General features: G+C 42.6%; 2 protein-coding genes across 2 annotated transcripts in view; one reads left to right on the top strand and one right to left on the bottom strand.

Moving 5' to 3' along the window:
• Positions 1 to 22,573: 22,573 nt before the first annotated feature.
• On the top strand, positions 22,574 to 43,140 carry LOC122563948 (nitric oxide synthase, inducible-like). Its single transcript, XM_043718272.1, has 26 exons — positions 22,574 to 22,885; positions 23,921 to 23,972; positions 24,827 to 24,940; positions 25,459 to 25,607; positions 26,341 to 26,503; positions 26,616 to 26,707; positions 27,078 to 27,219; positions 28,362 to 28,501; positions 28,636 to 28,810; positions 29,601 to 29,702; positions 30,513 to 30,707; positions 31,402 to 31,484; positions 31,812 to 31,956; positions 32,865 to 32,969; positions 33,541 to 33,593; positions 34,516 to 34,690; positions 35,641 to 35,773; positions 35,912 to 35,990; positions 36,106 to 36,296; positions 37,045 to 37,202; positions 38,397 to 38,607; positions 39,074 to 39,161; positions 39,278 to 39,399; positions 40,270 to 40,418; positions 41,470 to 41,664; positions 42,169 to 43,140. Exons 1-26 carry the CDS (start codon positions 22,770 to 22,772, stop codon positions 42,217 to 42,219), a joined length of 3,378 nt encoding a protein of 1,125 aa, XP_043574207.1. The 5' UTR covers positions 22,574 to 22,769; the 3' UTR covers positions 42,220 to 43,140.
• A 4,970-nt stretch (positions 43,141 to 48,110) lies between these two features.
• The window catches only part of lgals9l1 (lectin, galactoside-binding, soluble, 9 (galectin 9)-like 1), a 26,130-nt gene continuing 16,176 nt past the window's right edge, over positions 48,111 to 58,064 (bottom strand). The window contains exons 5-12 of the mRNA XM_043718271.1: positions 56,922 to 56,960; positions 56,779 to 56,817; positions 55,973 to 56,011; positions 55,826 to 55,864; positions 55,658 to 55,696; positions 51,623 to 51,711; positions 51,048 to 51,216; positions 48,111 to 48,977 (exon numbers count right to left, since the gene is read on the bottom strand). Of these exons, the coding sequence (XP_043574206.1) occupies positions 48,831 to 48,977; positions 51,048 to 51,216; positions 51,623 to 51,711; positions 55,658 to 55,696; positions 55,826 to 55,864; positions 55,973 to 56,011; positions 56,779 to 56,817; positions 56,922 to 56,960 (600 nt within the window). The 3' untranslated portion in view covers positions 48,111 to 48,830. The remainder of the gene's footprint in view (positions 48,978 to 51,047; positions 51,217 to 51,622; positions 51,712 to 55,657; positions 55,697 to 55,825; positions 55,865 to 55,972; positions 56,012 to 56,778; positions 56,818 to 56,921; positions 56,961 to 58,064) is intronic.

Raw genomic sequence — 58,064 nt, 5'->3', positions numbered from 1 at the left:
CCTCATTTCTGAAGAAGGGCTTATGCCCAAAACGTCGATTCTCCTTCTCCTTTGATGCTGCCTGACCTGCTGCGCTTTTCCAGCAACACATTTTTAAGCTCTGATCCCCAGCATCTGCAGTCCTCACTTTCTCAAAGTCTCAATATCTCTTGTCATCCAGGGTTCTCTCTTCCTGTCAACTTTGTCTTTTACCCTCACATAAACATTGAACTCCAACTATCTCACTTTTAAAAGCCTCCTACTTAACAGAGGTCCATTTGCCTGCAAACAAACTACCCCCTGCAAGCTCCTGTCTAATTCCATCAAAATCCATCTTGCCCCAATTTAAAACTTGTTCACTGTGACTATCTCTCACCCTGGGCATGATGTAACAGAATAAAAGCTGCAATCTCGTTTCAGTACAATTACTACTTCCCACCATCTTCCTGGAATTTCACTGAAGTAATAGACAAAAAAAATTATGAAATTAAAGTTTTTTTCTAAAGCTCAGTTGGAATACTCTTGCTTCAGTGACACAAGGTTCTGGGTTCAAGTCCCACTGCTGAACTTGAACACAAACCTCAATGGTCGGTGGTCCTCTGCAGTGTTGTATTGTTGGAAGTGCTTCAGTCAAATGAGATGTTAAACCTATGCCCCATCGACGTGTACTGGAGCATATGAAAAAGAATCCCACCTGACTATTTTGAATAAAAACAGGACAGTTTTACATGGCATCCTGATCAATATATACCCTTAACTAACATTTCCACTATCATATTGCTGTTTGTGAGACTTTCCTGTGGGTAAATTGGTTGCCTTTATCCTGCCTTATCTACCCCTATACTAATTGTTCCAACTGATTATATACCATGAAGGCAAATGGAATGTTGCTATTCATCTCGAGAGGACTAGAATGTAAAAGCAGGGAGGCATTTCTGAGACTCTATAAGGCTCTGGTCAGACCTGATTTAGAGTAATGTGAGCATTTTTGGACACCATACCTCAGGAAGGATGTATTGGCCCTGGAGCAGGTCCAGAGGAGGTTCACGAAAATGATTCCAGGAATGAAACACTTAACATATGAGGAATATTTGAGGACTCTGGTGCTATACTCAATGGAAGTTAGAAGACTGAGGGAGCATCTGATCAAAATTTACAGAATACTGAACAGCCTGAATGGACTGAATGTTGGGAAGATGTTTCCATTGGCAGGAGAGATGAGGGCCTGAGGGCACAGCCTTATAGTCAAGGAAAGATTCTTTCGAACGGAGATAAGGAGAAACATCTTTAGCCAGGGAGTGGTGAATCTGTGGAATTCATTGCTACAGAAGGCTGTGGAGTCATTGAGTATATTTAAAACAGAGATTGATACATTCTTGATTGCCAAGAGGATCAAGGGATACAGGGAGAAAGCGGGAGAATGAAGTTGAAAAACCTATCAACCACGATGGAATGGCGGAGCAGACTTGACGGGCCGAATGGCCTAATTTCTGCTCCTTATCTTATGGTCTTATGTCCTAGCATGTGAAAAATGTTATGTAATTTGAAATTGAATGAATGAGCAAAACGGACCCTTGTGATGCAGTGGTAGTCTCCATACTTCTGGGCTAGAAACCCCAGGTTCAAGTCACATCCAGTCTGGAGGTACACCATAACAAGCTGATTAGAAATTATACTGAGTGAATTAATGAGGACTCCTGTGGTAGAATTGCTTACTTGTAAATGTGGAGAATTTGGTTCAACTCCCACCTGAGACAGACATGTGCAAATAACATTTCTGAACAGGTTGATTTGAAATTTTTTCTTATTGACTCAAAAGGGTCATGCACCTCATATTTCTATCTTGTCTCCCAATCAAAATAAAAAATTCAGGAAGGGCCTGGTTAAAGCTCTACTTCCAGCAGGAGCTTGAAGGACATCAAGTATGGTCTATATTCTGGTATGGTCAGGTACCTTATGTTGACTAAGGGATGATTGTAAAGTTTAAACTTATCACTTCAAGTTACTGGAAATGAATCACTCAACTCCCCACCATTGTATCCGATGGTTGCAAGAGGAAATGCTTGCGCCGCAGAGTTGGCAATCTAGTGTGTGCTCAGAAAATCCAGTCAAGTAATTCCTGTTTGAACTCTTGAAATGAAGTTACAGAGTCACTGAGTTACAGAGTCAGCACTCAGCACGAAATACTCCACACCAACTCTCTGTGCAACGATGCCTCTCTTTATGAAGCCCAAGACTCACTAACTTTGCTCTCAGTATTCTGCACCTCTCCATGATGTCCTTCACCCTGGCACTGGGGAGGCAACACACAATGTACAATACAGGGTAGGGGAGTCTGAAACTAGAGAACATAGGTTTAAGGTGGGGGGGGTGGAGGGGTTTAAAAGGGACCCGAGAGGCAACCTTTTCATGCAGAGGGTGGTGCGTGTATGGAATGAGCTGACAGAGGAAGTGGTGGAGGCTAGTATGATTACAACATCTGGATGGGTACATGAATAAGAAGGGTTAAGAGGGATATGGGCCAAATGCTGGCAAATGGGACTAGACTTATATTGGATATCTGGTCAACATGGACAAGTTGGACCAAAGGGTCTGCTTCCGTGTTGTTTATCTCTATGACTCTATGACTCTAGTAGTTTCTGAAACACCCCTCCACCCCCTGAAGATCTCCTATAACAGCCACATTGTAATGATGTTCAGTTTCTCCAGTGGAATAGGATCACAGTCTGGCCTGTTTTTGATGCATCAAAGTATTGATGCACCTCACAGTTTCCAGCACAGAGTATTCTTTTGAGACAGGCCAGCCCCAAAAACATTTCCTGCCTCTTTCTTTTCTTCTGGATTGCCATGTGAACTCTCTCTGCACCCATTTCCCAGGACATACAACCCAGCAAACCTGCCCCCTTCATGACCACAACAGCCCGCCAATTCTCGCAAGCTGGACCTCCCGCTCCTAGAGACATTTCCCACTTACACAATCCTCCAACATCACGTGAATTGTCCAGATACTCCCACATGGCACAGGAGTTGCAAACAACAGAACCCACCCATGAACTAACAGAAATATATTCCCTGTATATTGAAATCCATCTGCAACTTGTCTACCCGTATTGCCAGCCCGAGTGTGATCTATTGGAAGGGAAAAAGCCCAGCCAGCAACGTCCACATCCCACGTATGATTAAAAGAAGCGAAAGTAGAAGACAAGAGAAAAATAGAGAATTTACAGTTTGTTCCTCCATAACCCGTGTCAATGTGAATTAGCTGTAACACGATTGATGAATAGGAGCTGCTGTTTCTAAAGCACAGTCTTTTTAAACCTGTGTCGTCTATCATGCAATTACGTTGCCAACACTTTAAGTACTATTGGTATTGTGTGATTCTTGCATAGCGCAGGTTTGCACAGGAACAGAACTATCACACTGTGGAAGAAATGACTGGGCATTCTTTTCATTTTCCTCCCATTTTTTTTGTTTTCTTCCACAAATTGCTCCTTTGCTCTATCTACGTTCTTCTGTTGTTCCCTTTTACTATTTACTTTCTTCACTATTTCATTCCTATTTCCTTTTATCTCTGATTTTGCTCTTTCATTCATTCTCCTATGCTGCCCCTTTTCAATCATCCTTTCCTCCTTTTTCTCGTATGTTGCTCTGAGTCATTTCTTTCTCTCCAGTTGTTTCTTTATCTCTGCACTCCTCTTTTCCTTCATTTTTCCACTAGTATTCCTCTTCCCGTTCTTCTCTTCTACTTTTCCCTATTCTCTAGTTTTCTTTCTTGTTCTCCCTTTCAACAGATCATCACTGAGTTAGTACAATGGGCAGGTAAGTGGCTATTTGGATGCTTGTGCAAAGAAGTATAAGGTGATGCATTTTGGCAGAAATGTGAGGGAGAGGAAATATTGATGTGATCATCCAGTTCTAAAGAATTTGCAGGAACAGAGGGGTCTGAGAATCTGTGTGCACTGATCTTTGAAAGTGGTAGGACAAATTGAGAAAGTTAGCAAAGCAAAAGGGATTTCAAGCTTCCAAAGACAAGGTATTAAGTACAAAAACAAGAGTATGTATCCTGAACTTTCTGGAAAGCTATGTGTAGATCTCAACTAGAGTATTACATCCAGTTCTGGCCTCCACACTTTAGGAAGAATTGAGGGCGCGAAGGGAATTGGACTAGAATTGGTCACAAGAACTAGAGGTTTAGATCCCAATGTTAGGTTGAAAATACTGGTGCTGTTCTCCTCAGAACAAAGAAGAATCCAGAGACTTGGCCTCCACTGCCTTCTGGGCAGAGCATTCCATACACCCACCACTCTCTGGGTGAAGAGGTTTCTCCTCATCTCTGTTCTAGATGGCCTACCCTTTATTTTTAAACTGTGTCCTCTGGTTCTGGACTCACCCATCAGCGGAAACATGCTTCCTGCCTCCAGAGTGTCCAATCCTTTAATCATCTTATATGTCTCAATCAGATCCCCTCTCATCCTTCTAAACTCAAGTGTATACAAGCCCAGTCGCTCCAATCTTTCAACATATGATAGTCCCACCATTCCAGGAATTGACCTCGTGAACCTACGCTGCCCTCCCTCAAGAGCCAGAATGTCATTCCTCAAATTTGGAGACCAAAACTGCACACAATACTCCAGGTGCGGTCTCACCAGGGCCCTGTACAGATGCAGAAGGACCTCTTTGCTTCTATACTCAATCTCTCTTGTTATGAAGGCCAGCATGCCATTAGTTTTCTTCACTGCCTGCTGTACCTGCATGCTTGCTTTTATTGACTGGTGTACAAGAACACCTAGATCTTGTTGTACTGCCTCTTTACCTAACTTGACTCCATTTAGATAGTAATCTGCCTTCCTGTTCTTGCCACCAAAGTGGATAACCATACATTTATCCACATTAAACTGCATCTGCCAAGCATCCGTCCACTCACCCAGCCTGCCCAAGTCACCCTGTATTCCCCTAACATCCTCCTCACATTTCACCCTGCTCCCCAGCTTTGTGTCATCAGCAAATTTGCTAATGTTACTTTTAATGCCTTCATCTATATCATTAATGTACATTGTAAACAGCTGCAGTCCCAGCACCAAACCTTGTGGGTAACCCACTGGTCACCACCTGCCATTCCAAAAGGGACTCGCTTATCACTACTTTTTGCTTCCTGTCAGCCAGCCAATTTTCAATCAAAGTCAGTATTTTGCCCCCAATATCACGTGCCCTAATTTTGCTCACTTTTAATCTCCTATGTGGGACTTTATCAAAGGCTTTCTGAAAGTCCAGGCACACTACATCCATTGGCTCTCCCTTGTCCATCTTCAGAGTTACATCCTCAAACAATTCCAGAAGATTAGTCAAACACGATTTCCCTTTCATAAATCCATGCTGACTCTGACCTATCCTGTTACTGCTATCCAAATAAGTCGTAATTTCATAATTGACTCCAGCATCTTTCCCACCACTGGCACCAGGCTAACCGGTCTATAATTCCCCGTGTTTTTTCTCTCTCTCTCTCTCCCTCCCTTCTTGAAAACTGATCCTGAATTGGTAGAACATTGGAAAATGATTACCAATGCGTCCACAATTTCTAGAGCCACCTCCTTAACTACCCTGGGATGCAGACCATCAGGTCCTGGGGACTTATCAGCCTTCAGACCTAACAGTCTATCCAACACCATTTCCTGCCTAATATAAATTCCCTTCGGTTAATCCATTACCCTAGGTCCTTCAGCCACTATTATATCTGGGAGATTCCCCAGTGAAGACAGATCCAAAGTACCTATTCAACTCTCCCACCATTTCTTTGTTCCCATAATAAATTCACCCGTTTCTGCCTTCAAGGGCCCAATTTTAGTTTTAACCATTTCTTTTCTTTTCACATACCTAAAAAAGCTTTCACTATCCTCCTTTATATTCTTGGCCAGTTAGCCTTTTTACCTCATTTTTTCTCCATGTATTGTCTTTTTAGTTATCCTCTGTTGCTCTTTAAATGTTTCCCACTCCTCCGGCTTCCCACTCTTTACTATGTTATACTTCTTTTCTTTTATCTTTATACAGTCCTTAACTTCCCTCGTCAGCCATGGCCATCCCTGCCTCCCCTTAGGATCTTCCTTCCTCTTTGGAATGAACTGATTCTGCACCTTCTACATAATATCCAGAAATACCTGTCATTGTTGTTCCACTGCCACCCCTGCTAGGGTATTGAACCACTGAACTATGGCCAGCTCCTCCCTCATACCGCTGTAGTTCCCTTTGTTCAACTGCAATACTGACACTTCTGATTCTGCCTTCTCCCTCTCAAATGGCAGATTAAAACTTATCATATTCTGGTCACTACCTTGTATTGGCTCCTTTACTTCAAGGACCCTGATCAAATCCGGTTCATTGCACAACACCAGATCCAGAATTGCCTTCTCCCTGGTAGGCTCTACTACAATCTGTTCTCAGAAGCCATCTCGGAGACATTCCACAAACTCCCTTTCTTGGAGTCCAGTACCATCCTGATTCTCCCAGTCTACCTGCTTATTCAAATCCCCCATAACAACTATAGTAATACTTTTGCGACAGGCCAATTTCAACTCTTTATTCAACTTACACCCTACATCCAGAGTACTATTTGGGGGTCTGTAGATAATTCCCATTCGGGTCTTTCTACCCTTAGAATTTCTCAGCTCTACCATACTGACTCTACATCTCCTGATTCTATGACCTCCCTCGAAAGGGACTGAATATCGTTCCTCACCAACAGGGCCCCATCAATCTGTCCTTTCAATAGCACATATAGCCTTGAATATTCATTTCCCAGGCCCTGTCCACTTGAAGCCACGTCTCAGTTATCCCCATAATATCGTACCTGCCAATTTCCAACTGAACCTCCAGCTCATCCACCTTATTCCGTATGCTTTGTGCATTCATGTATAATATTTTAATCTGTTACTCCTCTCACCATTCCTATCAATCCCTATTTCATTTGACCATACTGTACGATCCCTACTTGAGTTTCCTGCTCCATTGACTCTGTTGTCTTTCTTAACTTCTCTTATTCTCACTTTAACTTCCTTCTTAAATTTCCATTGTGTTCCCCCCCCCACTTCTTAGTTTAAACATCCCTGTGTTGCAATGGCAAACCTGCCTGCCAGAATGCTGGTCCCCCACCTATTAAGGTGCAACCCATCCTTCTTGTATAATTTATCCTTACCGCAAAACATATCCCAGTGATCCAAGAATTTAAATCCTTGCTTCCTGCACCAGTTACTCAGCCACACATTCAAGTCCATTATCTCCCTGTTCCTGCCCTCTTCAGCCCGAGGAACTGGAAGCAAACTGGAGCTAACCACCCTGGATGTCCTGCTTTTCAGCTTCCTCTGAGTTCTCTGAGGTCCCGCTGTAGAATGTCCTTCCTCTTCTCCCCGACATCATTTGTGCTAACATGCACCACCACCTCTGGCTCTTCACCTTTGCCCTTGAGGATTCCCTGCACTCTGTCGGTGATGTCCTGGGTCCTGGCACCAGGAAGGCAATACATTATCCTCAAATCCCGCCTTTTGCCGCGGATATCCCTCTCAGTCCCTCTCACTATGGAGCCCCCTATTACCACAGCTCTGCATGACGTCTGACTCCTCCTGAACACACCTGCTTGAATAGAACTCATTAATCTTCCCAACAGCCTCTGTGCTCCGACCTCACTTCCGTCCAGCTTCTGCCACTCTCTGCTGCAAAAAAGACCGCTGGCTTTGAGGCAAGTACGAAACCTCTCCAAAAAAACCAAGGACAACATAACCTTGTTAAAGGGGCAGCATCATCACACCTCCCCCCTTACTAAATAAAACATCAATGTACAAAGGTGGCTTCATTCTGAAACCCTTTAGTCTTACCCTGTTAGTACACTACAACACATAAATATTGCATTGCTATAACTATGCAAACATGCACTACCACGTTTTATTTCAGTCTGTTTACTCCTGCCACCAAACGCCTCCATTTCTCATCCAAGTCTCAACAACGCATCAGCAATCACGTTTTCTTATCCTGCCATGTGTATGATTTTCAAACTGAATGGCTACAATAATAAGCTGCATCGAAACAGTATGGAATTTTTGTTCTTAAATTTCTCTAAAAGTTCAAATGGGTTGTGATCAGTCTATCTGATTGTTTCAGATACATTACTGGCAATATAAATGCTGAAATGCTGTAACGCCAACACTAAGCTTAAAGTCTCTCGCTCAATTGTCAAATTTTCTGTTGAAGAACGTTCAATCTCCTGGAGAATTTTCAATAGGTCTTTCTATCTTCTCGTTGTCTTCCTATTAGAGCACAGCACAGACACCCACATCATGCACATCGATAGTTATCTTGAATGGCCTTGCGTAAGCAGGTGTGGCCAATACTGGGGCAATGGTTAACACAGCTTTTCGGCCGGCAAATGCCTTCTAATGGTCTGCTGTCCATTGAATCTTGTTGCTTCTCTTTAATAATTCAATGGGTGGAGCAGCCACACTGCTAAACTTCGGTATGAATTTCCAGTAAAACCCATTCAATTCCAAGAATCATAGTACTGCTATTTGTGTTGATGGTATGGGAAACTCCCCAATTACCTTTGATTTTGCATTCTGTGGGGCCAGTTGTCCATGTCTGATAACATGGCCCAGGGATGGTGACTTGGGCTTTGGCAAATTCACTCTCAGGATTATCACCAAACCTGCCTTCCAAAATCGATCGAATAATTCTGATAAATATTGCAAATTTTCTCTCCATATGTGGCTAAAAATCACCAAGTCATTGATATAAACCACACAATTGGGTAGTCCGGAAATGACTTAATTGATTATTCTTTGAAATGTGACCAGTACATTTTTCATATCAAATGACATGGCTTTAAATTGATACAGTCCATTTGCCTTTTCGAAAAGGGGGAGAGTGGCACAAACAATGGACTTTTATAGGGTTTAAAAGCTGTCTAGCCAACTCCCCCACTCTATTTAATCTTTCCCTAAAATTTGACACGTAGCCCAAATATGTAATCTCTGAATTCTCACTCACCAATTTCTCCTTAATCAATTTTAGCGGTCCTCTTACTTCATGCCCAAAAACTAATTCAAATGGACGGAATTTGTTTGATTCATTTGGTGCACCTCTGATGGCAAAAACTACAATGGAATCCCTTTATCCCAATCATCCCGATAGTCTTTACTATAAGCTTCAAAATGATGCTTCCTATCTAATGCTCCCTGCGACTCTGGATGGTATGAAATGGATTTGAATTGTTTATTCCTAAACTGTCCATAACTTCCTTGAATAATTTTGATGTAAAGTTTGACTCTTGTTCTGATTGCATCTCTTTGGGTGGTCCATATCTAGTGAAAAATCTGATTAACTCTTTTAGCTGTGATATTGCATAATGGAATGGCCTCTGGAAATCTAGTGGACACAGCTATTATTGTTAACAAATGCTTTTTGTTTTAGGTAGTGGTCCTACACAATCAATTAAGACTCTTGTAAAAGCTTCCTCTAATGCAGGAATGAGTATCGAAGGTGTATTCTTTATTACTGCCTGCAGTTTTCTGATTACCTGACATGTATTACATGCCTGGCAAAATTCAACTACATCCCTATGCAGTCCAGGCCAGTAAAAATGTTTTTGTATTTTAGCTTGAGTTTTTCTTACCCCTAAATGATCCCCTACTGGAAATTCATGTGCTACCCTTGACAGCTCTTTTCCATAACCCACTAGCAATACGATTTGATGAACTTCTGTCCATTTCTCATCCACTTGAATATGTGATGGTCTCTATTTCCTCATTTTAAGGTGGTAGCACTCAGAGATGCACTCAGATTCTTCTTCCGTGTATGCTTTTTGATACGATTTTTTTAGTTTTTCATCTTTCTGCTGTAACTCAGTTAATTTCTCTGAGCTAACGATATCCACATTGTCCTCCACCTGTTCTTGTCTTGTCTCAACCATTTGATCAAACATAGTCTCTGGTACTGCTACTTCAACTTTTTTATCTGTATTCTTTGATTTCTCCTCAAGTTTCAACTGGTGGGTTTGTGACCTTGTTACCACACTGTCAGGAAAAATCCCAGGATATGTGGCTTTTCGACCACAGTAGGCAGCACTTTTACGTGTGACCTAGCTATATCATTAGCGAGGACAATTTGGATTCCTGGAGCTAAGAGTTCTTCTAGAACTCCTACCACCACTTCTCCACTTTTTACTGGACACTCTAATTTCACTCTACATAATCAAGTACTTCTTGTCTCATCATGAATTCCACATACTAACACTTTTTCTGCAATAGTCCTTTTGAGTTGCATGTCTCCTCATCTCTTAAAATCAAAGATTGACATGATCCTGTATCTCTTAAACCTGTAATCTCTTTGCCTGCTGCTCCTGATCTATGCAGGTAAACCTTACCTTTGCAAGTATATGATTTAAAGAAGATCTGGTACTTCCTCCTTAACCAACCTCTGACCACATTGTACAGTCTGATGCAGCTTTCTAGCCTCCTCTGTGCTTTCCATTACCACTCCAACAAAATTCACTGACTTACCCTGTTTTCCTAGTGCTTCTCCTAACCCACCAACACTGTGATTTCATGTGGCCTACCTTATTGCAGTGAAAACACCAATTCTGTCCTTTTCTTCTTGTTCTGCTAGGACGATTTGTTCTTTTTCTCTTTCCTCTGCTTTTAATCATCGTTCAAACTGTTTGATTTCTTTTTCCCTTTTTGTTTTGCTTCTAACTCAAGCTGCTTCATTTTCAATTGAATTTTAGCCATTTCCAAAGATTCTGACGGTGTTTCCAGCAAATTTAAATGCCGAGCTATTGTTATGATTATTTCTCCTTTCCTCGTGGATGAAGGTAACACCGACTCCAGCTTGACTTCCAGCTCCAACAGCTTTGCCTTGCCCACCTTTTGTCAAGTCCCCACAGTCACTTCTTCCACTCCCAGAAAACTCTTAGTGACTGAAAGAGCCACCAAGCACTGCTTAAACCAACTGAGTTCAACACCCAGAACAAAAGAACACTGACCATTTGCCACCTGTGAGTCCAACAACCCTAATCACAAATTGGAACTTCAGAATAAATCCTGCCAAGAGCACTCAATCTGTTGTGGACCAGGCCAGACTCCCTCAAAACATCTTAAGAAGGTAACCCCAGACCATATTTTTTTATTTTCCTTTAGGCAGATGTACAGTGGATATTCCAGGAGTGATGCAGTTGGTCAAACCACTCTACTTTAAACAAAACAGAATTTATTTAAACATTACGGATGAAACTACGAACAAAAGTAAACAGAATATAGAATAACAACTTATTTGATAACCCAACTGACATGATATCACAACTTAACGTAGCTGTTCCAATCCCTGCAATACCCCATAAACACACCCCTTGGCAAAAGGTACATTCAAACACAGGTTCCTATAGGCAGATGTTTTCAGAGAGAAAGTTCAGGCAAGACCTCTATTGAAGCATGGAACCTCACTTTGTTGTAGCTGCTTCTCTAGGTTCCCAGCAGAACTAGAGAAGCTAAAACAAACACTTAAACTAGACGAACTAGCCACTCCCCTACCATTGTTCACATTAACCATTTCCAGACAAATCGTCACCTCTGCTTTCACAACCCCTCTTGAAAGATAGCAAGGACAACATAACCTTGTTAAAAAGGCAGAATCGTCACAGACCTTATAGAGGTTTATAAAATCATGAGAGGTATAGATCGAGTTAGTAGTAGTTGTCTTTTCCCTACGATGGGGAGGTTCCAAAACTGGGGTACATTTTTAATGTGAGAGGAAAGAGGCAAGTTTTTTATATAGAGGGTTTTTCACATGTGGAATGAACTTCCTGAGGAAGTGGTGGATGTGGGTACAATATTTAAGACACATTTGGATAGGTACATGAATAGGAAAGGTTTGGGGGGATATGGACCAGGAGCAGGTAGATGGGACTAGTTTAGTTTGGGATTATGCTTGGCATGGACTGATTGGACTGAAGGGTCTATTTCTGTGCTGTATGACCTTTATGGCTCTATAAGATATGTTTTGGGCAGTGAATTATAATGACTCAGAACTTGCTGCTCATGACAACAATGGGTACAGAAACAATCAATAACTTCAAAAGAGAACTGGATGAGCACTTGAGGGAATAAAGTTGCAAAGTGAGATGGATTGAGCTGTGAAGTGGGATTGACTGGATTGCTCCGTGGGGAGCTGGTATATGCCTGGACTCCTTCTCTCCCATTAATGACTCTCCAACTCAATCCTGTTCTTTCTCTTTTCTCTTTTAATCTTTCTTCCTCCCATCTTTTCTTTCTTTCATTCTGGTCTCCCATTCTCCCCTATGCTTCCTCTTTCATTTTCATTGTCCTTTACATACAAACATGGGAGCAGGAGTAGGTAATTCAGTCCCTCAAGCTTGCTTCCCCCATTCAATGAGTTCATGCAGATCTGATTGCTCTGCCATCCCACCCACCTCCAATAACCTTTCACCTCAGTGCTCATCAAGATTCTATAAAGCTCAGCCTTAAAAATATTCAGGGACTCACATCCACTGCCTTTTAACAAAGACTTCCAAAGATTCACAAATGTCTGGGAGAAAACACTTCACTTTACTTATGATTAGACTTCCTACAGTGTGGAAACAGGCGCTTCAGCCCAACAAGTCCACATTGACCCTGCGATGAGTAATGCACCCAGACCCATTTCCCTCTGACTAACACATCTGACCTGAACATCTATGGACTGTGGGAGGAAACCGGAGCATCCAGAGAAAACCTACACAGACACGGGGAGAATGTGCAAACTCCACAAAGACAGTCGCCCGAGGCTGGAATTGAACCTGGGTCCCTGGCGCTGTGAGGCAGCAGTGCTAACCAATGAGCCGCCGTGCTCCTCCTTAAACGAACAGCAATTTCTAATCAATGATCCCTGCTTCTAGGTTCCTCCATAACAGAAAACATTATTTCCACAACTATTCCTTTTCTATTCTCTCCTTCCCTTTCACATTATTTAAATCCTAGTTTTAATTTTATATCTTCAACATAAAGTAGCATCGCCTGTCTAGTTTTCTCGATAGTTGACCCACGGTTGATTTCTTTTGACTATTAGTCACAAGTAGGATTTGGCAATACCGTGGAGTTTTTGAGGGCAAGTCACATAAGAATTAACCAGCATCAGCTGACAACCAGTTATTGAACCAAAGTAAATTGATTGTGACATCCTGTGTTCATTCAGCTTCCTCCCACACTTCCTGAGACTGCAGCTCTTATTAAAAATTATCACCAAAAAAGGGAAGAACGAAAATAGAATCTTGCCAATGATTGGTTTTTGGTAAATGTTGTCTGGATGACAATTTTGCTCAACCAATTAACATGCATTTTCCAGATTGATGTCACTTTCTTCCTTCCAGAAATGGTAGTTCGATTGTCAGGGTGGAGCTCCACCTGAAACGTCAACCTTAATCAAGTTGATAGTTCCTCATGCTGGATAATGTTGGGAAACCAGTTGACCTTGAGGAAAGGACCTTGGGTGGCACGGTGGTTAGCACTGCTGCCTCACAGCGCCAGAGACCCAGGCAACTGTCCGTGTGGAGTTTGCACATTCTCCCCGTGTCTGCGTGGGTTTCCTCCGGGTGCTCCAGTTTCCTCCCATAAACCAAAGATGTGCAGGTTAGGTGAATTGGCCATGGTAAATTGCCCATAGTGTTAGGTGAAGGGGTAAATGTAGGGGAATGGGTCTGGGTCTTTGGAGGGTCGGTGTGGACTTATTGGACCGAAGGGCCTGTTTCCACACTGTAGGGAATCTAATCTAATCTAATCTAAAGCGCACCTAAATCTGTTGCAACTGATGTCTCCCAACATGTACTCTGGAACAAAAACAAAAACGTTGATTTGTGTAATGTCCAAATGTAAGGAAACATCCCAAGATGCTTCACAGTGGTGTAATCAAACTGGTCCAGAGTTAAAATAGATGACTAACATCTTGATCAAGTAGGTAGATTTCAAGAGTGTGTTTTTAAGAGAAGAGAGAAGCAAAGGTTTAGGGAAGGAATTTCAGAGCTTTACACAAATGCAACATTTTACAAGTCCACTTCTATGAATCAGGAAGCCAATTTTCTTTAACTGGGCCCTCATAGACTGGCTCAACACTGAGTGCTCATGGCAAGCATGCAGTGTACACTATAGCTACAACTGGACAGTTAACAATTTAGAGTTGAGAAGTGTGGTGCTGGAAAAACACAGCAGGCCAGGCAGCATCCGAGGAGCAGGAGAATCGACGTTTCGGGCATAAGCCCTTCTTCAGCTTTTCCAGCACCACACTTCTCAACTCTGGTCTCCAGCATCTGCAGTACTCACTTTCTCCTAGTTAACAATTTAGTCTGAGCGTCAACTGTTGAATTAGTTTGAACCACAAAATTACAGATGTCCTAAAGCTAGCACACAGACCAACAAAGTTGTAAACTATCTAAATAACTCACAGTGATTTATGAATGATTAGCATCTGGAATGTTCAATCACAACTTACAGAAGAGACAATTGTTTTGACAGAAAAACATTGGAGAGATACAGGGAAAAATCCAAGCTTGGCAAATTATGCCCTAGGATCTTTTGCAATCACCCAGAAGGGCAAACAAGTAAAAATAAAAGTGTAAAAAAGACATGAACTGTATGATTTCAACCCGATTATACTTTCTGAAGAATGGCACAGAATTAGCTACAGAGAAATACCAATCTGGCTGAATTGGTCTACAGCAACACCATGGTCCATATGTGCTTCTACACACAAATATTCATGTATACTACCAGTACATCTGACTGTCTTACGCCCCTGTGGCTCAGTGGTAGTGTCCCTATCTCTGAATCAGCGTTCAAGTGCTATCTGTTCCAGAGGTCGTGCCTGAAAAGATGGATTATAAGTTTTTATTCTCCTTATGTACTGATTTAGCTTTTCCTTAAATCCTTCATTGCTCCTTACCTTGTAAGAGCACATTCCACATTCCTAGCGTTCCTTGGAAATGAAGCTTCTCCTGAATTTTACTGGGTGTATTGGTGACAATATTATTTTCATGCCCGCAAGACTCTGCAATGACATCTAGCTTTTTAATTTGTTGGCTCTCTCTTAAAGGCAGCAGAACCTGATATAATGCCATGATACCTGACACCAAAAAGGTGCCGAGAGTGAGACAGTACACCTGTCCACTGCACTGTACGTGTGCCTGGCTAATGTTAACAGACTGAGTGGGTTTTCTTGCCAACACACAAATGAAAGTTGAAGCCACTGCCAGAACATAATGCTGATAATTTGTGAGCTAACAGTCCAGGTGAACAGATGTTTTGACCAAAATGTGAGGAAGAAAGATGTAGGATCTTCTATTCCAGCCAATTTTTCCTTCTCTCCATTCCTGCACTGCTTCCATTTCGATTGCATTGACAGACATGTTGGTGGTCATAAAGGGCTCTGTCATCATGGTTCTCAGTCTCTGGCCAACTAGTCACAGACTGTTCACCTGCAAAATGATCATCCTGACAAGGTAATGAGCACTGGGCACACAACAACATTCCTGCTTAGTTCTATTCATGCTTCTGAGGTTACAACAACATTGCTCCCCTCTGGCTCAATCCCCAAGCCAATAAATTGAATAAAAATTCAAAGTCAATGCTCCGTCACAGTAGTGAGGAAGTGCTACATTGTCAAGACTGTCACTGTTCAGATACAATGTTAAATCTGCCCTATCCTATAGCGTTCTTCTGAAGAAAGGCAATTGTGGGTACTTCAACCTGGTGCCACAGCCAACATTTATCCATCATCTAATATCACTAAAACTGGTCATATCTGGGCCTTATCTCACAGACAGGCATGTGCTGCATGCAATTATGGCTATAGTGTTTGCTACAATCTTGGAGTAAATGACGAAAGACCAGCAAAACTCAATAGTCAAGAGTGTGGTGCTGGAAAAGCACAGCAGGTCAGGCAGCATCCAAGGGGCAGAAGAATCGACGTTTCGGGCAGAAACCCTTAATCAGGAATAAGGCTTATGGGTCAGGGCTGAGAGATAAATGGGAGAGGGGTGGGGAAGGTAGCTGCGAAAATGATAGGTGGATGAAGGTGATAGGTCAGGGGGGGAGTGGTTGACGGGTTCGGAGGGCGGTGCTGAGTTGGAGGCTTGGAACTGGGATAATGTAGGGGGAGGGGAAATGAGGAAGCTGTTGAAATCCACGTTTTTCCCAAGTGGTTGCAGGGTTCCAAAGCGGAACATAAGGCGTTCCTCCTCCAGGCGTCGGGTGGAGTTAAATTGGACTTGAAGCATTATCAACTTCTCTTCTGTACTAGCCTGCCTTGCATAATTCCCTCATTTACCGACCCTTTTCATCTCTCTATCTTTCTCTGTGGGCTCCATCTCCACCCATCTGCTCACCTCTCTCCCTCCCACCTACCAACATTGCCTTCGACATTAATACCAGTTTTCTCTGGCTGCTGTCAGTTGTGATGAAGGGTCACTGGACTTGAACAATCAACTCTGGCTTTCTTCCTACAGATTTTGCCAGACCAGCTGAATTCGACCAACTTTTTTCAGATTTCAGGGTTTTTGTTTCAGATCACCAGCATCCACAGATCCTTGTTTCATCTTTCCATTTTTTTCTCTCCACAGACATTGCCAGACCTGCTGCCTTTCTCCTGTACTTTCTGTTTTTACTTCACACCAGCCACTGAATGTTTGTAAAGTTCCTTGGGACGTCCTGAGGTTGTGAAAGGTGTTGTTTAAATGCAAAATCTCCTTTTATTTGACTAACTGGTGACGTAATTTGGTCTGAGAAATCTTGTTTTTACTGAATGTCCTCAGCAATTCTGTTCAGAGATATGTTAGGGGCTCTAAAAGGCCCGGTTTCTGATTGGAGGTGGATTATAACAATTCCTATCATTGGTGTTGGCAACTGACCAAGGAGCAAGAGGTGGAGGTGCCAGTGTTAGACTGGGAGGGTGGACAAAGTTAAAAATCGCTGAACTCCAGTTATAGGTTTGTGCGGAAGTACTAGTTTTTGGAGTGCTGCTCCTTCATCAGGTAGCTGTCACAGTGCTCCGAAAGCTAGTACGTCGATATAAATCCGTGGGACTATAACCTGATGTGTGTTTTTGAACAAGGAACAAGAGGGCTAGGTGTCATCATGTTGCATCTTGCGCCCTCCAGTGGCTACACTTGCTATGAACAGACAATTCAACCAGGTATAGCTTGAGGATCAATGGCTTGCTCCCCAAGGGATTTGAGAGTGGAATTGAGAGGCAGAAGTCAGAAATATCTGTCTGCTGACCAAAACAAATGCCTTTTCCCCTCCTTTCGCATGTCAGCAAGGAAAGTGAATGTTTGTTTAATTCCAAATGACAACTTTTATGAAGTAAGGCAAGGCAGACTAGAAACAATTATCAATCCATTTCAATCAGTGGCGAAAGCTTGACTGAGGTCAATTGAGTGAAGGCTCCTCAATCTTTGAGGCCGTAACTGAGCTACTTTAGAATTAGGTCTCATGCTCAGTTGCAATGACTTTAGAGCATGGTCTCCATGTTCAATAGACTCAAGAACTTGAGACATTTTTAAGATTCTGGACAAGTTAGTCCATTGCTTAGGATTTGATTCAACATTCTGAATGAAACTCAGGATCTGTAAGCTCATGATCTTGCCTTTTTTGACAATGCGAGTTGACAACTAAAAGGGACTTGACGAGGCTGTGGCTGAACTGGTCCCTCTCTGGCTATTAATAGGGGCTCAGAGTAAAGGCCACAATTCCAGTACTGTGACTCCCCCTGTGGGCACAGCCCCAGTGCAGTCTCTCTGAGCTACTGCAGTCAGGCCAAATCTCCCACCAGGCCCATATTCAATTCATTTTAGTTACTCATTAACAGGATACTCTTCGGAGGGTCGGTGTGGACTTGTTGGGCCAAATGGCCAGTTTCTACACTTGTAGGGATTCTATAAAACAAAACAGGAACATCCAACACTGCTGCTATGCATTTGCCCTGTGCTGTGAATTCAATACTGTCTTGTTTAGGATTTGGCAAAGAAATAAAATGGATTTACACAATGCTACTCACACCCTCAGCACATCAGAAGCCATTGATGGCCAGCATTGCTGTGTGAGCAATCTCTGGCGATCCATTTTGCACACAGGAAGATCTCACAGAAAGGCAATTAGACCATTTCTGTTTAGTTACTCTCGTGGAGATGGGTCTGGTGACTCAGAGGCCAGGAGAACTCCCTATCCTTTCTTGAACAGGGTGTTCTATACCTCTCCAGGAGGCAGGCAGGAACTCACAGCAGCAGCCCATCTGAAGAACCACATGCACAGGGATCTTAAACAGAGCAAAAGGTTTGCTCTTCCCTTTGGGTAACTTGGGCAGAATCAAGTTACAACGTGGGACATCCAAATGAATTACCAGCTGAATTGTAATGCCAAAGTGGGGAAGGATATTTGAAAATAAAATGTGATCTATTAAAATACCATCCACAGATTAATTAACCAAATTTATAACCAGGAAACTTGAAGAGCTTTTCATTAGGGTAACTCACTGGACCACACTCCTGGGCCTCCCACTCTATAACATTGATGTGAAGTTGAACTGCAACTTCAATATTGCAGTTGAACAGAAAGACTGCAATGTTCAACAAGATGGCTCCCCACTATGTTCTCAAGGACCATTAAAGACAAGCATCAAATGCTGGTTTTGCCAGTGACCCCCACATTGTACAAATAACTATATTTTAGAAATGTATTGCTTTACAGCCAAAGCTACATTTTTCATTGCGACTGTCAAATTTATCAGCTATACTGCAATGACCATAGATTCCAGGTTGAGTCGAGAGTGTGGTGCTGGAAAAGCACAGCAGGTCAGGCTGTGAGTCCTCATTGCTGATGAAGGGCTTTTGCCCAAAACGCCAATTCTCCTGCTCCTCAGATGCTGCCTGACCTGCCGTGCTTTTCTAGCACCACACTCTCGACTCTGATCTCCAGCATCTGCAGTCCTCACTTTCTCCCAGTGGATTCCAGGTTGAATCTACTGTCTAAGTTAAATTAAATGATCTCAAGTAAGAGCAGGAAAAAATGTGAACCATTCATCCTGAGCTGGATTAGGAAATATCCCAATTTAGCAGTATACCAGGACCCATGATCCCTAATGGAAATTATTTAAGTAGTAGGATTAAAATCAGCTTTGATGTGCCTGAGTTCAAAAGGAAAAAACGATTTCCATTTTGCTATGTCCATCACAGCTTTCAGGCATGCTGAAGTGTTGTAAGACCAATGAAGTAGTCTTTTGGACTGTTGTAATTTAGGAAGTGCCTCAGCGAGCTTCCACAAACATAATGACGCTGACTAGAAATTCCAAATTAGTGATGTTAATTGAGGGATAACTACTGCCTGGGACATTAGGGGTAAAACTACTACCCTTTTTCAATGGTACATTGGGATTTTTACATCCACCTGAGAAAACAGATAGAGTTTAGGTTTTACAACTCCTCTGAGAGACAGCACCTCCATGACAGACTCTAGATCAGATGTTGCAGTCCCCAGAGTTTGAACGCACAACCTGCCAACTCAGAGGGTGGGATGCTCACCCAACAAGCTTCAACACAATCAAAGATTCTATATGGACTCAGCAAAAGGAAGGAAATTGGCAAATGGAGAACAGACGCAGCCTGTATTCAGTACATCAGTGTCGCTAATGTCTGAGGAATGATTCAGCTAAACCTCACATCCTGTGGGAAGGTCAGAGTAATGGGTCAGAAGCAGATTGCAGGTCTAATTCCTCTCTGTAGGCATGAAGAAACATAGAAACAGAGGGAGGCCATTCAGCCAGTAAACTTTGTTCTGTCAGCCAATTAAACCTGTACCATAACTCCACCTCACTGTCATCGTTTTGTAATTCATAACACTGGGGTGGAACAAATACCTGCTGATCTCAGCTCTGACATTTTTCAATTGGCCACCAATCTCAACAGCTTTTGGGAACAGAAAGTTACACATTTCCACAACCTTCTTTTTGTCTGAAGAATTGCTTCCTGAACAGCCTGGCTATAATATTATGGTTGTACCTCACTTTGAACTCTTTCCAGCAAAAGAGGGAGATTCACCCTTTAATGTTAACAATTCATCTTTAACTGTTACCAACATGAAATATTGCACCACTTTCCTGTTTCTTTCCATTAAGGCACTGCTAAAATGCAGAGTTTCAAACTGGTCACTGGGACATGGGCAATATTGACAAGATGGCATCAGTAGTGGACAGAAGGGCTTCTCAATGGGTAAATGTCTATGGTGGGACTATAGTACTAAATGTGTTTTTGGATTAAGCTAGGGCCATTTGGTCTGCACTACCCACCATTCACTCTTACTCCTCTGCCTGAACCGTATTTAAAAGATTTGTACAGCCCATCACAGTCTCCAGTGTTCTGTGCACAGAGAAACAAACAATTCTCATTCCTTCATTGCAACATGCAATAATCAGACTCCTAATTCAGTGCTTTACTCTCCAGTGCCTGCATTCCCTTTCCTCAGGATTAAACCTGACCATGCATCTCATAGATCAGCCTGGGTTCCCTTAAGTATCTGATCTCCAGAGAAGATTGGAGTGGTCATTCTGAGTAGGAAGTGAGGGGAAATGAAATCGCCCTGAGTTGTTGCTGGGACATACAGGAGAAAGTACACTTTGTGCTCATTGTCCAAAGGCACTCTTAAAGAATAAGAATGAGCAAGGCACTGGTGGGTGGTGTTTGTGCACATTCAGCCTTCAGAAATGAAAGGGGGTGTATAGGGACAAGGAGGAAATTCTGTTTATTGTTTCAAAAATTAGCCAATGAATATCTGGTTCACTAATGTCCTTCAGGGAAGGAAACTGCCATCCATGTGTGACTCCAGACCCACAGCAATGATCTGAACCATCAACACCCTTTCTCCACCATCACCCTACTCCCACTAACCCGCTCCCACCCTCAAACTGTAGCATAAATGCTGTCCCTCCACACTTCACTTCAGCTCTGATGAAGAGTCATCCAGACTCAAAACGTTGGCTTGCTCTCTCTCCAAGGATGCTGCCTGACCCGTTGTGATCCCCAGCATTTGTTGTTTTCACCACAGCAGCGTGGTTGATTCTTAACTGCCCTTTGGGCAATTAGGGATGGGCAATAAATGCTGGCCCAGCCAGTGACACCCACATCCCATGAATGAATAGAAAAAAATCGATTTACACACTACCTAGTTTATTAAGTGATTTAACATTGCAAGAGTGTTGCCCTCAAATCAATTCATTGTAAAACTACGATTTTCAGTGAATGTGTTTATTTTTCTTTACACTGGTGCATATAGGCTGCTTTCTCAATAGATTTGCAAATCATGACTAACACACACAATAAGCTTCTGATCTGAATCTGGCTGTCAGCTAAAGGGAAGATTTCCAGTGAGGTGTTTCCAGAACAACAGGTCAAGTGGAGTGCAGCAAAGCACCACGTTGGACAGTTTTGTAAGTGGCTGGTTTGTAATTATAATTGGGTATCAGTCAATGCGCACAGTGGGCAAGTGGAGGGGAACTTGAATCTGTGTGGCCAATGCTCCCACATCTTGCTGAGCAACTCAGTGACAAGAAATCACATTCAAGGTGTATGGCTGCTGCTCTGTCAGCACTGAGTGCATAGCAAGATCCCACAAACAGAATGCTTTTGATGGCATTCATTGGATGTTGAATGCTGACCAGGCATCTGGGGTTTCTCAGCAAAATTAAATAGATGCTGAAAATCCAAAATGATAAGAGAGAACATTGGAGAAACTCAGCAGGACTGGAAGCATGGACTCTGCTTTCTGTCCACAGATGCTGCCAGACCTGCTGAGTTTCTCTAAAGAGCTGCAGATGCTGTATATCAGAAACTAAAGCAGAAATTGCAGGAAAAGCATTCTCAGGGGAAAAGTCATTCCTTTAACTCTTGATTTATTTCCACAGACTCTGCCAGACCTGCTGAGCTTTTCCAGCAATTTCTGAGTTTCTCCAGCGCTTGCTGGGGCTTCCAAAATAGGTTTCAGGAGGTCTTCAGCGTTCACGGGGTGGGTGAAGGGGGCAAGGGTGGTCATCTTCAAAGCTTTTCACTGTGCCTCGGTACACGCGACAATCAATTCAATTCAGCAGTCAGTTTCCTCAGAATGTACCACCCTCCCTGTGCCCTGGCAGAATCAGTAAATGGAGAGTTGTACACTCAGGTCACAATTAAATAGGAATCAGGTTAGAGTCTTGAGTTAAGAGGCTTCGAAATCTGATGGATCTTCCGAGAAAAGCAAATTTGTTTGAAGGAAAACACGAGTGCCCGAGGGGAGGAGAGGGAGGTCTGCTGAGACGGGCGGAGCTAGGGGAAGGTCCCAGTGATTCGCATGCATGGAAATATTGTCGTGACGCGGTCACTGTTGCAATCGGTGACGGTCTGACGTTTTCAGCCAGGAAGCTCGGAAAGAAAGCTGGGGGGGAGAGGGGGTTTCCTGAATTGCAGTGCTCCGGTTTGAGCATGTTTTGCATAAGGAAGGTGTCACTCTTGAGACGCTTGAAGTATAAATAAGGCACCTCCAGCGCCGAGCTCCGTACAGTTGGAGTCAGTGACACCAACACTGAGCTGTAAAACCGCAACTTTCCCGGTGCAAGATAACCGCTTTGTCGTTGTCGGACCTTTCGTTGCTCGTTCGTTCAAGGAGAGGAGGATATCAGCAAACAAACAACAAAAAAAAAACTTCTTTCCGCTCATCGCTGAAACAGAGTAAAGGAGACATCGAAGCAAGATGCTGTGTCCTTGGAGCTTCCTGCAAAGACCCAGGTACAGGGGCAAATATGAACCCGGGCCGAAACCAGCAGCGGACCTGAACAATAATGAAATCGACACCAGCAAAGAGAAAAGGTACAGTTTTAAATTCAACTTGATAACAGTCATGCCAACCTGCTTCAGGAAACTGAAGTTCAATTTGTAAAGACAGTCCCCCTCCGTACAGCCTGACAAATTACTGTTCAAACGATCTGTTAATTTGTTATAAATGTGACTTGCAGGCATTAATGAGGAAGGAGGCGAGAGATTTGATTCTTTTTATGTTATAGTTTTTATACATTTAGCATGTTTTATACCCAGAAATAAACATTTAAACCGTTCTAATTATTCCAGCATCAGTTTCCCTCCTTCGTTTATTTTGATTTGGAGATCAGAGCTGAAAATGTGATGCTGGAAAAGCGCAGCAGGTCAGGCAGCATCCAAGGGGCAGGGGAATCGACGTTTCAGGCATGAGCCCTTCAGGACATTCCTGAAGAAGGGCTCATGCCCGAAACGTCGATTCTCCCATTCCCTGGATGCTGCCTGACCTGCTGCGCTTTTCCAGCATCACATTTTCAGCTCTGATCTGCAGTTCTCACTCTCTCCTAGATGCCGGTGTTGGACTGGGGTGTACAAAGTTATAAATCACACAGCACTTGCACTTGTCACCTCGACAACCACCTGGTGAAGGAGCAGCGCTCAGAAAGCTAGTGCTTCCAATTCAAACTGTTGTGTGATTTTTAACTTTGTTTATTTTGTTTAGTGTTGGCATTTGTGAAAATGCATTTTGTGAAAACAAATGCTGGGAGCGAATGGGGATGGACCCGCGTTAAAGGGTTTCTCCGAGCAGCTGTAGTTTATTTTGTTTATCGAATTATTTGGTAAAATAGCGACTCAAACCTTAGGAAACCACCTGGTGGATCGAATGTAAACTAAAAAGCGATATTTTAACGAATCATTTCTCTCTGTTTAAAGCAATTCATTGTATCCCCTTTAAGTTAAACCGAACAGGCGTCGGTCAGATGAACTTAGATGGCTCAGTTGTTCTTTGCTTTTTTAAATATAAAAAAATACATTTTGATAGAAAGTAGTGCGGTCTGAGTTAACGATGTCACCTGATTCTCCCTCCAGCCTTATGAATGGGCACATTCCGAACTTTAAGACCGACAGCGCAGGCTCTGAGGTGAGTGGATTCCTACATCAAAGCAGGAATTTCGTTCGCAAATAGCGTCCAAATCGGACTCACTTTAAATGTGACCTAATTCGTACGAAACCTCTGACTAATTGGAACGATAAGTGAGAGCATCCGAACCCAACTCATTAGAAGCTAGGAGTTTTAGAGGAAGGTAACTTTGAAAATAGACCACATTTTAAGATGTGTTTCTGCACTGACTAGATTATTGTTACTTAGCCCTGACGCTTTTGGACGTGAGTTCATGAAACCGAAGAGATTTCCTACAAATTTTCACAATACACGTAATTGGTTCGCATTCCAGACTATAATAGACAAAAAAAAATTACGGATATTGGAAATCTGAAACAAAGAATAGAAATTGCTGGGGAACCTCCACAGGTCTGGTAGTGTCAGTGGAGACAGAGTTCACGTTTCGAGCCCAGTATGACTGCTTCAATTCTGCAGCGATTCTTATTTTAGACTTTTCCAATTCGGGGACCTCGACTCAGTATAACTTTCAAAGCAAACTGCAGGGGCGAGATCCGGAAACCCGGGAACGAATTCGTAATTCAATCCCCGTGTTAATGCAATGCGATTCCTTTAAAACTATCTGTTATCAGTACTGCGAGAACTGACGATGAGATAGGGGCAAACTGTACGAGCGAATTTAGATATTTTTTATGTTACAAATTTATTTATTTAGAATAGTCTCGTGCTTTTATATAGAAAGGATATATATTTTAAATCAATTACTTTCTAATTATCGTAATATTAAATGTCCTGCTTCCTAAATTAAGTGTTGATGCTGTACTCTTGATTATTTACACCAACTGACTGTATTTTTGTCTGTTATTTGTCAATAGCCGCTTCCCATGAAAGGACCCATGCGTTGTCCTTATGCCCCAAAGTTTGTGAAACTGACCAACATGGAGAATGGGAGCATCCTGCAGGATACCCTGCATCAGAAAGCAGTCAAGGTAGGAATTGTTCAAAACCTCCTTCACCCAGTTGGACATTGTCGACACAGCCAGTGTCCTGCATCTGTTGTGATTGAAAACTACAGTGGGGAGACTACAGATAGAGTCATAGAGATGTACAGCACGGAAGCAGACCCTTCGGTACAACCCGTCTATGCCGACCAGATATCCTAATCCAATCTAGTCCCACCTGCCAGCACCCGGCCCATATCCCTCCAAACCCTTCCTATTCATATACCCATTCTTTTAAATGTTGCAATTGTACCAGCCTCCACCACTTCCTCTGGCAGCTCATTCCATATAAGTACCTGCTCATCTTCATCCATGGGACAGTCCATTGTCAATTGGAAGTAACATTATTTTTACATGCATTAAAGATCAATTCTACCCAAAAACAAATAACTGGTCCTAATCCCTGTTTGAGATGAGAAAGGTAGAACTAAATGACAATATTTGAAAAGATTTTGTTTGCATGAATCTGATGTGAACCCACCTCTTTCCCTCACTGTCTGCTTTAGAACATGCCATGCCAATCTTCCACCTGCAAAGGCTCTGTAATGACTCCGAAAGCCATGACCAGACAAACCCGAGATAAGCCCGTACCACCAGAGGAAATCCTGCCTCAGGCTATTGACTTCATCAAGCAATATTATGAATCCTTCAAAAGGTAAGTAGAGCATATTCTCAGTGCATGGAGTCACCTCTCTCCTGGATACTGGTAATTTCTCTTCTGATTTCCCCTGATCGATGGGGTCTTACAGGGCTGGGACCCCATGCTACTATGTACAGGTAGTAGGGTGGCACGGTGGCTCAGTGGTTAGCACTGCTACCTCACAGCACCAGGGACCTGGGTTCAATTCCAGCCTCAGGTGACTGTCTGTCTGTGTGGAGTTTGCACATTCTTCCCGTGTCTGCATGGGTTTCCTCTGGGTGCTCCGGTTTCCTCCCACACTCCAAAGAAGTGCAGGTTTGGTGATTTGGCCATGCTAAATTGCCCAGTGTTCAGAGATGTGTAGGTTAGGTGCATTAGTTAGGGGAAATGTAGAGTAATAGGGTAGGGGAATCGGTCTAGTAGATTACTCTTTGGAGGGCTTGTTGGGCCAAAGGGCCTGTGCCCACACTGTCGGGATTCTTAAAAGAAAAATAACAGGGCACTCAAACTCCATTCTGTGGAGCCTGCCCTGCTTCAGTTAGAATTTGACCAAACTACAAAGGAATTTTTCTTATCTACCTGGAGATTTTAAATTCACTTGACAAGAAAAGACCACGTAATTATGTTCCAGAAACTTGCTAATCGGATCAAAAGCACATTGCGTGGTTCGATGACATGTTACTATAAGTGTTGGGATTGGGCTAAGTCTCTGGGTTAATCACACTGCTCTTCCTCTTCCCACTCCTAGCCCCAGAACCGAGGAACACCTGACCCGAATCGAGGAGGTTACCAAAAGCATCACGGAGACAGGCACATACGATCTGACCTATGAGGAGCTGGTGTTCGCATCCAAGCAAGCCTGGCGCAATGCCCCTCGGTGCATTGGCCGTATCCAATGGTCTAACCTCCATGTAGGTAGCCTTCTCTTTCTCACTGTTACTCCCATAGCTTTTCATTTCTTTTCCCCTTCGGACTGGCGAATGAACCCACCAACATCTGATATCTACGTCTGTGTCTCTGCAGGTGTTTGACGCTCGGAAATGCACCACTGCGAAGGAGATGTTTGAACACATGTGCACCCACATAAAGTATGCAACCAATGATGGAAATTTAAGGTAGGAGCCAGGAAACATTCTCATCACAATTCTTTAGAACACCTAATGTTATCCTTAAGATGGCACTGCTAATGCTGGGGATCTAACACACACATTATTAATCGCTGCCCTATGGCACAGAATTTGAATAATATTAAAAAAAAAGAGACTTGTTGTCAAGAGCTTTCCATCTTGCAAACATCAGAACAGCAATGCAAGAATACCAAATCTCAGTAATAATCACAAGAAAAGAACAAGTTTGTATAGAGCCTTAAAGTACGTCCCAAAGTGCTGTACAGGCAATGCAGGACAATTAAAATGTGCTTATTGTGGTAAGATAGAAAAAAAAAGTTATGTTCTTTTTCATTCACTGGATAATTTTATTCTGCAGATCCACCATCACCGTCTTCCCTCAAAGGACTGACGGAAAACATGACTTCAGAATATGGAACAGCCAGATGGTCCGTTATGCAGGGTACCAGTTGCCTGATGGCTCTATCATTGGAGATCCAGCTGGAGTTGCATTCACACAGGTAAGCTATGAAGCTCTTTGCGTATCTGGCATTATGTCCAATGGATGAAGTTATCTTTCTGTCACTGCTGCAAATTGCTAAGAAGGCCACGCATTCCTCACAGTTGGTCAAGGGAACTTAGAGTCACCTTCAACCCTTCAAAATCTGTTCCTATTGTTTTATGAATCCAATAGCAAGTGATGATCACTAGAGTTTCCAATCAATAGGAACTAATCTAATTTATAAGAAGTGGAGGGGTGATGGGGGAGGTCAGACTAAGCATTCTCTTTTCAAATGGAATGGGGGTGCAGACATAAGTTAAAGCTGAAGATGTTAGAAATAAGGAAAGATTAGGACAGAGATTTGTATACAACGGACACTTTAGTTGTGAAGTAATTTTGGGGAATAGACAAATAAACAACATGGGGCAACAAGATCCTCTTGTAGTGAGAGTGCAGGAGATAATGTAAATGAACAGAAGGAGTTCAGCTCTATCAAAAAAAATGTCAGGCTTCATTAGATCATTTATTTTTCCTAACATTCAAATATTGCTATGTTCTCATTAAAATTACCATTGGAATCCCTAGAACTAATTGAAAGAGGGGAATTAAATAAATACTTAAAATGAAGTCTGGCTATAGCAAAAGTTCAAGAATGTTGGATGAATTGTCTGGTTCCTTCAAAAAGGAGGTACAGGCACAATGGGCCAAATGGCCTTCTTTGATGCTACAGCATTCTATGATTCATATGTTCATTCTGCAAGTATTCATATTGACAGGATTTCCCCATTGAATGCTGTACAATCCCCTAGGCAACACTAAACAGTGTCTGCTTTTTATTGTTCTCCATACCACTATTGCTTTATTTTCCATTTTCTTAGTAGGCCATTCAGCCCTCAACCCTGTCCTTCTGTTCAGTTAGTTTATGGCTGATCTATAACTCAATTCCACTTACCCATCCTTAATCTCTCTTGGTTGATACCCAAGTTTTTTTTCTCAGCCTTTACCATCCATTGTGGCTGTTTACCTATAATGAAAGAGTGATTTCTAATAGGCCAGATGTATAACGTAATTGTTATGTAGCTATGCTCAAGTGCTCTTTGAAGGCTACCGTAAGATCATGCTTAGTATTCAAAAAAAGAGTTGTATCTGTGTTATTTTCAGGTGTGCATTGACCTTGGCTGGACCCCCCGCTTTGGACGCTTTGATGTGCTTCCTTTAGTCATTCAGGCCAATGGTCAGGATCCAGAAATATTTGAATTTCCACCAGAGCTCATCCTTGAAGTAGAAATTGAGCATCCAAAGTAAGTTCAAACTTCCAATCATTTATCAATACCAGATTTATAATTCCAATCCATCTACATATGTCCATCTACCATGGTTTAATATTCTACAATGCATTGAGTCATGTAACTAATACTTCTGTTGTTACCTGCAGGTTTGATTGGTTTAAGGAAATGGGTCTCAGGTGGTATGTTCTGCCTGCTGTGGCCAATATGCTGCTCGAAGTTGGAGGTCTGGAGTTTCCTGGTTGCCCTTTCAATGGCTGGTATATGAGCTCTGAGATTGGTGTTCGAGACTTCTGTGATGTTCAGCGATACAACGTACTAGAGGTAAGGCCAGCTTTGATCCATCAGCCACACAAGAATATTTTCTGATCGTCAATCCCGCCAGATGTACTTTTCCTGGTTCTATTTCTGTAAACTGCTACATGGTTGTATATGATAAAGAAGCTTGAAGTGGAACAGATGAGAAATAACTCATCATTATTGAGCTATTTCCCTTGTGCACCGACTATAGCCTGTCTAAAATCAAGATCTCTGTATTATAGGAAACAGTACAAGTTGTAAACAAAGGCCTCTGACAGTCGCTAGTACACCAGTCAGCAACTGAATACAGAGCTTCCTCCTACAGTTTCCAAAGAAAGGATTGAATTACACTACTAATTGGCAAATCTCTGTTCACGGCTCAAAGTAAAGGATTTCAGCAAAGTTAAAATCAGTATGAAACAAGATGAGATTCATTAAAGGTCAGATTAAGTCTGGCTTAAGTTTTCAAAACTTCTTGAGAAAGAAAGAAAGTGTGAGAGAGAGTCACATCATTTTGAGACAGCAGGAAATACTCTATTTTGACTGCAGTAGAGTAAAAATGCAGAGAGAATGCAAATGTGGAGCTCAGCAGGAAAGAAGTCTTTAGAGATGCAGACAAAATGCCTTACAACTGAGTAAGAAGTTAGTGTTCACACGCAAAGTTGTCAGCAACAGTTAGCAAAGGCTCTTAAAATACATGAGTAAATATGACGTCTTTGCACATTGGTTAGCAATCAATGTAAAAAGTTAAAGTATTTGTGGGGTTCTTTTTTTTAACATTTGATCAAAATAATTCCTTTTTGTTGGAACACAGGATCTTGGAAAGAGGATGGGATTAGAAACAAACAATCTGGCGTCTCTGTGGAAAGACCAAGCATTGGTGGAGATCAACGTTGCTGTGCTCCACAGCTTCCAGGTGAGAAGAGAATAAACATGGTGAACTTCAAGACATTTTTATTTTAGAAACCAGCAGGTAGCCATTTCAGATACAAGCAAAATTATCACATTCAAAACACTCTATCCAGACTGCTGTCCTATTAATGAAATGATTCAATAGCCTGTTAGAATATTAGAAGGCTTTTCACCAATTCGCATCAATGCTATTAATTTAATATAATTCATGAGCATTTCAACTTTTAATGGGATTTCTATTTCACTGAGGCTGAACCAAAAGTAAAATTGACTTAAAGTTAGAAGTCAGATCATTTCTTTTGGGTACATTCCACTATGTTCTCCTGACTGAAGGTCCAGATTGAGAAAAATTTGGCAACAGTATTTCTGGTGGAAAATACTAGAGGAGGCCCATGGAAATGGGGATAACCAATTACACAGTGATTGACAGCACAGACACTGTGAGTGGAGGAGAAGGAATCCATGATTCCCTGCAAAAGCATGAACTTTTCAAAAGAACAGTGCTAAATTCCTACTTTTTCCCTTACCCCAATATCACACAACCCAGAGTGTTTGACATTTGTCTTCAGAGGTGACGCTTTATATCATGAAAGTAGATGAAGCAAATTTCGCCAAACCACTATTGACCAATTCACATAGTAACCCTTCAGTGCTCTGGGAATTAGTGTACAAAATAAGTCACATCATCTTAAGGATAGCTCCCGGGATTTGGTATCGGTACATCAACTTCACCTGTAGGTTTGTCAGGTGCCATCAGATTTTCCATTCATTCACTAGAATGCATTTTGAGCAAGGTGCAATTTTCTTCTTCCAGAAAAAGAATGTGACGATTATGGACCACCACACGGCTGCAGAGTCCTTCATGAAGCACATGGAGAATGAGTTCCGGCTCCGAGGAGGCTGCCCCGGGGACTGGGTCTGGCTTGTCCCACCCATCTCTGGAAGCATCACTCGAGTGTTCCATCAGGAGATTCTGAACTACATCCTCAGCCCCTTCTTTTATTATCAGGTAACTCCCTCCATGTGATACAAATCAAAGGTTAGGGCCCCAAGTGTCATCGAGTCATTGAGGTATGCTGCACAGAAACAGGCTGTTTGGCCCAACCCATCCATACCAACCAGGCATCCTAAACTGTGAAGGGTAAATTGTGAAGTGTTGGCGAATGGTTTTGCAAAATACAGCCAATGAAACAGTGAATTTCCAGCATTCCTTATCCTGTGTCAGTGGTCCATCTGTGGTGCTGGTAGGAAAACTACCATGGAGTTGATGTCTGCAGGTTAAGGAGGAAAGCAATAAGCTGAGATTCTTACTCTCAATCATCACTCCTGACAGAAATGGTATGTCAGTGCACACTGGATCCGGGATTGGAGCACTGTTGTGCGATAATTCAAGGTTTTCAACGCGATCATTAAAAATTAATTCAATCCACACTCTGGTGGATGCTCATATATTAAGACTTCTTTTAAGACTAAGATTGTCTTACTTTTGGACATAAAAGGGATTAAGGGCTACTGGGATGCGGTTGGAAAGCAGAGTTGAAATTAAAAGTTAGCCGCGATCCTACTGAAAGTTGGAGTAAACATGAGGGGGGGGGGGTCGCTCTGGTCTTTGTCCATATCTGTGAATTGCAGGGACACTGAAACGTTCAGATTTGAGACCGTATCACTTAACCTAACCACCAGTCAATGTCCTCCAATCACAGGTTGATGCATGGAAGACACACATCTGGCATGATGAAAGCAAGAGACCAAAGAAAAATGAGATCAAATTCAAACATCTAGCAATGTAAGTTCATCCAAAATATTCAGTTTTCTTCAAATGAATTCTCCCCAGCTTTCCTTTGCCCAGTCTGTGTTTCAATCAAAGCTCCCTGCATAATATTTTGTCAAAATGTATTCATTCCTGAGACCTCAAACTTGCCTCTATCTGCCCTTCAACCTTCCACCTCTTTTACAAACTTCTAAAGCCCAAAGATTCTGTAACACCTCTTTTTCATTTGGTGTTGTCTTTGCAAACCTCTTAAATACACTTGCAGCAGAATTGAAGCGATTTCAGCACATTTAGAGGTATGAGCCATTTTGTAAGGATTAAATAATGTTGCTTTCCTTCCAGGGCGGCGCTGTTCAGCTCTGTTCTGATGCGAAAGACCATGATGAAAAGGACAAAGGCTACAATCCTGTACGCAACAGAAACCGGAAAGTCCGAAACCTTTGCCAAAAAGCTGCGCACCTTGTTCAATGGCGCCTTCAACGTCAAGGTAAACAAAAGGAAAGAATGACAGAGTTGCATTTATGTAGCACCATTCACAACATCAGGGTTTCCCCATGTACTTTACAGCCAATGAGTTTAAGCGTAATCTCTGTTGTAACGTGCATAAATCACGAGGGGCATGAATAAGGTAAGTAGACAAAGTCTTTTCCCTGGGGTCGGGGAGTCCAGAACTAGAGGGCAAAGGTTTAGGGTGAGAGGGGAAAGATATAAAAGAGACTAAAGGGCAACTTTTTCACATAGAGGGTGGCACGTGTATGGAATGAGCTGTCAGAGGATGTGGTGGAGGCTGGTACAATTGCAACATTTAAGAGGCATTTGGATGGGTATATGAATAGGAAGGGTTTGGAGGGATATGAGCCAGGTGCTGGCAGATGGAACTAGATTGGGTTGGGATATCTGGTCGGCATGGAGGGGTTGGACTGAAGGGTCTGTTTCCGTGCTGTATGACTCTATAACCAATGTACACACATGGAAATGCCCTTCTGAAACTGAGGCAGAATGGAGGGAATTTAACCCTCCGTGCACAATCTCTGACCTTTTAATGTAGGGCAGAAAACTGAGGAAAATATTCCTTACCCTATTCACTTCAATCATATCACTGTTACATTTACAGAACTGTGAGAACTCTTTTACACATTCCATTGTAAGATAGTTTGAAGAACTGCCTTATTGTAAAGCCAAGATTAGAGTGGTGCTGGAAAAGCACAGCAGGTCAGGCAGCATCCAAGGAGCAGGAAAATCGACGTTTCGGACCTGCTGTGCTTTTTCAGCACCACTCTGTTCTTGACTTGAATCTCCAGCATCTGCAGTCCTCACTTTTGCCTCATTGTAAAGCCATCTATTCATTCAATGTGGTCCTAATGGTTGTTTGGTTGTGATGTTCTTTGTTATCAGGTTGTCTGCATGGATGACTATGATCTGAATGACCTGAGTCAGGAGTCACTGGTCTTGGTGGTGACAAGTACCTTTGGAAATGGAGATTCACCAGGAAATGGAGAGGTGAGCAGCATGTTTTTGGAAGAAGCAAATCTCTTAGCAATGCCTCGCACAATGGGAGCAGGTTTGGTTAAGTTGAACTAAATTAATATATCCTATCCCAGGCTTTGAATAAACGATATGAGTTGTAATCAAAGTTTGCAGTGGGTTATGGGGACATAATTACTAACGCGAATGTCAGTCTGGATACAGAACAATTGTAAAGACAGGAGCTAGGATCAGGACCATGGATTCAGGAGGTAAAACTTTAATGATTAAAATACTTCACTATCAGGAGAATTGAGCAAAAAGGGACTCTGAGTGGGCTGGACAGGTGAGAAATTATTTTGAGAATGGGCAATCATCTTTCTGAATAGGATAAAAGACTTTGGGAAGGAGGGGTCTGAAAAGATTAGAAAAGGCTGAAATGTACACCAGGAAATATATCAAAAATAGGGTTCAACCAAATAGCAAGTGAATTGTAGTAAAGAAATTCAGGGGGAAATGTTATAATTTCTCTTTTTAAGACAGTCCTTTCTGAATGGTGCAAAGTCAATTTCTTCCATTAAAAATGGGGTGCATTTTTTTGTTACAGGTGTTTAAGAAATCCTTGTTTACAAAGAAGCCATTGAAACCATATAAATTCAGGTAAGCATGTATTTCACTTGGTGTCATACCCTCAATTTTGCAGTTGTACCTAATATTTGCAAAAGCTGTGGTTGCTTAGGTGTTCTAGCCATTGTAAAATCAGGAGATTTCATAGCCTTCATAGCTAATCTAGGCTAACTCCTTGCAGGTCAAGTCTTGAAGTTAGAAATGTCCCAAAATCATAGACAACATTTGTCCTGTCATCTGCTCACATACTGTATCGCTGTTCTGTGAGAGCTTGCTGCATATAAATTGACTGCACAACAGCTAGGATTGCACATCTCAAAGGAATTTCTGGGTTAGTGAAAGACCTGCAGTTGCCCTGAGGTTGTGAAAGTTGCTAAATACATACACGCAGCCACCAATTAAATATACTGCCAACTAAGAAAAATTCCATTTGACCTTAGTCTTGTCCGTTTATATTAACAATTAACATTAACACATCAAATTCGCTGTAGTTTGAAACCTGTTAAAGTGTATTTCATCTGTTCCTAAATGTGCTGGAATTTGGGATAATGCATTGTTAGAAAGAGTTTGGGATGGGCAGCCCCACTACTGGATCCTTAGTGTAGCCCTGATCTGCCCCTCATTATGAGACGCTAATTATGAGGTGATTTCCTCACATGGCAAGTTACATTTGTTGCTTGTTAGAAGATAATAAAACATCAGGATGGATAATAAAACTAAGAGACCCACCAAGACTATCTTGGCTGCCACAGCATAGGCAGGTTAAGAGTAGCATAAAAATATATACAGTTAAATTGTTTCTCTGCTGGAAGCTCAAGTGATTTAGTTTATGTGGCACATGCTAAAGGGTGTGGGGGTAGCTGTAACTTATAAAATAGGTAGCTTTATATTTGAGAAAGGGTCTGGTTCATCTGAACTAAAAGTTAATTTGGCTTCTTATGCATCTTCTCTGCAGCTATGCCATCTTTGGACTTGGCTCCCGCATGTACCCACAGTTCTGTGCATTCGCCCACACCCTCGATAAGAAGCTGGCACAGCTCGGGGCAACTCAGTTGGCCCTGACAGGAGAAGGCGATGAACTCGGTGGCCAGGAGGAATCCTTTGTCGACTGGGCCATCACCACTTTCAAGGTAGGCTGCATTTGGCTTGCCACAGGGATTACCTCTTTCCAATATGGCTTTCTACATCTGCAGCTGACGTAGTGGTGCCCTTATGCCAAGTAGTGGAAGTCTCAAGTTTCCCTGTTTCCCTGTTTTGATGCAGAGAGGGTGGGAAGGGCTAACTGACACAGGCTACCTGAGAAAGGAGAGAATCTTTGAAAATCATTTTAATACATTTCAGGACACTTGCAGCCACTGTCACTGAACGCTCTGAGATGATAGCCCTGTTGCACCCTCGTTATGTGCCCCTGTTCCTGTTTAAAATCTCCTGTATATAGCTGAGCATAAGGAGGAATAAGCCTATTCCTATAACTGAAACAAACACCTTCAAGGTCAAGAATGGCTTGGGGTGACTGTCAATGTGTTTCTTTATTTTGTCCAATCTGTGTGATGTCAATGTCACTTGCAAAGGTTAGCATTTATAGTCCATTTGCAGTTGCCCTGAGAAGGTGATGGGTCACCCTGACTTGCTTGGCCATTTCAGAGAGCAGTTAAGCGTCAACTACATTGGAGCCACAAATAAGCCAGTCTCGGTGAGGTCAACAGCTCTCCTATCATAAAGGACATTAGAAGAACAGTTGGGGTTTTTAAGACAACCTGACATTTATACGGTTAATTTTACTGAAGTCTGGAAACCGAATACAAATTGTCCAGCTCCCCTTGTGCTCCCATTCTCTGGATTTCAAATTCAGTCACATCGCCAAATATCCTGTTCACTTCCCCCATTCTGAGAAAGCATCTTATTCTGTGTCACTGTAAACACCGATTGGAAAATGTGATTTAAAACACTTTGTGCTATACGGAAAAATACTCCGATATCAGTCACATTCATGGAGAAATCCTGTAGAACCCTGCAAAACTACTGCAATGTGTACGACATTTTAAAGAATGGTTTTGTTCTTTGTGCTTTTTCGAAACAGACGGCCTGTAAAGCCTTCCACGTGCGTGGGAAGGTGGAGCTGGGTCAATTCAAATCAGCAACCAAGAGTGACGTGTGGGATCCCAGCCGCTACAGATTCGCAACAGAGACAAGGCCTCTGGACCTGTGTGCAGGTAACCATTCACTTCCACACTTTGTGCTGCAATGGCTACCCAGCCAACCTCTCATTGCTTAGGGGGGTCATTTTAAACTTACAAGTTACCATTCAACAGACAGACTAATAATAATAATTGATGTTCTCATTATCTCAGCTCTTTCCAAAATGCAAGGAAAGAAAATTCTGCCGATGAAGTTCAAGCAGAAGAAGGATCTGCAGAGCTCCAAGTCCAGGTCTGCTGGCCTTTTAAAAGTTCTTCTTTTTTTAAATTAATAGCTAAGTCTTTATTTGCAAATCTCTTCAAACTCTTTGTGATCACATGGTTAACGTGAATCTCTCTGGTTATAGCCGATCCACTATTCTGGTCGAACTATCCTGCACAGACACCAAGGAGCTCCAGTACCTGCCTGGGGAACACATTGGAGTTTTCCCTCAGAATCAAGAAGCTCTCGTCAGTGCATTGATCAAAAGGCTCAAAGAGACACCGAGTTCTCACCAGTGTATCCAAGTGGAGGTTAACAATGGCAATAGCATCAAGGGTAAGTAGCACTTTTGAAGTATCTGACTTCCCTTCCTAGTTCTCTTCAGTGGCTTAAACTGATAGAACGGAAAGACCCCACTTGAGATTGCTTTCGGGTGGCACGGTGGCTGAGTGGTTAGAACTGCTGCCTCAGAGCGCCGGAGATCCAGGTTCGATCCACCCTCGTGCGACTGTCTGTGTGGAGTTTGCACATTCTCCCTGTATCTGCGTGGGGTTCATCCTAGTGCTCCGGTTTCCTCCCACAGTCCAAAGATGTACAGGTTAGGTGGATTAGCCATGGGAAATTGCCCGTAGTGTCCAGGGATGTGTGGGTTAGGTGCATTAGTCAGGGGAAATGTAAAGTAATACGGTAGGGGAATGGGTCTGGGTGGGATACTCTTCAGAGGATAGGTGTGGACTTGTTGGGCCATAGGGCCTGTTTCCACACTGTAGGGATTCTATGATTCTAAAAAATATCTATGCCTCTGCTGTTGGACAGAACTGATGCAATCTTCACCTTTGGTCACAATGCAGGTTAAATCAGGACTCCTTTCAAACAAATTATTCAAATCTCCAATTCTCTCCGTGAGACTGCTAAAGGTGCTGACACCCTCCAGTGTCCCATCCACGTGGTCACATGGAAGTTTCAATCTGTTGCCCCTTCGGTTTTTGAAATCCTCCCTGCAATCCTGAAAACGAGTCAGCACAATTCAGGTCCGTCCCTGTCCTGGGTCTTAACTGACAGGATGTTCTCTGCTTTCCCACAGACTGGAAGGTGGACGAGAGATTACCGGCTTGCAGTCTCTCGCAGGCTTTCACCCACTTTCTGGACATCACCACCCCACCCGGCCCTCAGCTCCTGAAGAAGTTCGCCCAGTTAGCGACAGACGAGTCAGAGAAGAATCGACTGCTAGAACTGAGCCAGGTAAGCATGGGCCTATAGTTACCAACCTCATGGAGAGTGTCCGTTTTAAATTCAGACCATAGATCCACCATGCTGTTTTACATCCTATCTTTTGAAGCACTATTATAATACAAAGTTCAACAGCATATTTGAGCACAGCAAGAATTCACGCACAGCGGTAAGAAAAATTGCCCAGTGTGTGCCATATTTAGGTAGACTAGGCTGGTGCAGTAGGCTACACTCTGAAGGACATTAGTGAACCTGCTGGGGTTTTTGACACTCCTAGAGTACTTGTCCTAACTGGGGGCAATTCTAATATGAAGAAGGGCTTATGCCCAAAACGTCAATTCTCCTGCTCCTCGGATGCTGCTGTGCTTTTCCAGCACCACACTCTCGACTCTGATCTCCAGCATCTGCAGTCCTTACTTTCTCCTAGTTATTCTAATATAACCCACCCATCAAGAGCCTGACTGGGGTGGATGCAGTGTTGACGTTACAGACCAACTGATTTAATTTTCCACTGAAAGGGGATTTTGGATAAAGTGGGGAGGAGTGAGGTTGAAAAACAGCATTCCACATAATCCTCTTAGATGCCTACCCAGCAAATTTGGTTAAAATTAACCACAATTATTTCTGGCTCCAATTCACAAATTTGTTGGATTTGTTTTTATTTTGTTCTTCAGAAGAAAAAACAAACACAAACAAACAATAAAGAAACCTAAACAGAAAAGAAACAAATATCTTCCCTGAACAAGGTGGGGAGAAAGACAATGAAACTCTTCTCCTCCTCAGTACCAACAGTAACACACTGACTGTAGCACCAGCCAGCACAGAGTCAGTGCCCTAAACTGAGGAGACTCTACATCTCCTGGTTATTTTTTCCTTTTTTCTATCACCACACTACCGTCTAACTGGGATAGAATTTGGTTTCACACTTTAGTACCGTGGAATTTTAAACCAGAACAATTAGAATTATATTTGGAAAGAGACAAAATGAGGAAGAAGGCAGGGATAGGTGGGTGAATGATCATACATTGATAAAGGAGGGTCTAATGAGCTCAAATGATGTGAAATTTCCTTGGGCCATATTATTAGATATATTTTTCAAGAGTCTAAACTTGGAGAAAGGAGCAATTAGAGGTTCACTATGTGCAGGCAAATGTTGTGGATCAGCCAATGTTTAATATTGAATCCCGTTTTTTTGTCACTCCGCAGAATTCCCAGGAGTATGAGAAATGGAAATCTTTTAACAATCCCAACATCCTGGAAGTCCTGGAGGAATTTCAGTCCATCCAATGTCCTGCCTTGTTCCTCCTCACACAACTCATGCTGCTGAAGCCCAGATATTACTCCATCAGTTCATCCTTAGATATGAACCCAGGAGAAATCCATCTGACAGTCGCTGTGGTCAACTACAGGACTAGAGGTAACACAGTCAGATTGCAACTGGACAATCTATTTGCTTTAAAAGGGACAGGGCTAGTGGGCCAGCCAGGATGTTAGAATGTACTGTTAAATAAGAAAGTATCTATTGATCAAACCTTAGGATCAAACTTCTAACAAGGAGTTCTTGGCAGGGTGGGGAACAAATTTGTTTCCATGGTATAGTACTTTACAGAGCTGTTTCCACCCCACTGAGGAATGTGGATAAATAGCCCGGCCATTCAGGCAAGTCAACTCTGCATAGGATCAAAGTTAACTTAGTTTCAATAAGATCAAACCTATACATTGGTCATCAATGAAACATTAGTGTACATTCACATATGTTTGAAAGAGCTGTAATGCTGTATCGATGTTCTGACTGGGTTATTGTGCTAGACCTATTCTGAATGGGTTATGGATAATTTACTGAAATGTGAAAACTGGGAACTAATGGTTTTCTTTATATGTAGATGGCGAAGGCCCTATGCACCATGGCGTCTGCAGCACCTGGTTCAACACACTGGGAAAGGATGAACTGGTTCCATGTTACGTGCGCAGGTAGGTCACCTTGATCCCACCCTTTGAATTTATACCTTGCACGCTCTTCATCTGCTACAGCCATGTCTGTGCCTAAATGGCTCAAAATTAATATCGATGTCATGTCACAATTTCAGCACCGCGGGATTCCACCTGCCAAAGAACCAATCAAAGCCCTGCATTCTGGTTGGCCCAGGAACAGGAATTGCTCCATATCGAAGCTTCTGGCAACAGCGACAGTATGACTCTGAGAAACGAGGTATGTTCAATTTCCTAATGTCCTTGCCTCAGATTTCTACATCCTGGGCTGCACTAGGCAACACGTAGTTGGAGCACAGTCCCTTTCACCAAATTCACAAAGAGCAAGCCTCAGGACAGCTAATTGCTGCCTCACCCACGAACAACTTCTGATCAGTAGATGACGATGTTTCTTAGTCCTATGATTAGATTCCCTACAGTATGGAAACAGGCCCTTCAGCCCAACAAGTTCACACCGACCCTCCGAAGAGTAAGCAACCCAGACCATTCTCCTACCTTATAGTCACCCTTGACACTACAGGAAATTTAGCATGGCCAATTCACCTAACCTGCACATCTTTGGATTGTGGGAGGAAACCGGAGCACCCGGAGGAAACCCACACAGACACTGGGAGAATGTGCAAACTCCACACAGACAGTTGCCCGAGGCCGGAATCAAACCCAGGTCCTTGGTGCTGTGAGACAGCAGTGCTAACCACTGAGCCACTCTATCTAGAAAAGGAAGAATTGCATAACTATTTGAAGGTAATAGCGATGAAAGAGAATGAGGAAATGAGAGCATTGGCATGGGATGTTCCAGTTCCCAGATTTCAGCTGACTATTTAATTAGCTATCTATTACTCCTTATATTTTGTTAGGACATTCCCTAAGCATTAAGGAACTAATACTCAAAGACCACACCGTACAATTTCAGGCTGAGCCATTCACATCTTTCCAGCAGTAACAATGACCATGGCTAACACTTGTCTCAGTGATTCATTGATGTTTAAACTACACTATGTCTCTTATTCTCAAGTGTTTTTATTGGGTGGGTATTAGACGAAGCTACTCTTCCATGAAACTCACCATTGGTCTGTCTTGTGGCATTTAGGAATTAAAGCTGGTCCCATGACTTTGGTGTTTGGCTGTCGGAACTCAGAGCTGGATCATATTTACAAAGAAGAAACCCTTGCACTTAAAGATAAAGGCATCTTGAAGGGTGTTTACACAGCTTACTCCAGAGAGCCAGGCAAACAAAAGGTAACTTAAACCACTTTCCAGTCAGGAGTACAAATATGTTTTCAAACTAGTTGTGGGCTCCCATCTGGTTCTGTGCCCTGTTACTGAGCCACACTGACCGGCTGGAATGGGACCCAATTAGTTATCCAGCTTGGCGAAGTTATATGGAGGTCAGAAATTATCATTGGCATTGCCACGTTGGCGATCTCATTTGCCTACAAAACAACAGTGACAGTACTTCAAAAGTGTGGAGAAAAAAGTAATTTTTAATCGTAAAGTATTTTAACACCAGCATTGTAAAGAAAAGCAGGAGAATATTCCTATTTTTTGTGAGTGACATTTATCATTCAACCAGAAATAGTGCAAAGAGATTCATCGGTCATTCATCTCATAGCTGTGTGCGAAATTTTGCTGTGCACACGTTGGCGATCTCATTTGCCTACAAAACAACAGTGACAGTACTTCAAAAGTCATTCGCTGGCTGCAATGGTATCTTTCAAATTCTCGACCCCAATGGGCTGTGGATGACCCATTGCCAAGTATATTTCAGACTGTGATCAATAGATTTTTTTGATCACTAAGTAAACCGAGGGCTAGGAAGAGGAAGTGGAGCTGAGGTAAAAGATCAGTCACAGTCTCACTGAATGGTAGGGTAGACTTGAGAAACCGTATGGCCCACTCCTGCTTCTATTTCTGAAATTCTGAGGTCGAGTGAGGTTATATGTAAACATAAGTTGATCAGCTATGATGGCTTTGTGGACTCAATGGGCTGAATAAGTCTAGATTAGAGTGGTCTGGAAAAGCACAGAAAGTCAGGCAGCATCGACATTTCAGGCAGGAGCCCTTCATCAGGAATGCTTGTCGGATGCTGCCTGACCTGCTGTGCTTTTCCAGCACCACTGTAATCTTGACTCTGATCTCCCAGAATCTGCAGTCCTCACGTTCGCCTCAATGGGCCAAATGGCCTACTCCTGATCCCACATCTTATGGTCTTGTAAGGTGTTAGCTTCACTGCACAGTACTGCCACATCAATGTATCCTTACATTCTGCTGTCTGCTTCCGTTCCACCAGACATACGTACAAGATATTCTTCGGGAGCAACTGGCCTCTGAAGTCTACAACATACTGCATGAAGGGAACGGGCACATCTACATCTGTGGTGAAATCAAGATGGCACAGGATGTCACTGAAACTCTGAAAGGCATCATTGCTAAGCAGGGTGGCATGAGCATTGAGGATGCTGAGGAATTCCTCACAAAGCTGAAGGTGAGTAATCTCTCCTTTAGTCCATTCCTTGCTCATATTCAATACCATAACTTGCTGTAGATGTCCCAGAAGCTTTTGATTTTGGTTACTCTTCTGTCTGACAGGAACAAAACTCACATTACTATCTGAAACTGCAAAGTCAGCAATTGCAAAATGCACAGAAAAGCTTACCTTTGTCCGATAAGGACACACATGCCTTCCCCTGTAGCTCATGGCCCAGTCACCAAGGTCCAAGAAGCTTAGGAACTGATGAGCAAGAAAGTGTTTGGATACCAAGAAATAGAAGCCAGAAAACATGATGATAAGACAGTTGCATGGACTTCATTATGCATAGAACAAGATTACATGGGTATACAGGGTATACAGGAAGGAAGAACTGTCAGTGCAGATGGTTGTAAAGGGACTTTTACAGCATAGGGTGTGATGTAAGCTGCTTACACATTATTACACATAATTGTTCTACATTTTCTCTACATTGACCTCAATTTCTTCTTTACTTAACAGAACCAGAAGCGATATCACGAAGACATCTTTGGGGCAACATTTCAGAAATAATGGTGCACCCCCAATACGGAACCAAAAAGCACCAAAGAGACAATTGTGCCAACTGATACGAACATTGAAGGAAAATTTGCATTAACAAGGCTTGACTCCTGTCCTGTGCTTATTATGTATCTGCTGGCCAACGTATGGACCAAAATGAATCAAATTTTTATTATAACTTATAGCATTCAATTTCATATTCGCTTTTACAAACACAAGTGGAAATCTAAAGACTTTTAAAAAAAAAATGCACTTTTACGTTTTAGTGAAGTTTTGAGAGAGTTTTTCTTTTCCTTTTTTAAGTTTGCAGTTGCTAATTTCTGGATAATTCAGGAAATCTGTGTTCCAGCAGAAGATCAAAGACTTAATAGTGTCAGAAACTGGTTTGGTCAGGGAAGCATATCATTGGAAAATGTCAATCAATGTCAGCCATTTCAGTGTCAATACTAATCAAGCCAGAAATAGATTATTTCCTGGTCCTTGACACTTTCCAAAAATGGCTTTACATGACAGCACCCCAAAAACATTTGGAACAAACTATTGTGACTTTGTTACAGAAACAGATACTGTTCTTCTTATTGATTTTCTATTTTCTGTGCCTTAAATAATATCATAGCATTGCTGAACATGAATTTTGGGCAGCGCTTATGAAAAGCTTACAATTTAAGACCAAAAATTCAAATTAAGCCAGTGGAAGGCAGGTGAGTCTGATACTTGTTTACAACAGCCAGAATGTTGCAAGAATTGGCTGGTGAAGTCAAGTTTTACTATGCACTTTAATGTAAGAACACAGTGTAATCGAGAGGGCAATATCCAGTATCGACTGACAGATTGAGACTGGCAAAGATTTAGGGTGAGAGTGGCAGCTGGCTGCTATCTATGTAACTAGCATTTGATAAATTATGAGGTTTAATAAAATTATATGAATTGTTACTGTTTTGATTTGTGTTTCTGTCAATACTTTGTTGAACCGTTCTTACTCACTTGCATCTCCAAGCATTATGTCAGAAGATTTAAGGAACAGACTTTTTTTTTAGACAGAGCGGAAGGACAAGAGGAACCCCTCCTCATATTTGGGTCATAGAGAAACAAATTCAAACCATCAAAAGTCAAGATAACCATTTTGGATTAGACACCCATTTATTGCAGGACTGAAGGAGTGCTGTAGTGTTGGAGGTGCCATCTTTCAGAGCAGATTTTTTTAACCTTACAGGATGGGTGTAAAAGATCCCATAAAGGGGAACTGGATAATTTGCCTCAGTATCCTGGTCAACATGGTGTCTCAAACACAATCGTCACAACTGACTATTTACTCAGTATCTCGCCATTGGGTTTTTTGGGGGATCTTGCTGTGTAAAATGGGCTGTCATAATTTGTACAGTGCAACAGTGACCACACTTTAAAAGTAGTGTGTTTTGGGAAACCGAGGCTTTATGTCTGCCATGTCAGCAATCTGAGTAGATCTTTAGTTTGTGGTAGCATTCCACATTAAACTCAAGCGAGTTGTTAACCACAAATCTAAACAGGGCCAGTGGAACCACAGGGTAGTGACCAGCAGTAAGATTTCATGAGGGAGCAAACAAAAGTAGCAACTTTTTAAAAGGCAAAACCTGGAACCAACCGGTTTGCCTAAAGCTGTCCAACAAAACACAAAGCCCTCCAACAGGGCTTTCCCGGTCACAACTCCCATCAGCTTCTTAAAAATATCAATTGACAGTTAAACTGATAATGGAAACTGACCACAGAGATGCAGCCTGGTGGCAGGTGGGGACAAGCTGAAATTCTTCTTCCACTGACCGAAGTTACGATTGGAGGAGCAGGTAGCACAGGAGAGGTGGAACTGTTCCTCTAATCACAGATTCCCTCAGCCCATACTTAAAGGGTCTAGACCCTCCAATCACAGATTCTGTCTGGGATTCTGGATCCTGGCCAATACACAATATACAATGTTGATTCAGGGAGACACAAACAGACTACACCATCCCCCCTCCACCCCTCCCCCAACACCCATGAGCTATTTGGAGGAACTCACTGTTGCAAGTTGCCATTGCATTGTAACACTGACTAGACTTGAACATACTTCATTAGCTGAGGAAAGAATTGAGGCATCCGGCAACAAAACAACCCAAAAGGCTGACCTCAGTGGTGGGCAAATTGTTGGAGGAAATCCTGAGGGATAGGATTTACATGTATTTGGAATGGCAAGGACTGATTAGGGATAGTCAGCATGGCTTAGTGAGACATGATTTCCCAGGCACAAACTTGAATTTTTTGAAGAGGTGGTGATGAAGATCGATGACAGCAGAGCAATGAATGTTGCCTCTATGGACTTCCATAAGGCGTTCAACAGGGTTACACATGGTAGACTGGTTAACAACATTGGATCACATGGGATTCAGGGAGAGCTAGCCAAAATTAGCTTGAAGGTTGGAGACAGAGGGTGGTGGTGGAGGGTTGTTTTTCAGACTGGAGGCCTGTGACTAGTGGTATGCCACAAGGATCGGTGCTGGGTCCACTGCTTTTCATTATTTATATAAATGATTTGGATGTGATCATAGGAAGCATGGTTAGTAAGTTTCAGATGACACCAAATTTGGTGGTGTAGTGGACAGCGAAGACAGTAATCTCAGAGTACAACAGGACTTTGATCAGATGGGCCAACATGCTGACGAATGGCAGATGGATTTAATTTAGATAAATATGGGGTGCTGCATGTTGTTAAGGCAAACCAGGGCAGGACTTATACACTTAATGGTAGGTGCCCAGGGGAGTGTTGCTAAACAAAGAGACCTTGGAGTGCAGATGTATAGTTCCTTGAAGGGGGAGTCACAGGTAGACAGGATAGAGAAGAAGGTGTTTGATACACTCTCCTTTGTTATTCAATGTATTGAGAATAGGAGCTGGGATATCATGTTTGGCTGTACAGGACATTGGTTAAGGCACTTTTGGAATATTGTATTTAATTCTGATCTCCTCGCTAAAGGAAAGATGCTGAATGGGCTTGAACTTGAAAGGGTTTAGAAAATATTTACAGGACTGTTTCCAAGGTTCAAGATTTTGATCTACAGGGAAACACTGAATAGGGCTGTTTTCCCCAGAGTGTCAGGTGCTGACTGGTGACCTTACAGAGATGTTTGGAGGTCATAAAAAGTCCTGGTTTCATGCTATTGCCACAATGCCCTGTTACAACAGCAACTCATCCATCAGAATTTTGAGTCTAGATTAGGGTGGCGCTGGAAAAGCACAGCAGAATTTTGAGCCCCATCTGTGTGCTTTGATCACTTTGTGCATTCTATATCCAACATCTCCATCAAATATTGCATGGGTACAGCACGGGCTAAAGGAAGAATAATGCATTCTCTCATCTGCACCAATAAACCTTAAAATCCACCATCAATACAGCACTATCTATAACAAAACCTAGGCTTTATGTCTGCCACGTCAGCAATCTGAGTAGATCTTTAGTTTGTGGTAGCATTCCACATTAAACTCAAGCGAGTTGTTAACCACAAATCTAAACAGGGCCAGTGGAACCACAGGGCAGTGACCAGCAGTAAGGTTTCATGAGGGAGCAAACAAAAGTAGCAACTTTTTAAAAGGCAAAACCTGGAACCATCCGGTTTGCCTAAAGCTGTCCAACAAAACACAAAGTCCTCCAACGGGGCTTTCCCGGTCACAACTTTCTCTTTAAAAAACTATGAGGGGCAGGGATAGGGTGAATAGCCAAGGTCTTTTTCCCAGGGAGGTGGAGTTGAAACCTAAAGAGCATAGGTTTAATGTGACAGGGGAAAGATTTAGAAGTGTCCTAAGGGGCATCTTGCCAGAGGAAGTGGTGGAGACTGGTACAAACGCAATATTTACAACCATCTAGATGAGTACATTAATAGGAAGGGTCTAGAGGCATATGGGCCAAATGCTGGCAAATGGGACTAGATTAATTTGGGATGTGGTCGATTAGGACGAGTTGGACCAAATGGTGTGTTTGTGTGCTGTACAGCTCCATGACTAACTGCAGATGCTGGAAATCAAAAACAAACAAGCATTGCTAGAAAAACTCAGTAGATCTGGTGGCATCTGTGGAGAGAAAGCAGAGTTGACATTTCAGGAGCTGTTTTGAAGAAGCGTCACTGGACCTGAAACATTAACCCTAATTGCTCTCCATCGATGCTGTGAGACCCGCTGAGTTTTTCCAGCAATTTCTGCTTTTGTTTAAGACATTGTGTTTGCGAGAATTGACGGGTTTTTTTTTTTCACTGCTGTTAATTGGATCTGATTGATTCTATTTCCCTCCAGAATAATTATCAGAGAATGCATTGGATGAGCAAAACTTCAAAAAATGTGGGGAAGCATTTATTTTAATATGCCTTTATTGGAAAGTTATTCTTGATCCACCCCTCACTCCATGTGTCTTATCAACCTCATCTCCTAGAACGATCCTTTCTTTGTTGTTGGAAAATGCTTCTTATTGTTGTCACTTTTAACCCATTTAGATGCCACTTTAGAGATGTCACACCTACAAAGGGCATCACTGGTCAAGGACTAGGGGGAAGGGGAGTTGTAAAAGGAGCACAGTAGCTGTCAGTCCAGGTATGAGAGAGATACTGGCTCCAAAATACAGGTCACTAGGAGGTAGGCAACAGGGTCAGCACTGAAGTGTTCAAACAACAATAGATCACATTAAAGAACCAAATATCTCATAAGTAATATAGTGATAAAGATGGATAAAGTTGATGGGAGTTGTCTGCTGTCAAGATGAGTTCTTAATACAAATTTGAACATTTGAAGAAATAGCGAGGTTTGAGAAGATTTGTAGCTCAGGTTGAGGTTTTGGATGGAGGCTTGCTCGCTGACATTTCGTTACCTTACTAGGTAGCATCTTCAGTGGACCTCATATGAAGCAATGCTGAAAATTCCTGCTTTCTATTTATATGTTTGGGTTTCTTTGGGCTGGTGATGTCATTTCCTGTGGTGATGCTATTTCCTGTGGTGGAGTCACTTCCAGTTCTTCTCAGGGGGCAGTAGATGGGGTCTAACTCGATGTGTTTGTTGATAGCGTTCTGTTTGGAGTGCCATGCTTCTAGGAATTCTCATTTGTGTCTTTGTTTGGCTTGTCCCAGATGGAAGTATTGTCCCAGTCGAAGTAGTGTCCTTCCTCATCCGTATGTGAGGATACTAGAGAGAGAGGGTCACGTCTTTTTGTGGCTAGTTGATGTTGATGTATCCTGGTGGCTAGTTTTCTGCCTGTTTGTCCAATGTAGTGTTTGTTACAGTCCTTACACGGTATTTTGTAAATGACGTTAGTTTTGCTCATTTTCTGCATAGGGTCTTTCAGGCTCATTAGCTGCTGTTTTAGTGTGTTGGTGGGTTTGTGGGCTACCATGATGCCAAGGGGTCTGAGTAGTACATTCTTGTTAGAGACGAGGTATTAGAGTCAGTTAGTTGGATGGCTGGTTTGTGATGCCAACAGCATAGGTTCAATTCCCACTCCACCTGAGTTTACCATGGAGGTCCCACCTTCTCAACCTGCCCTCACGTGTGGTGACCCTTAGGTTAAACTCAACACTAGTCATCTCTCTAATGAGAGAGTGGCCGTCTAGGGCAATGGTAACTTTTTACTGATCAGTAATAGTCACTGATGAACATGGTAAGGGACAGGCTTGAGGTAAGAGGACCATTAAAGATTAATGGAGAAGGTCAGTGGGTAGAACTGAACGCAAGACAATAGATAGAGAAGTCTGTTCCATATATATTTCCTCCTTATGGTAGAAGTTTTTCAGTTCAATTGTTCAATATACATTACATTGGTGAAGGCTGGTGCTGTGGGTGGCTTGTAGAGAGATGTAGCTGTTACATAAGAGATAATTAGTTAGATTACACTGAAATACAACAAAACACCACCAATATTTGGCTTTTCTTGTAAGGTTTATTATGGTTATAGAATTCTGTAGTAAATCAGATTAATCTCAAAGTCTGAACCAGTTACTGGGAACAAGGAATACATACAGGATTCACAGCATGCTAGTAAATAAAGTGGTGACATACATAAACAGATAGCATGACAATCTCAGGGAAATGTAGTCAAAGGCAAGGCTGGAAGGAGAGAATGGGCAGTTAGTCTTGCAACACTGAATCACAAAGAGTGGGCAAGAGTTCTCACTCAGCGAAAAACGAATTTAGGAATAATCCATCTCCGTGAGGAACGATTCGTTCATGCAACAAACACAATCTCGAAATATCAAACTCACCAATTGCTGAAAAATATGGTTTGCCTTTGCTCAATAGAAAGAATTTAACTGTGAGAAATGAAAAGGCAGATTTTATAAAATGGTAATTACTTCACATAACTTTCATGCTTAGAGAGAGGGGTTAATAATAAATGTGGTAGGAGCAAATGATTTAAACATATAAGCTTTTAGCATATGGACCAATCATTATGCAAATCTTGCCAAGTTTTCCCAATTAAATGGTCTTATATTGTGAAACACTGCAGAAGGTATAAAAAATTCAGATTCTCACTGGAATTATATATCCACCTTCTACCATCCCTTCCTCCATCACCCCCACTGCAAAAGCAAGTCGGATTTGACGGGCACTGAATGTCAGTGGGTTTTGGAGGCGGAGTTTTAAACAGAAACGTTGGAGAGAGTCACGTCCCCTTCGACTTGCAGCTCGTTGATCTGCTGGATCGGTTGGTAACGATGGTTGAAATCAAAAGCATGACGACCGTTGACAGTCACCCTGAAGAAAAGTTGCTCGCACAGAATGGTAATCTGACAGAGTAGGAAGGACAGCAATGAATGGTCAGGTCAGCAAACTAGAAAGATTAGATCCTTCCCATACCCACCTACACCTCTAGCCCAAAGTGGAACAGAATGAGATCACTGCACAACAACAAAAAAAAAATCTACCAAGGCAAACTACTGCTTCCCTAAACAGTGGCAAATGCTCAAAGTGGGGGCATGCTCAATTATAATGCAGGCCGATCACGTTTCTATGTCTGGATGGTAAAAACTGGACTTGGAGCTTTGAACTGCAAAGAGATATCACTGGAATTTCAAGAGTTAAGAGTTGATTATTCTGGATCTGCCAGATATTTAGAGGATTCAATAAGGCAGGTAGAAACTATTTTCACACAGTGGAGACAAGTTCTCAGCTGAAGGACTAGAGCTAGATGCTTTGGTAAATTAGTCATGAAAATTTGACAGCAAACAGCCTCTACAACTGGTTAACTCATGACAGGCCAGTTATTAGTTTTAAAACTGTGATTGATGGATTTTTTGCCAAGTGTTTGAAAGGGACAAAGGCAGATGTATGGAGTTAGATCATAGATCAATCACCACCTCTCCAACAAAAGGATCTAACCATCATCTCTTGGCATCCAATGGCATTACCATCACTGAATCCCCCATTAATAACATCCTGGAGGTTACCGCTGACCAAAAACTCAAATTGAGTGGCCACATAAATACTGTAGCTACCAGAGCAAGTCAGAGCCTTGTAGCAAGTGAACTCCTGACTCTCTAAAGCTTGTCCACCATCTACAAGGCACAAGTGGGATGGGATACTCCCCACTTGCCTGGATAGGTGCAGCCCCAACAACATTCAAGAAGCTTAACACCATCCAGGACAAAGTAGCCCCTGCTTGACTGGCACCACATTCATAAACATCCACTCCCACCGACACTCAGTAGTAGCAGTGTGTACCATCTACGAGATATACTGCAGAAATTCACCAATGCTCCTCAGACAGAACCTTCCAAACCCCACAAACACTATCACCTAAAAGCCTTAGTCTCATTGTTTCAGTGTACATTCCTTTTCTGTTACCGATAATGGAGATGTCAGTTTAAAACCTGGCAATAATACAAGGATGTGCTTGGGCCAACCAGCAGCCAGCGGTGGTTCCTTCACCCTCCAGCTTGAGAAACACAAGGGCCCACTGGAGCATTTCATCATGAAGCAGCACTACTCTGACAGGATTCTAGAAATCCACCTCCTTGCAGTTTTTAATTACATGTTAAAGAAGGCTACGCACCAAACCAACTGCAAGACCAGATTGATGCAGCAAGACCAGATTGATGCAATCCTTAAAATGGAAGAATTAGAAACTGGCACCAAGTCACCGAATGTCTACACAGTGTGGAAACAGGCCATTCGGCCCATCAAGTCCATGCTGACCCTCTGAAGAGCATCCCATCCAAATACACCCTATTCAGGGGATTCAGAAATGAGTTAGCAGGATGTTAAAGGAGAGGCTGGGACTTTTTCCACTGGAGTGCAGGAAATTGAAGGGTGACCTTACAGAGGTTTATAAAACGAGGAGTATAGACAAGGTAAATATCAGGTGTCGTTTCCCCTAGGGTGGAGAATTTCAAGATTCAGGAGCGTATTTTTTTAAGGTGAGAGGAGAAAGATTTAAAAGTACATGAGAGGCAACTTGTTTTTAAAATACAGAGTGTATGGTTTGTGGAATGAACTTCCTGAAGAAGTGGTAGATATGGATATAGTGACATTTAAAAGATATTTAGATAAGTACACCTTGGAGGGAAATGGGCCAAGGTGGGATTACTTTAATTTAGGACTGTGGTCAACACGGACTTGTTGGACTGAAGAGTGCTGTATGAGTGTCCGGCTTGGCCATTTCAGAGGACAATTAGGAGTCAACTATTTTGCTATGGACTGCCTGACACAACAGGCCAGATGCATGACAATAGTGAGTTATCTTTCTTAAAAGGTTAAGAGTGAATTGTCTGTGTTTAAAAATGACAACCTGAAAGTCAAACCTGTACCAGGTGGGAGCTCTCCTGGTACTCCAACCACTAACTGGTTCAGGCACCCACCTCAAAGGGCTGTCCGAGAGAAAGCGGATTTTCAGCCAAAGCCCTCTCTTCAGTGCCCCAGGAATTCCGCAGGTAGCTGTTTCGCACAACTACCTTCTCAGTGCGGAATCGCGGACTGATATGGAAAGCAATGTCGGGAGAAGTGCTTGGCTTCAGGTTAATGGAAAAACTGGAAAAGAGGAAGAAAGATAAAAGGTTCAAGAGCAGGCCTTTCGATAGTGCCTTTCCAACTACCCCATAACAAAGAGACTGGACCGCAGCAATGATTTAGAGTTTACAACTGGATCTAGTTTTGTGTTACGCCAACTCAACTATGCATCTTTTCTTCCCCTGGCTCTCTAACATTACAGGTCCTTATCTGATAATGAAACTGGCCAACATTTACCAATGTCAGACCAGTCCTGTTCAGAACTCCCTCCAAAAAGATCCACAGTTAATTTATCCACCTAAAGATCCAAAGTGTTTTGAAGAAGATAACATGGAAAATCCAGGTGTTGGAAACCTCCTTAACATACCCCACATTGAATTAACAGAGGTTAAATCAACTTGTAAACTCAATGTCAGAGATCACATACCTGCCACAATTTGGTGCGACAGTCCCCTGAATGGCAATCGATCTCGAGACAAAGAATCCTCCCTGGATCGGGGCCTTGAAAGGAACTTGCTGCAAGAAACCATGTTTTTTGAGAATTAAAAATCAATTATTCATACTGTGAGCACAATTCCTTCCCACTGGGTGACTGAAGCGTAAAGAAGTTTACAAATCCAACGGGCCAAAGTGCTTCTTCAGTACTGTAGGATTCCATGATGGATCATTAGCGGCAGTAAGATGGATCAGACGTGTGGGATATAAATGAATTAATGTTATTTCTGCAAGTATAAATTCTGATACAGAATAGGAATGAGAAAATACATATTCAGCAAAAAGAAAGGATATGTGAGCATGAGACATGAATACAGAACAATGGTGGATATATGGGCAAACAGGAAAACATCTGTTCTCCTCGCTTGTACAGAGACACAGGAACAAACCCTAATTAAAGAGGTCAAAGTGGCCTCTGGATGGAAATAGATGCTGATAGAAGAAAAGATATGCCTAATCAATAATCTATAATAGACTGACGTCAAACACCCTTATGGGAGTCAGAGATAAGAGTTTGTCACGGACAAAACAGGATAAACAGAAGTTGTGGGATCAGTCTTAAGGAAATGAGTGACGTAAGCGAAGCAGGGAACAAACAATGGAATAAGGAAAAATATGGGGATTCAAACTGTATAAATTTCGAGAGTTTGTTGGATTTGGTGTGCATTTTGTCATTACCTTACCTGGTAATGAGACAGGGCACCCACCTATAGGTGTATAAATAAATGGCGGATTCAGATATTTGTCTCGGACTGAAATTATTAAAGTGAGTGAGTTTTTGTTTCTCACAGACGCAATGCTGTATATTAAACAGTGACCAAGACCATAACCTTAACGGAGCAGGAAGCAAATGCTAAGACCGATGCAAGGAGTTGTTCTTCTGTTGTACCCACAGCAGCACAGCACCAGTATAAGAGCTCATGATAGGCGGAAGTGGGTACTGCAGATGCTGGAGATCAGAGCCAAGATTAGAGTGGTGCTGAAAAAGCACAGCAGGTCATCCTGATGAAGGGCTTTTGCCAGTAACGTCGATTTGTCCTGCTCCTTGGATCTGCCCGACCTGTTGTGCTTTTCCAGTACCACTCTAATCTTGACACTAAAAGCTCATGATGACTACCAAGAGAAATAATCATGCCAGTTACGGCAGGATCATTCAAATCCCAACACACAATAGTTTTCCAGTGTAACCAAAGTGTCTTGATGGGCTACCTGAAATTAAAACATATTGTGACTCCCCCTCTGTGTTGTATTTAAAAAAAGGTTATGACACAGCTCTGGAACAGGGGAAACTCGAAGCCAAACCACTGCACCACAAGAGCCCCCTCCCCCAATGTAAATGTATTTCTCTGGCCCTGATGACCTTACTTGCATTTATTGCTAGCTTGCCTCTGGTGAGAGTTTAAAAGCACATGGAGTCTCAGTGCTCCACCTAGTGGTGTCTGTCTCAAATTCAGCAAATGATGTAGTCCTGTGCTCGAAACATCATATCATAGAAGTCATAGAATCCTTACAGTGTGGAAACAGGTCATTTGGCCCAACAAGCCCACACCGACCCTCCAAAGAGTAACCCATCCAGACCCATTGCCCTACCCTATTACTCTACATTTACCCCTGACTAAATGTACCCAACCGACACATCCCTGAACACACTATGGGGAATTTAGCATGGCCAATTCACCTCACCTGGAATCGATCAAACTTCCCAGTGTATTGCCCTCTCTCCTGTAGGGGGAGCCTGCAGCCAGCAAGCCAGTTTGGGTCTCTCTGGGAGAGGGAGCAGAGCAAATCCACTTCTCTGGGTCTCTCTGCAGGACTCAGTGAGTGCTGTGTGTCACTGGAAGGGAAAGCAGGGGGAATCCCTGATGACACTCAGAAACCCCCCCTCTGTTCACTACACAGTTGACACAGAGTGTGAAGGAGCAATAAGCACCTTCACAAGGTGCTAGATCAATCAGACCTGACAGCTGTCCATTGAGCAGTTAAACGTGAGGTTCGGATCGACTGGATAGTGAAGCCCCCTGCAGCTGAATAGCCCAGCGCTATCCTGTCCAGATTCACTGGGGAGTACTGACACTTGCATCACAGGGCTGCCTGACCCCAGGTGGAGTCAGCAACTTCCAAAGAACTGGGATTGGAGAGTGGAAGGATTGGAGTGAAAACAGAGGTGAGAAATACCAGCCTCAGCAGCTCTAGATCTCAAATAATAATTCCATGACAGATCTGAATCGTTCTTCAGCACAAAACATTCAGTTTACAAAATATTGACCAGATACACAGAGTGTTTGTTCTCAAGGAAATTAAAAAGGGTCTCATAGCATAGTGGTAGTGCACCTACCTTTCGGCCTGGAAGTTTGGGTTCAAGCCCCAGCCAGCCCAGCTGTGTGTTTGAAAAGGTTAATTTATTTCTTTCTCAAGAAAAACACAAGGATGGGAAAACAGAGAGATTGCCTGCAATTGGACAAGCCTTAATAATCTCTATCAGAGGGGAATAGTGGCAAAGGAGTTCCTGGTGATTATAATCACTGGTAACTGTGATTAGTTTGTACCCCAGCCTGTTCAGCCTCTCCCTATAGCTCAAACCCTCCAACTCTGGCAACATCCTTGTCAATCTTTTCTGCACTCTTTCAAGTTTGACAACATCTTTCCTAAAGCAGGAAGACCAGAATTGCACATAGTATTCCAATAGTGGACTAACCAATGCCCTGTACAGCTGCAACATGACCTCCCAACTCCAAGACTTAATGCAGTGACCAGTAAAGGCAAGTGTACCAAACACCATCCTCACTATCCTATCTACCGATGACTCCACTTTCAAGGAGCTTTGAACCTGCACTCCAAGATCTCTTTGTTCAGCAACATTCCCTAGGACTTTGCCATTAATTGTACAGAGGAACCTCGATTATCCAGCATTCAATTAACCAAACTTCAGATCATCCGAAAAGATCACAAGATCCTGATGCATGGCTAACTATGTTATCAGGCATAGATTACCCGGCATTCAATTAACCAAATGAAATACTCCCTGCCTGTGTCCTTCAGATAATCAAGGTTCCTCTGTTTATGTCCTGCCCTGATTTGCTTTTTCAAAATGCAACACCTCACATTTATCAAATTCAGTGCTTCAGTGAAAAATGTCCCAGCCTATCCAACCTGTTTTTATCCAAACTGTTCCTGTTTTTTTCTTAAAATTCACTTGTGGGCTGCGAGCATTGTTGCTTGGGTCAGCATTTATCGCTGCTGCATAATTGTCTGTTGAGAAGGTGGTGGTGAGCTGCCTTCTTGAACCGCTGAGATGACATGCTGTAGGTAGACCCACAATGATGTTAGGGAGGGAGTTCCTAGATTCCAGAGAACATGTTAACACCCGCAGAAAGTAGGGACCACTGTCATAGACTTAAACACAATTCCTTGAAATACTAACAAAATGCAACATTACAATCTTTTCTGACTACAGAGTGATAAATGATTAGTCTGAGACAATTTTATTGAAGTTAAATTTATTAGTTTCCATGTGGATCCCACACTGAATCCAAGAAAAAAAAACACTCCCTGGGGATCAGGCATTTCACTGAAAGAACAAAAGGAGCTATTCAAAGAGAAACATGGGGCTGAACATTCATTTTTTTTGGAAAATGCAAGTCATGTCAAGTTTGGGGAAGTGATTCACGCCACAAGGGTTAGAATCCTCAACGGATCTCATCAAACACATCTGAGCTCCCTCAGTGAGAATTACATCCCCCCCCCCCACCCCCATTTATCTCTCCACCCCAGAGGCTCCCTGCCTTCATTCCTGATGAAAGGCTTTTGCCCAAAACGTCGATTTTCCTGCTCCTTGGATGCTGCCTGACCTGCTGTGCTTTTCCAGCACCACTCTAATCTAGACTCTGGTTTCCAGCATCTGCAGTCCTCACTTTTGCCATTCAGTGGATTGGTCTATGTTACAACGAGAAAATAAACTGGAACTTACCAAATTGGCAAAGGAAGGTGGGGCAAACATGGGAGGAGCCTGGAAATGGAGAGAGAGAGAGAGAATGAAAATGAGAAAGAGAAAGAGAAAGAGCAATCAGCATATCCTGAAAAACGAAGCAATTAAAAATTCCAATATCTCATTCGCTGGCCAAAGGCTGAAACTTACCGGGTTGGGAAATGCAGGGGGAGCAAACATGGATCCAGCCTGGGAAGTGAGTAGAGGAAAAAGAGAGAGATGAGCACATCCTGAAAAATGAAGAAATTAAAAATTCCAACGTCTCAGTGGATTCACTGGGCAAAGGCTGAAACTTACCGGGCTGGCATAGGCCGGAGGAGCAAACATGGATCCAGCCTGGGAATCGAGGAGACAGTTAATCAGTATTGGCAGAGGTTGGCCCGTGTAATTACAACAACTTATACTAAAGTAGCTTTAACATGATAAAACTTCACAGGAGCATTATAAAATGTCATATAGAGAAAACCACATAAAAATAGATGAGGTCAGATAAGCCAAAGGTTGGCAAAAGAGGTAGATCTTAAACGAGTATCTCAAAGGAGGGAAGCAAGGTCCTGAGGCCAGGAGGTGCAATGAGGAAATGCCAGAGAATGTGATGCCAAGGCAACAGAAGGCATAGTCACCAACTGGGTACAAGAGGCCAGAGTTAGGGGAGTACCAGTGTCTCAGACAGTCGTGGGCACAAAGACAGGGAGGGGGCAAGGCCACGGAGAGATTTGTAAACAAGGATGAGAATTTTAAAATCAAGATGTCACTCAACCTAAAGTCACAGGAGTTTGGGACATGCAAGAGTTAAGACAGACAGTAGAGTCTTGAACAACCTTAAGTTTAGAGAGGAATAGAGTGTAGGAGAGCAGGCAGGATGGCTTTGGAATATTCAAGCCCCAAAATAACAAACTTTCAGCAGCAAATGGACTAAGGCAGGAGGAGGTTAAACAGCTGGAAGCAGAGGATCTTAGCATTGGCTTCTCAGAAGGTCAAGAGCTCACCTCAGGGTTAAATGAGCTGCTGAGATTGTGAACGGACTGAGTGCCAGGGAAAGGGGTGAAGGGCAGGACATGGGAAACGGAGTTTGAGTTTCAGCAAAAAAATTCCGAACTTACCGGATTGGCCGGGATAGTGGGGGGAAACATGGAACCAGCCTGCAAGAGAGAGAGAGGTGTGATCACGTCTCAAGAAACAATGAAAGCATTAAAAACTTTCGATAACCAGTCAGTGGGTTCACTGGTCAGAGAACAAATCTTACCGGGTTAGCAAAAGCAGGTGGAGCAAACATGGCAGCAGTCTGGAAGAGAGGAGAAAGAAAGACAGAGATTAATCCACAAACATCAAGTCATTTTAAATGATAACTCAAATCACAACATTCTCAGGAAACTGCAGACACTGGAAATCAGAAGCAAAAAAAAAGAAGTTGCTGGAAAAGCTCAGCAGGTCTGGTAGCATCTGCGGAGAGAAATCAGAGTTAACGTTTCAGTGACCCTTCCTCAGAGGAAGGAGAGTCCAGAAAACTTTCACAATGTTGAATGGGTTTGAGTGAACAAACATTGAAATCTTCCTCCCTCTGGCAGAGGGCAGTTGGAAGAACTCTTTCCATATTTATCCTTTTTGAATAGTGATTCTGCAGCTCAAACCAGTTGAGGATCTGAAATCTGAATAAAGGCTCAAGTAACTAGTTGTAGTCAGGTGCAACCATTTAATACATGCTCTTACTAACATAGGCAGCAATAAAATGGCTTCTTAATGCAAATAACATGACAAAATGGCTTCTTGGCTACAAATTGATAATTCTGCTTCAAGCTGCATAAAATGGCTTGTAACCCTGCTAAAAGCTGAACTAACCACAGTGTGTCTCAACAGACTTTTCTCAGCAGAGAGCGGCGCGAGCTGGGCGGAAGTGAGGTTGGAGCGCAGAGCTGGTCGGGAAAGTAAGTGATTGATATTTGAGTGGGTGTGTTCTATACCCCAGGCCCTACATAGTAGGGCCTCCCTCCCATCCTCCTCCTCTAACCTAACTTTAAAGTTCACAGGTAAACTACTCAGTGTTCTTGCTTTGGAGACGAAGTGTAGAGTAATGGCAGCGCAGGCAGTGGAATGTTCCTCCTGCCAGATGTGTGAGGTAGGGGTGACCACCGATACTCCTGCCGACTTCATCTGCAGGAAATGCAGTCAGATTGGCAGCGCAGGCAGTGGAATGTTCCTCCTGCCAGATGTGTGAGGTAGGGGTGACCACCGATACTCCTGCCGACTTCATCTGCAGGAAATGCAGTCAGATCCTGCTCCTCACAGAACGAGTTAGGGAACTGGAACTGGAGTTGGATGAACTGAGGATTATTCGAGAGGCTGAGAAGGTGATAGATAGAAGCTACAAGGACATAGTTACGCCAGAGAA

This window comes from Chiloscyllium plagiosum, chromosome 28, assembly GCF_004010195.1.
Source record: "Chiloscyllium plagiosum isolate BGI_BamShark_2017 chromosome 28, ASM401019v2, whole genome shotgun sequence".
In the NCBI taxonomy this organism is placed as follows: Eukaryota; Metazoa; Chordata; class Chondrichthyes; order Orectolobiformes; family Hemiscylliidae; genus Chiloscyllium; species Chiloscyllium plagiosum.
The sequence above is the reverse complement of the archived record's forward strand: the minus strand, read 5'-3'. Positions and strand labels throughout refer to the sequence as shown.

Bases quoted from the DNA above. Each gene is read 5' to 3' on its own strand.
- LOC122563948 (XM_043718272.1), top strand. From the start codon at position 22,770: ATGCTGTGTCCTTGGAGCTTCCTGCAAAGACCCAGGTACAGGGGCAAA. The intron at 38,608-39,073 runs GTAACACAGTCA...CTTTATATGTAG, and splicing joins GGTCAACTACAGGACTAGAG to ATGGCGAAGGCCCTATGCAC. The intron at 39,162-39,277 runs GTAGGTCACCTT...TCACAATTTCAG, and splicing joins GTTCCATGTTACGTGCGCAG to CACCGCGGGATTCCACCTGC.